The sequence below is a fragment of the Bos indicus x Bos taurus genome, chromosome 13, assembly GCF_003369695.1.
Source record: "Bos indicus x Bos taurus breed Angus x Brahman F1 hybrid chromosome 13, Bos_hybrid_MaternalHap_v2.0, whole genome shotgun sequence".
In the NCBI taxonomy this organism is placed as follows: Eukaryota; Metazoa; Chordata; class Mammalia; order Artiodactyla; family Bovidae; genus Bos; species Bos indicus x Bos taurus.
In genome coordinates, this window is record NC_040088.1 from 21755698 (window position 1) to 21826560 (window position 70863).

The 70863-nt window shown below is 46.3% G+C and overlaps 1 protein-coding gene across 2 annotated transcripts; it reads right to left on the minus strand.

Annotated features, from left to right (window-relative positions):
- Positions 1-4558: 4558 nt before the first annotated feature.
- On the minus strand, positions 4559-57155 carry TM9SF4 (transmembrane 9 superfamily member 4). 2 transcript variants are annotated; one of them, XM_027558838.1, is made up of 18 exons: positions 56903-57155; positions 37438-37551; positions 32212-32311; positions 27121-27289; positions 26892-27021; positions 25547-25670; positions 24153-24271; positions 23938-24049; positions 22628-22698; positions 17861-17993; positions 17180-17261; positions 17011-17086; positions 14181-14264; positions 12208-12383; positions 11673-11736; positions 10362-10481; positions 9511-9600; positions 4559-6523 (listed from the first exon to the last, which is right to left on the minus strand). In XM_027558838.1, the coding sequence occupies exons 1-18, from the start codon at positions 56915-56917 to the stop codon at positions 6374-6376; spliced, it is 1929 nt and encodes a 642-aa protein (XP_027414639.1). In that variant the 5' UTR covers positions 56918-57155; the 3' UTR covers positions 4559-6373. The 2 variants fall into 2 exon arrangements, with proteins under 2 accessions (XP_027414639.1, XP_027414640.1); XM_027558839.1 differs by lacking the exon at positions 56903-57155 and having other exon boundaries at positions 27121-27245; positions 37438-37552.
- Between the last annotated feature and the right edge of the window lie 13708 nt (positions 57156-70863).

A 70863-nucleotide genomic window follows, 5' to 3' on the forward strand; every position in this document is an offset into this window, starting at 1 on the left:
ACCATCTCAGACGTGGTAGGCTTTAGCATTCCTGTTTCTGCCATATCTTGTGCAGTTGTGACCATCCTCAGGCCCTTCCATGTGGCTTGTCCCTTTATCAAAGCATGCTGCCACGATTCCAGTCATTCTCACACAATGCTGACCAGGAATGGAAAGGGACCCTTTCCAGGCCCTCTAGAGAGAGGAGTCCTTTTATTCACAGGAGCCCTGTAAGTATCTTCTGTCTCATTGGCCTTGATGGTGTTCTGTGCCATCCCCAAGCCAGTCACTGTAGACCAGTGGTGACAACACTGAGCCAAGGGGAGGAGTGGAACTTTGGCGTGCAGTTAGAATGAGGAATGGATGCTGGTTGTCCAAGAAAAAAATGTCATCCATGGCTCAAGGTGCACAGCTGGTCGTGACAGAGCTAGGACTTGACCTTGCCCACACTTGTGCCTACCCATCTGGTTCAGACGGATTCTTGAAAGGAGTCATGGCTTCACCTGATGTTGCTTGGCCAGTCCAGTAAAGGCGGTCATCGCTGTTCTGAGCCCCATCCCTTGTACTGAGTGAGATCCTCTTATCCGAGGCTCAGACTGAGCTTGCTTTTCTGTGGTCTGGAGCAGTGTCCATAGCAAAGCAATGCAAATCACTCCAGAGTTCAGCCCAAGACTTTACGGGACATCCCATGTTAATGTGTGTTAACAGGTGTTTTATGCTTAAAGGCAGTGGGCTGGCCCTTCATCTCTTTGGCTTGTTGACTTGCGTAACTCCACCCCAATGCGTCAGACCTCTGTTAGGGCCCCAAGGACATCCAGGAGCTGCATTCCTGGGAGTGGGTCTGGCGGCTCAAAGCCATCTTTTCCATTGGATAGGAAGAAGCTGAAGGCTTTACGGAGGAGGTGGCAAAGACTTTTAGGTGAGGGGGTGGAGTATTAGGTATACTGACCACCATGGGCCACAAGTTGGGGAGCTGAGATAACAAGACTGTAGGCATGTGCAGGATTAGGGTTGCAGGGGTTGGTCCACCCAGGCTCTTACTCTCCAGGCACAGGCCCTACACTTCAGACTAGAGTTCACATTTGTAAAATGGAACAGAACAAGGGCTAGCCCCCAGGCCCAGGAGGAGATAAAGCAATGTTCAGCCCACCAGCCCATGAGGATCCAACTCTTGGAGGGAAACCAGGCAGAGACCCACTTGCTCCCTGGTTGGCTGCATCTGAAATTTCCCTTGTCCCTGATTCTTCCACTTCAACCTCGTTTCTTCCTTTTACCACAAATATTTTGAGCACCTCAATGTGCCCAACTACTATGCAAGTTTCAGTCTGGTCAGAGACTGAAGGATACCTCTAGAGTCCTTTGCATTTGCCTGAGTAATTTATCCTCTGCAAAGCTACCCCAAGGCCACAGTAGAGTGGGCACTGAGCAACTCAGGTGGGAAAATTACTGCTTGGCATGGTGGCTCTGATGGAAGGTTCTATCTGTCTGTGATCTGGGTCCCTGTTCAGAGCTGTTTCTTGCTTGCTACACTCCTGCACTATCACTCTCTTCCCACCCCCGACTCCTAGTTCTGTCTGGGTGCCTGCAGTCGCAGCCCCCTGCCCCTCCACCGGGTCCCTCGCCCCTTATTAGCTAGGGAGCCCTGGTGAATCACACCCGAAAAGGGGTGGGGGCGAAAGGGGGCGGAGCGAGCCCTGCAGGAGAAGACCGCGCGTCTAGGCCTCCTGCAGGCGGTCCGCTGGGGTCGCCGCCAGCCACCGAGCCGTCCCTCTCGCGGAGTGCACAGCGTCGCCCCTGCGCCCCAAGCCCTTCCAGGCTCGAGGCTCCCGCAGGTTATGGCGGACGAGGGTTCGGGTCGGGGGGCCTGGAAACCGCCGCGCGCCTGGTCCCTGCGTCTGGGGCCCGAGAGGCTGGGGGACGCGGGTACCCAAGACCCCACAGCCCGCCCTGCAGCCGCCCCGCCTGTCCGAGAGCGCCAGGAGGAGGCCTCTGCCGCCACTGACCTGAGCCCGGAAAACCGGCCTTGTCGGGGACGGCGCCCCAGCAACCTGTCGCACAGAAGGGTTGGGGGCTCGAGCTGGAGCCGGCGGGAAGGTCGAGGAAATGACGACTGAGAAGGGCGCCATCTTCATGGAGGAGGCGGAGGTGGGGGGCGTGGGGCAGCCGGGGGGAGGGGGTGAAGGTGGTGGAGAAGCTGGTCGGGGGGGAGAGGAGAAGCTAGAGGTGGGAGCGGAGGCGCACGAAGGCCTGGGGCCCCTGAGCTTGGTGGCCCGGTTGTGGACCCGCTGGAAGCCGTCAAGTGGGGAGCAGGAAGCCGTGAGTGCCCAGGCGAACAGGGCCTACCTACGAATGGAGCACAGCTCTGGGCGCACGCGCCAGTTGTACCTGGTCCCAAGGAGCTACATCATCCAGAATATTTCTGGCTTCTGGGTCACTGCCTTCCTGAGAGGCTAGAGGCCACTATTACAAAGGACATAAGGAAACTTGGGTTGGTAAATATGTTCACTGTCTTAATTGTAGTAACGGTTTCATGGCATGTGTATATATGTCAAAACATGGGACTTCCCTGGTGATCCAGTGGTTAAGACTCTACGCTTCCACTGCAAGGGGTTGCAAGTTTGATCCCTAGTTGGGGAACTACGATCTCACATGCCACACAGCATGACCAAATATATATATTTGAACAACATATCAAGTTGTGTAGTTTGTCAATTATAATTTAAAATATAAACATAAAGTCTTTTAAGAAGGCAGCTATAGTAGTGGCTAGAAGAACAGGTTTTGGAAGCTGGCTTCTTCAGTTGAGTACTACTACAGCTCTCTGGAGAAGGCAGTGGCACCCCACTCCAGTACTCTTGCCTGGAAAATCCCATGGACGGAGGAGCCTGGAGGGCTGCAGTCCACGGGGTCGCTAAGAGTTGGACACGACTGAGCGACTTCAGTTTCACTTTTCATTTTCCTGCATTGGGGAAGGAAATGGCAACCCACTCTAGTGTTCTTGCCTGGAGAATCCCAGGGACGGGGGAGCCTGGTGGGCTGCCGTCTATGGGGTCGCATAGAGTTGGACACGACTGAAGCGACTTAGCAGCAGCAGCAGTAGCAGCACAGCTCTCACCTGCCATGGGATGGCTCAGCAGTCTACCTGAACTACTGGGGCTTGTAACCTCCTCTCTTGAGTCGCTCAGTCGTGCCCGACTCTTTGCAACCCCATGAATCGCAGCACACCAGGCCTCCCTGTCCATCACCAACTCCCGGAGTTCACTCAAACTCTTGTCCATCGAGTCGGTGATGCCATCCAGCTATCTCATCCTCTGTCATCCCCTTCTCCTCCTGCCCCTAATCCCTCCCAGCATCAGAGTCAAGGAGGCTAATAACAGAACATGCCTCAGAGGATCATATTCAAGATTAAGTGAGCTAACACATGGAAAGTATCCACAGTGTCTGGAACACAGGAAATATCCCATGAATGGCAACCAGCATCTTTTTCACTGGTTCGGTACTAAGACTGGATGGACCTAACAGGCGACTATTGTTTTTGTTTGCTGTGTATCCCTTACTATGGTGAATCGTTGTTTCCTAATCACCCATTCCACGTGACTTTGGTGGACAGAAATTCACAGTATCCAATATCCTTGGGGTATGCAGCCTGTTAATAGTACTCAGTCCCCCTAGATGTAGTGATTGGTCCAAGATGTACAAACAGTAATCCCAGCTGGGCCCCTTAGAGACCTTTCCTGGGATTTATCTATGTTGAATATACTAACATAATGGAAAGTCTTTTTCTTCTGGGCTTTCTTAACTGGCTTATGTAGGCCTTGGACTTCCCTGGTGGCTCAGATGGTAAAGAATCTGCCTGCAATGCAGGAGACCTGGGTTTGATCCCTGGGTTGGGAAGATCCCCTGGAGGAGCACATGGCAACCCACTCCAGTATTCCTGCCTGGAGAACCCCCATGGACAGAGGACCCTGGTGGGCTACGGTCCATGGGGTCACAGAGTCGGACTCGACTGAGTGAGCACAGCACAATGTAGGCCTAGACTGATCTATGCCATGCTCTCCCGGCCTCCCACAGAGGAAGACTGTTGACAATGGGATAAAATGGTACAGAGAAAAGCAGAGTGACGACAGGGAGAATCTTAAGGCTATCCTTTGTGCCCCTGGATCTATCCAGACCTGAAGCCAAACCACTCTTCCTTGATGACTTATGAGCTAATCAATCCTTGGGGCTTTGGGCAGTGTGACCAGTTTCTACTGCCTGACACTGAAAGAGTCTTACATGACAGGTGAAGTGAGTGAGCAGCAAACTATTAGAGCTGGGAATCCTTTAAAAACCAGGTCTCACTGCTACCAAAGCTCACACTTACTTGCCATTTCCTACCTGGGGGGCCAGAGGGGCGTGCTGAGTGACTCAGTATGGAGGGGTTGGGGAGGTGGGAGAGACTTTGAACATGCACCAGGCAGAGCGGCAGAAAGCCTGATGTGAGACTGAGCTTTAGGGGAAACCACTCAGCTCAACCCACTGGGGGAAATCTGTGTCACCTCAGACCTGTAACCCTTGCGAGAAAGTCAAGAAACATGACAACAGGACAATGACATATTTATTTACAATTGGACCAAAAAAAGGCATACAGGCATCTTTTAATTAAAAAAAATGATGATGATTAAAAAAGTCAGAAAAATTGATGTCTGAACCCTTGATGAGGAGTCTGTTTACTCACTCCCCCCCAAAAGAGAATCCGTTAGGGAAAAAAATTCAAGATGTGAATGAACAAGACTCCATTTTCATACTCTACTGCTTGGGTTCCCTTTCCTCCAACCTGATTCTTGGTGGACGCCGCTTGGTACTGCGGAGTCACTGTGAGGCAAGGTTGAGAAAATCACTGGTTTGACTGGTGGAGCTGGTGAGGGCTGCTGGGAGAATATGGGGGTGGGGGTGAGGGGGGTATGTTCCTAGCTTAGCCAGCATCCTGAGCTTTGTCTTGTGGTGGGGGTCCTAATGGGGCTGGAGCAAGGGTGAGCGGCTGTTACTTAAACCCTGACCCCAGGGTATGTTTGGTCTCTTGCAACTTGAAAGCAAAGGTCTGTGACAGGCATAGGGGAGGTCAGGGGTTAGGAAGAGGGGGCGCCAATGAAGAAGCCAGGCATCCGTGTCAGCTCCTCTTTCTAACTTAGGCTCCTTGCTTCTTCCTGGGACTCAGGGAAGGAAGGACACAACTTATTTTCCACTCTCCTTCTTGCAGGTAGTGTTCTGGGTGTTCCCCAAAGGAGGCAAGAGCTCAGACAGGAAGTTAAGGGGCAGGGTCTGGCTAAAAGAGCTGTGTGTGGGCACTGAGGCTGGGGGATGTCAAGGAGAGAATGCCTCTTCCCAGCCACCGAAAGAGGAGATCTGAGGTCTCCAGGCCTTGTCCTGCCTTGGAAGTGGGGGAGGAGAGGGTTCCCACCAGCACACACTGCAAAGAGCAGCACATCCCCCTCCCCGCCCAACCCAGGAAGGGGCTGAGGAGCAACCTGAGGGGTGAGGACCCTCATCCAGACAGACGCGTGAATGCTTCGTTTGGCTCTGGAAATACTTGACCCCAGATCCAGGGTTTCTTGGCACGAAAGACAGTTCATTCCAAGTCTCTCCTCTGGTCCAGCAAACTCCTGCTGCTCTGAGCAGGGGCGATTCCTGCTGTCCTGGGGCACTTGGCGCCCAGTACTTCTGGGGGATTTCCTTGGCTTAACCAAGATCTGGGCTTGCTCCCAGTGACAAGATGACCAGAGGCCTGGTGGGGAGCCCTGCTTTGAGCAGCCCTGGGAGGAGGCTAGGGAGGAAGGAATAGGGAGGGGAAGGGGCTGGAAGAGGCTGGTTGGCACTGAGGATGCGAGTCCGGGCTCAGCTGTGCTTTGTCGCGGCATCAATGGTGAGGACGGGCAATGAGAGGCTCAGAAACCTCCCTGAAGCCCCGGGCATTTCCTCTTCCAGTTAGTTGTGGGGTAGCCAACAGCCCTGAGGAACTGAGGTGGAGACAGTGACCAGAACCCAGTGTCTCGGTGGATTTATCCATCCTGGATCCATTTGTTAAAAAAAAAACTAAGGGAAAAAAACCCCAAACCAAAAATACACCTGAATAAACAGGTCCGAGAGTTCCTGCTGGAGGGAACTTCCTTAGCACTGAAGAAAAACAACCCACAAAAAACTCATCCCCCATAGAACTGCAATAAGATGATGAAGAAAATGCAAGATTTATCTACAGGCCTCCCCGCCCCCCACGCAGCCCCGGGATCCAGGAACACTGTGCCAGGAGTTACATTCCAAACGAGCAGGAGTTGTTTTATTTTGCGTGCCTGCACTTCCCTGCGCGGGGCGGCTTCCTGTCCGTGGATGCAGTGGGCCAGACCGTGGTCCACCCCCATCAGTCTATCTTCACGGCAGCGTAGATCTTGCGGACAAACATGTAGGCTGCATAGAAGCCGATGGTGCCCGTGAGGAGCCAGAAGGACAGGACCATGAGGGCAGTGTAGCCAAAGTAGAGGAGAGAGGGAATGAACTCGACGATGTCCAGCTGGGGCGCGAACAGGGAGAGAAGGGGGACACTCAGTGCCAGCCTGCTGTGGCCAACCAGGTGTCCCCCAACCTTGGCCCGGACCTCATGGGCAGGCAGTGAGGGGCAGGTGGGGCACACGGCCAGAGTGAACCTTCATCAGCACCAGGGCCTGTGCTCCGCCCTGGATGCTCACGACCACTATGGTGGGTTATTAACCCATTTTACAGAGGAGCTGGGATTCGAACCTGGAGTCAGAGGGCTAGGAGCCCAAGGCCCATATCCACTGACCAGGCCATTCCATGTCGGAGTAGGAGTCTTCCTGGGGAAGGGCCTGGGAGCTCACTGGGAGATGGGGCTGACCTCAGGGCCCACTGCCAGAATGACGAAGGCAGGAAGGCCACAGCTGCCACTTCCCCACCCTCCACAGCCCCCAGAACCCTGCAGGGAGACTTGCGGATGGCTGGAGCACAGAAGTCGGGGGAGGAGAGAGGCGTTCACAGCTCCTGACTGTGGACCAGGGTCACCATGAGCCTGTCTCAGCCTCTGGTGCTCTCCGCCTGAGTGCGCTCTGTCACTTTTATAACCGTCACATGGGAGTCCTGGGGAGTTGATCCTGGAGCATCTGAACCCCTTAGCTGAGTTCTCAGACCTGGGCAGTGATGCCAGGGAATCTGTCATGTGCCAAGTGGAGCTAATCTGGGACCTTGGTATCAAGACCTTCCTGCCCACCAGGGCCCGAGTGGGGCCTGTTCCAGGGCTCTTGGGCAGACACATGGTCACAAAATGCCAGGAGTCCACAAGAAAACAGTAAGGGTCACTGTTTGAGACCATCTCCCTGAAGTCAAATAGCCACAAACTGGGGGATGAAGGCCATGTCTTCCAGCTCAACCACCCATCTCTCTTTATGGGCTTTCTTGTGGCTGAAGGTGGGGTGAAGGTGATGGGGGGGGCAGAGTAGTGGTAAATCCAGTGAAAACCAGAAAAGGAGTGAGGCAAAAGGCGGTGCTAGAAAGTTCCTTAGAGTTCAGACAGGCCAAGGCCATCATGTTTCAGACAAGGCTCTCGGGCTGCCTTTAGAGCAGAGAAGAAAGCCTCGGGCAGAGGCAGGAAGGGCAGGAGGCTGAGCTGTGACCTTTGTGTAGGCGGCTATGGAAGCAGGCTTCACTTGCCCAACACTGGCTCTTGTCTTCCTTTTTTCCGGGGTCTTGGGTACCCACTCCCTACTCTGTGGTCCTGTTGGGGCTGTCACTCCAGTACAAAGCCTAAGCTAGTCAATCAGAGTACACCAACCTACTGGACATGAGGAACAGTGAAGGGTGACATATAACCTGGGCCAGTGAGCATCTTCCCTGGGACTGATAGTATGACGACAGAGGACTGGGCCAGTGAGCATCTTCCCTGGGACTGATAACATGAGGACAGAGGAAACACTTTCTTTTATCACTAGGGCTGCAAAGCTAAAAAGAGACTCTACGGCTGCTACTGGCCATCCTTCTACTTTGTGAAAAGATCCTACCTGCAGACTGAAGCCAAGAAAACACACACAGAGCTGAGGTATAAACACAGAGCCCTGATAACCATTTAAGCTGCTGGATCTAACCAAGCCTGAAGCTGTACTTCAACTTCTTATTAAAGTTACATAAGCCAAAACATTCTCTTTTTTTGGCTTAAGCCAGCTGCAACTGGGTTTTGGTCACTTTCCATTCAGAAGAGTTTCTGATAAATAGGGGCTGTAGAGAAGGGAAATTAGATTTGTTTTGCAGGATTCCAGCATTAAGATTGATCTGAAGATGGAGTTTGCAGTAAGGCAGATTTCAGTGTGAATCAAGGAAGACCTTAATAATGACAGGAGCTATCTAAAGAGAATGGGAGGTCAGGAGGGAACGCCCTCCGTCACTGATGTGCTAGAGCAGGGCTCAGCAAGCTTCTTAAAGGCACAGGTTATATTGGGTTGGCCAAAAAGTTTATTCAGATTTTTCTGGAAGATAGTATGGAAAAACCGGATCGAACTTTTTGCCCAAGCCGACAGCTGAAGCCATGTGGTCTCTTGTCAAAACTACAATACTCTGCCGCTGTAGTGTAAAAACAGCCTGGACAACAGGTAAATGAATAACCGCCAATAAAACTGTTTACAGCAACAGGCCTGCTGGCCCACAGGCCACCACTGACTGACTCCTTAGCGAGGTGATCCTTTGTTGGGATTGATGGAGATGGGGCCAGTCAGGGAACTGGAAGCAGGGGTGGAATTCTGCACTCAAATATCTGGACGGTCCTTTCCAACCTGATGTTTTTGGGAAAGGGAATTCCAAGCTTCACTTGGTCAGCCTATGGCTCTAGTTTAGTTTCAGAATACAGCTTGGTTATAAGCAGAGGACTTCCTGCTTTGGAAACCCAAAATACAGTGGCTAAGTCCCAGAGGTGACACAGGGGCCAACCAAAGCAACTCCCAGACTCCCCTCAGTGGCCCATCTGATTTCTGTGTTATGCGCACATCTACCAAACCTGTTGTGGGGATCTGTTTGGACTCTTAAGCCACCCTCTGGGGACAGTGAGCTCTGTGAGTACAGCTGAGCCCCTCAATCTGAGTGCTAAAGCCTGCTTTAGCAGTTTCTGTTCTTATCTCTTTAACTCTTCTCGTTTACATTTATTCTTTCGGGTTACTGTTCTTTTTTCTCCCTGTCTTCTTGAGGTGAACACTATTACCTTACTTCTCTTAAAAGCACTGTAAGGTGATACACTTCCTTTTAGCTCTGCTTTGGTTGTCATCTCACAGGTTCTCCATACAACATTCTCATTGTCGTTTATCCTGAAGGCTTTTGTCACCCAAACATATTCTCTTTCCAAAAAGGTTCTGTTCTAAGAGCAGGAACAGTTCTAGAATGACCTTGGTCCTCCCCATTCTTGGTAGAAAAGTAAGATTTAGACACTAGAGGTTTTTCCCCAGCACCCCCTCCCTACAGGCCTGCCCTGAAAGGGCAAAGGGGCTCCCTCATGCAGGGTGGTACCTTGTTAACAAAGTAAAAGATGGCATAGACCAGGACATAGAATGCAGATCCCCCGGAGACTAGGAAATTCCTCCACCACCAGCGGTAATCCTGAGAAGGAAACAGAGAAGGGTCATTGCTGTCTCCAGGCTGAATCTCTTCCCCAAGTTTCACAGTTGCCTGAGGAGCTTAAAGACCCTGTATAAGGATGGTAATATTTGGGGTCATGTGAAGGTTTTATGCCTTGACTGTGATGGTGGTTACACCATGGCATGCATTTCTAAAAACTTACACAACTACAGACTAAACAGGGTGAACATTACTGTTAATAAATTACATCTCAATTTAAAAAATCAACAACCAAAGAATACTATTAACATTAGCATCTCGTGAGCAAACGTTCACCACATGCCACGTCCTGTTGTAGGTGCTGATTGTGAATCAGCTCAGAGTTCACGAAGCAGCCCTCTGAGTTAGGTCTGGAAGGCACACAGAGGTTAAATGACTGCTCAAGAGCGACTGGAGGAGCCAGTTTTCAGCCCAGGCTGTCTGTCCCAGAGCCCTGACTTTGCTCATTCTGCCAAGAGCTAGTCCCCAGATGGAGGGCAGGTTACCGAAACGGCGCCAGCTGTTGAAGAAATCCCTACTGGAGTGGACTCAGTACTCACAAGTACTGTCATGAGGTCGTGGTGACCTCCACCCACAACGAGTCTATAGCTGAACAAGTGGAAGCTCGGCAAGGGGAAGTGACGCACTTGCCCAAGGCCTCAGAAGACATGGAACCACGTGGCGTGGGAAACCCAGTTTCCCTGACCCATTTGATGCTGGCCCCAGCTCCCCCTACCCCCAAGTGCTGGCCACGTTCCCCTCACCTCTGCACACAGCTGGAAGTACACCATGACAATGCTGATCTGTGAACAGGACACCACCAGGATGATGAAGACGAGGAACAGGAAGCCGAAAAGGTAATAGAACTGATTCTCCCAGATCGCCTGCGGATGCATCAGAGCCGGCCTTCAGTGGGCCCGCCCCTGCCCCTGCAGTCAGTCCTTGCCTGCGCTCGGGAACTCCACCCCGCAGTCGGGACTGGCAGGAATGGAGAACCATCATGACACCACTGGGGCCTGTGGTCCTGGCTTGTGCCTGGCCTGGTCTCTCCTCTCTGGAGCAGAGGGTGAGCCAGGCTGTCCCTAGGGAGGGGCTGGGGCATGGCTGATCCTACCATGGGTGGGCCCTAGCCTGAACTCAGCAGCTTGTGGAAAATAACAAATCCCACCCCAATCAAAATTACACAGCAGCCACCACTAGCTGGGGTGGCTCACCATGTGCCAGGCACATGCTACATGCTTTATGCACACAACTCCACGTCAGCCTGTGAAAGGGTGGCCTTTTACAGTGAAGGAGTCAAGGTTCAGAGAGATCAGTGGCCGGCCTGGGGTCACACAAACAGAATAGAGGTGGCCTCCTTGGGCAGGCAGCCAACCCATCCCAGGCAGGGCCGGGTGGGCGAGGGGGTATCAGCTGGGCAAACTGGGCCACTCCAGAGGTGTGGTTGCTTGTCCAGCACTGATTTAGGGCAAAGTCCTCTCTCTGTTCTGGACACCGAGCTGGGTCAGCTGGCCTTAGATGGCTCTGAAGAACCCTTCTGCCAGCTTTCATCTGGGCAGGCCTGAGAGAGGAGCAGTCATCATTAAAATAGCAGCTTTGAGTTAAGAAGCATTTCCTGAATGTCAAGCACTGTGCCTTTTAAGGACATTATCATGTTCCAGCCTCATAATGATCCTGAGAATTAAGCATCATTTCCCACATTTTCCTAGCAGTTCCGAGTAACCAAGACAGGTAAAGACATGTGCGGACCCAGAAATCAAAACAGATGCAACAATGCTACTAATAAGGTGGTGACTAATGGCAATATTGCTAACACAGCCAAAGCAGCTTCTAGAAATTTCACTGAGCCCCTCCCACACCAGACCCTGCACACAGGCCCATCTCACTTAACCTTCCAAGCTGTCATGAAAGGCAGGACTGTTACTGTATTTTAGGGTGAAGAATGGGGGCTAAGAGAAGTTAAAATTTCTGTCTGAAATTTCACAGGCAGTAGGTGGCAGAGCACCTGAGCAGAGGGGTAGGGACAAGGCTGGTGTGGGTGAAGGTGAGGGGTGGGAGCAGGTAGCAGTACTCACACTGAAGATGAAGAAAAGCTCGATGAACATGGCACCAAAGGGCAGGATCCCAGCCATTAGAATACTGCAGAGAACGGGAGGGTTAACACTGCTGGGAGACCTGGGCCACTGGACGCTTCGGGCTCCCTCCTGAGCCAGTGAGAATGAGAGTGCTAACACAGTGGAGTAGGTCTAGTGCTTTTGCATGCTTTTGTACCACTACAGTCATTCAAGAGGTGTGCATCCTTCTCCCCATTTATAGATGGGGAACTGCAGTGCAGAGAAGGGGCGTGGCTTGCCCAAGGTCCCAGGCAGTTGCAACCTGTCACCCTGCACCTTTCCACCCCACCCCCGCCCGGCCAACACCTAGTCTGGCTACAACTTGGTCCTCTCTATATTGGAGTGAAGCTGAGCTCTTATGAAGTCTAGAGCCAGCCACGGTGCAGTCCCTGCCGGGGAGGGTACCCTCGTCCACGTCTTCCCAAGGAGACGGCTCAGGGAAGTGTCAGCCTTGTGGACCCCAGAAGCGCCCCCATGGCCCCTGCTGGAGACTCACCCCACGAATCGGTTCATGTACCACCGCTGTTCGGGGATCTGCCGGGGAATCTGGTTGGTGCGCACAGGGTTGTCATATGGCTGCTTACGGAAGCCGAAGTAGTAACCCAGGTAGACCAGAGGCAGGGAGATCCCAAACCACATACAGAGCAGGGCCACCATAGTGGGAAAGGGCACCTGTGGGCACAGCACTGTGAGGCTCCATGAGCCCTGAAGCCCAGGCCAGGGCCATGCAGTGGGGATGGGGACCTTTTGGGTCCCAGGGCAGGAAGGGCTCAGTAGGACACCATAGTGGGGAAGCTTCTACAGACACACCCCACACAGGGCTCCTGGCCAGACCACCCTGGGGTGGACCCCAGCCCTGGGAAAAGCGGAGGGCAGACGGAGGACCAGCTGAGCCACGAAGTGAAGGAGGAACCACGGCATCCCACAGGAGCTTGTCACCAGGGAGAATGTGGGGAGAGAACAAGGGAGGGCCTGAGAACCGGAAGGGGAGATGAAGGGTCAGAATAAAGGGAAATTACATGTGCTATGTTAAGTGGAAAAAAAAAAAAAAAACAGAAGTACACAAATAGTGTGTTTCCAATTTTGTTCAATGAAAACACCACACTATACCACTAAGTGAAAAGCTGGATATCAAACTGTATGTACAGGACTCCATTTTAATGAAAATGTCCCAATACTTAAATATGCATACACGCCCAGAGAGGCCTATGACAAAAAGTTAACAGCACTTCCTCAGATGGGGTATGGGGGATTGCAACTGATTTTTCATTTTCTTCTTTAATCCCCATTTGCAGTCTTACATTTTTCATGCAAAATGAAAGAAATAAATTAATATCTGTAAAGTATTCAGAACAAAACTTATTCCAAAGTAAGCACTATATATTTGCTATTATAATTTTACAATTACATTATTCCATTTTAAATACATCTAAAAAGAGGTTGAGATGAGACAGAGGATGAGATGGTTGGATGGCATCACTGACTCAATGGACATGAGTTTGAGCAAACTCTGGGGGATAGTGCAAGACAGGGAAGCCTGGCATGCTGCAGTTTACAGGGTCGCAAAGAGTTGGACATGACTTAGCAACTGAACAACAACAGAAAGAGGTTAGAAGACTGCAAAAATATGAAATTTCCTGGCTAAGACTCTGTGCTTCCACTGCAGAGGGCATAGGTTTGATCCCTGGTTAGAGAACTAAGATCCTGCAAGCCACACAGTGCAATCAAAGAAAAAAAAAAAGACTGTAAAAACATATTAAAGATCTGCATTAACTTTTCTGTACTTTCCAAAATTTCTACAATGAGTGTTTATGGTGAGCAGCTGGTAATTGGGAGGAAAATGTTGAGAATGAGAAGGGAGACAGGTATAAAAAAGAGGAAGTGAGAGGAAGAACAGGACCCGGTCTTTCCTGAGGGCAGCTCCCGGAACCGCTGGGAAGAACCCAATACTCCGCAGCCTGGACTGTGGGCCCCACCCAAGGCCCTTCAATGGGTACCTCAGTGAGAGGGAGGCAGTTCCCTCCACTGAGGCTGGGATAGCAAATGCCTACCCCACCTCTCCTGCAGCTCATCAATCAAGACCATCTCCCCATCTCCAACTGAGTCTGCAATCCTCATACAGGAGCTGGCAGAGACATGACGAGGAGAGCCTTGTTTTGGGATCCTGACCTCATCAAGTCACACCAGGCAGCTTTCCCTTGGTTGAGACAAGGGAAATTCCCCAGTTGGCCCCTGGACTGTGGAAAGCTCCTTTTAGAGAAGTGAGCTTTAGGCAGCTGTCTGAAAAGAGTCCATGGGAGGGTCAGGGCAGATGGATGCACAGGGCTGGGGAAACCCTGGCCAGCCCTCAGCCCCCAGGGCTGGGAACAGACCTCTGGGGACTCAGAAAAGGGAAGGAAACAGCAGGAAGTCACCTGCGGGGATGGGTCTGAGCACAGCTGGCCCTCCCTGGCTGGGAAGGACACTTACCGCTCCTGACGAGTGCTTTCCCCAGATGAAGCAATTCAATACGAAGCAGATGCCAAAAACCACGCCAGGATACAGTGTCGCTGTCTGGAAGCGAGAGACACCAGGCTGGGGAGCTGCTTCTAGGGGGGCTCTCAACTGCTCCCTAGTCGGGGCACCCAGACTACAGGTTCCCAAGCCCTCCTGTCCTGGAGGACTCAGCACCAAGATAATCCCTTCCAGAAAGCGCTCCCTGACCTCTAGACTACGCGGGCTTCCTGCTCCTCCCTTGCCCTCATTCAAGTTCGTGATCTCATGCTGTTGTGAACCTCACAGACGTGAGGTCTCGGGAGGACCATGTCCTGCTCACCGATGTGCTCCCAGCACTCAGAGCATAGTGTGCTCAGTAAGCATTTGTTGAATAGGAAAGACCGGATAAAGCTGTTACTAAACACACTGGTCTGCACCTCAACCCAAACCGTCTAGAGTGGTGGGGAAGCTTTAACTGCGTCTTAAGGGCGGCAGGTGCCGCCTCCAAGCGCATGATCTCACCTAACCTACAGGCTAGATGGGAAGGACCTCCACTATCTCTTTTTAAGAAGAGGACACTGAGGCCCAGTGACGTTAAATAACCCGCATACCAACTTCACACAGTCAGCTAAGGGTGCAACAGAGGTTCAGACCCCGGCTGTCTGTCTGACTGCAGAGGTCCCACTTCTGACACCCTGTGGGGCAGTCTATGCAGTCGGGATCTCCGGGGCTGGGGCTCAGGCAGTTAACCAAAGCTCTAGACTCACAGTTGAGCCTCCTTCACTACTGTGGCTGTCCGAGCACCCAAGAGAGTCGCCCGCCACGATGCCCGAGGCGCCCTGCAATCTGGCGCTCAGCCTCACGGCCAGTTTTATTTATCTTTGGCCCGTAGCCTCCCACACTCACTAACTGGCCACTGCCCCTCCAGTCTCTGACTCTTGCCCTTTATCAAAGGTACAGTTAATAGCATCTCAGGTATCCGCTTCCTGAGTGTCAGTGCTGCATGGTGACCTGCCATGTGCAGTCTCCTTGCATCCGCACAACCACCTGGAGACACCAGCCCCCACTGGACAGATGAAGAAACCAAGGCCCAGAGAGCTGGCCGAGGCCACCAACCAAGGAGAGACCTGGGCCAGGACTGGGGTCCAGGAGATTCCAGAACTTGAGGCTGCCCTGCTGGCTGCTTCCATCCAATGGAAACTGTCCTCTCCAAGGCCCAGCTCACATGTCATTTCCTCCTTCCTGTCTGTCCTGGTTTATTCTGCTGTGTAGCAGGGAATTCCCTGTCTATCCTCCTGGCTGAAATTTATGGACTGGCCACTGTGCTAGATATTAGGAAGAACAGGGAAAAAGTTCATATCCACAAATGGAGAACCACACACGTGGCACTCATAGGCACAAGGCTGTGCCCCGGCCCCTCTGGGGTGCCAAAGAGGACACTGAAGTCAGAATCAGGGGAGGAGGAGGAGGCTAAGACTTAACCACCCACACAGGTGCCAGAGGAGAGGCATGGTCGTACACCTGCATGACTGCAGCAGAGGCCCGCCTGGGAAGGGAGGCAGAGCTCCACACCAGAGACGGGTCACAATCTTGCAGAGAAAATGGGGAGGTCTAGCATAGCCAAGGGTCCATGAGAAAGGCAAAGATGCCTGAACATGGCCAAGAGTCCTTGGGATAGAGGTGGGAAGGAATTCATGCACTAGTTGGCAGGAGAACCATCCACACTTCATGGCTGAGGGGAGGCGGGGGGTCATAGGATCGGAGGAGGAAAGGCAGCCACCCAGGTTGTCTGCCTGGGGGCCTGGGTGGATGCCGGCAGACAGGGTTTGTGCTGGGACCCACCCAGGGAGACTTGGAGGCTATCTGGTGGGAGACTTCATCAGGGAAGTCTCACCAGGGGAGAAGAGGGCTGGGTTTTACAGTTCTCAAGATCCCTGGCTCTCAGTACACAGCGGCCCAAGGAAAACATCCGATGCATCAAGCATTCATAGTAGCCCGAGAAAAACACCCGATGCGTGATGAACTCAGGAAGCTTTTTTGATCTTTCCAGAACAACTGAAGCTCTTCCATACAGAGGGATTACTAAGTGCCAGGGTATTAGCCAGAGTTGGGTTAGCCTGAGTTCCCCTGAGCTTTTGAAAGTTGTGAGAATGGTTTCAGAAGGCTGGGTCTAGAGGCTTTTCCCAGTTTGGCACCAGGGGTTTCCCTGGTCCTGTAAGGGCTCACTTGCTCTAGGAGAAGGGGCTCAGGACTCCTAGTTGTCCTCCTGTTTCCCAGGTGTTCTCCTCTTTTCTGCTGCCAAGAATTCTCCTCACCACCAGGACAGCGATCGTCAGGAGCTGACCTTCCTCAAGAGGAACGGTGGCACCAAGGCTGGCAAGCAGGCTGACAGTGATGTGGAGCCCGGCCTCTCCCGCCTGTGGCAGGTAATTCTCCCTTTACTCTGCTGGGCAGGGTGTTCTCCTGGCAGCCCTGCTGATCAGGTTTTGACCTTAAACTGTTGACACCTGGGCTTGGTGCCCAACTCCTATTATTCTGAACCCCCTATTTCTACTTGTTTGAGCCATGGGACAATGCAGGCTAAAAATCACATTTCAATTCCCTCTTTTCATCAATGTGGCAACTAAGGCCTTCAGAGGTAAGCACCCACGGGTGAGGTGAGAGCCCAGGGCTCCTCCTTGGGTGCACCCCTCCCACCCCTCGTGCTGCTGCCCAGCCTCTGGCCTTGAACATCCCCCAGGACATGCCTCTGCTGCTCCCAAGGAGCCCAGGAGGAGGCGCCTCGGCTCCCCACCAGCACAGGGAGGAGGTTTGGGACACTTACGCAGAAGGCCCCTTTCTTCCACCGATGGCCCTTCAGAGTGCGGTACAGACGGCCAGCTGAAAATCCACCAAATACCCTGTGGGGAAATGGTGGGGTTCCACACCAAGGAGACCTGTTAGCTGAAGCGGAGGCCACCTAAGTCAGCCCCGAGCCCCTCAGACACACCTACCCCATGAACATGAAGAGGAAGCAGGCCGTGGTCATGAGTGCTCCCCGGCTAGAGGGTGACAGCATCCCGAGCATGGCCACAACTGAGGAGGGAATGGGAGAGAGGGGAAGTCAGGGTCTCCAAAGCCCAGGGCCCCATCCAGGCTGGCTGACAGGGCCCCGGCGCAGGTGAGGCTAGACGAGGCTCCCTTCTCCCTCGGCCCTCCTCTCTACAGGAGAAGACTGGGTCTTAGCTGGGGTTCAGAGGGGTGCAGCAGTTACTATACATCAGCAAAAAAAGAAAAGTGGGCAGACTGACTTCAGCACTGCCTAGAGCCCCTATATAATCATTTTGGGGGGTGTTTTCTGAGAAAAGAGACCTGATTCCAGTCTAATCCTGGCATGGAAAGGGGTAGGTCATATAATGCCTGGCTGCAAAAGGAGGCCAACCTCCCCATGCTAATCCGTGGCTTCAGTGGCAGTGTGGCTGTGCGCGGGCTATGGATGGTGCTGGCAACATCTGAGCAGCAAAGCGCTGGGGCCTCTGGCTGAGAGGACCAGCCCTTCTGCCGGGACAGATGCTTCTGTCTGGCCCAGAGATGCTGACACATCCCTCTGCCTCAGGAAGGGAAGCCTACTCCTCTCTCAGACTCAGGCCTGTGCTTCTCCCTCCGCCCAACCCCAGCCCCGCAGGGCCACTCACAGATGACAATGAGGATCATACAGAAGAGCTGAATGCCCGAGCCCAGCAGGGAGCTGAGGATCATGGGGTACTGCGGGGGCCTGAAGACGTCGCCGTGCACCAGCTTCCAGCCAGACTCTTCCATGGTGTCTTCCTGCAGCAAAGGGCCAGACAGTAAGGCTCTTCCTGGGCTCCGAGGAGGCAGCTCCTGCAGGGACCACCCCTAGGACCCACATCCTCTGATTGGGGCTGAGGCTCCCTCAGATGTGTCAACCAGCTCCACTCTTACACAGGAGTGTGAGTGAGAAAGTACTTCCCAGAGGACTGTCACATGGGGAAAGCAGACAGCCGTATGAAAGGAAAATTTCCTCCCCACATGCCACAAACCTACTGCATGAAAAAATAATGTAAACCAACACACTAAAACACTGTGATAGTTTTTGAGTGGTATATTTACAAGTTTTTGGGGTTTTTTTACTGATTATAAAAATGATATAAACACACCTTATTTTACTGTGCTTCATTTTACAGCACTTCACAGATACTGTAATTTTTACAAGTCGAAGGTCTGTAGCAACCTGCGTCAAGCAAGTCTACCAGCACCGTTTTTCCAAAAGCATTTCCTCACTTCATGTCTCTGCATCACACTTTAGTAATTCTTGCAATATTTCAAAACTTTTCATCATTATTATATTTGTTATAGTGCTCTAGTCTCAGTAATCTTTTTTTTTTAATTATTTATTTAGTTGGCAGCACCAGGTCTTAGCTGTGGCACACAGGTTGCAGCACACAGGATCTTTAGTTGCAGCATGTGGGATCTAGTTCCCCGACCAGGGATGGAACCTGGGCTCCCTGCATTGGGAGCATGGACTTCCAGCCACTGGACCACTGAGGATCAGTGATCTTTGATGTTACTACTGCAACAGTTTGAGGCTGCCATAAACTGTGCCCATAAAGATGGCAAACAATAAACGTACGGTCTGAATGCTCCATCAACGAGCTGCTCCATCTCTCTCCCTCTTCTTCAGCTTCCCTATTCCCCGAGGTATAATATTGACATTAGGCCAATTAATAACCCTACAACAGCCTCTAAATGTGTAAGTAAGAGGAAGCGTTACATGTCTCTCACTTTAAATCAAAAGCTAGAAATGATTAAGCTTAGACAGGAAAGCCTGTCAAAGGCTCAGACAGGCCAAAAACTAGACCTCTTGCACGAAATATTCAGCCAAGTTGTGAAAGCAAAAGAAAAGTTCTTGAAGGAAATTAAAAGTGCAACTCTGGTGAATATAGGAATAAGAAAGCAAAACAATCTTATAGCTGTTATGGAGAAAGTCTGAGTGGTCTGGAGAGAAGATCAACCCAGCCATAAGATCCTGTTAAGCCAAAGCCTCATTCAGAGCAAGGCCCAACCCTCTTTAATTGTGTGAAGGCTGAGACAGGTGAGGAAGCTGCAGAAGAAAAGTCTGAAGTTAGCAGAGGTTGGTTCATGAGGTTTAAGGAGAGAAGCCCATCTCTATAACATAAAAGTGCAAAGTGAAAAAAAAAGAAAAAATACGAAGTGAAGCAGCAAGTGATGATGGAGAAGCTGCAGCAAGTTATCCAGAAGATCTAGCTACATTAACAGTGGCTACACTGAACAGACTTTCAATATAGACAAAACAGCCTTTGATTGGAAGATGATGCCACCTCTGACTTTCATAGCTAGAGAGGAGAAGTCAATGCCTGGCTTCAAAGGACAGCCTGACTCTCTGTTACAGGCTCATGTAGCTGGTGACTTTAAGTTGAAGCCAGTGCTCATTTACCACTCCGAAAATTCTGGGGCCTTGAAGAATTACGTTAAATCCACTCTGCCTGGATGACAGTACATCTGTTTACAACGTGGTTTACTGAATACTTTAAGCCCACTGTCACGACCTACTGCTCAGAAAAAAAAAAAGACTCCTTTCAAAGTATTACTGCTCATTGACAAAGTACCCGATCACCTAGGAGCTCTGCTGGAGATGTACAATGAGATTAATGTCATCTTCATGCCCATTAACGTCTATCCTGCAGCCCGTGGGTCAAGGCATTGTCTTGACTTTGTGGTCTTATTTAAGAAACATATTTCATAAGCCTAAAGTTGCTGTAAGACAGTGTGATTCCTCTGATGGATCTGGGCAAAGTAAATTGAAAACCTGGAAAGGATTCACCATTCTAATGCTGTTGGTTTTTTTTTTTTTTTTTGGCTAAACTGCGCCATGTGGAATCTTAGTTCCCCAACAAGAGATTGAACCTGCACACCCTGCACTGGAAGCATGGAGTCTTAACCACTGGACCACCAGGGAAGTCTCAGGATTCATCATTCTAGATGCCATTAAGAACATTAGTGATTCATAGGAAGAGGTCAAAATATGAATATTGATGACGTTGATTCCAAGCTTCATGGATGAAATTGTGAGGTTCAAGATATCAGAAGTAATTGCAGATGCAGTGGAAGCAGCAAGAGAACTAGAAGTGGAGCCTAAAGACTGGACTGAATTGTTGCCATCTCACGATAAAATTTTAACAGGTAAGGGGCTATTTCTTGTGGATGAGCAAAGAAAATGATTTCTTGAGATGGAATCTACTCCTGGTGAAGATGCTCTGAGAATTTAGCAAATTTCACTGCTGTCTTATTTTAAGAAATTGCCACAACCACCCCAAGCTTCAGCAGCCAACACTCTGATCAGTCAGTAGCCACTAACATTGAGGCCAGATAAAGATAATGACTAGATAAAGGCTCAGATGTTGGTTAGCATTTTTTAGCCCTATTTTTAAATTAAGGTACTTCTTTAGACATACTGCTACTGCATACTTAATAGACAACAGTACAGTATAAACATAACTTTCACATGCACTGGGAGACCAAAAGTTTGTCTCACTTGCTTTACTGTAATAATCACTTCATTGTGATGGCCTAGGACCGAGTCCACAATATCTCTGGGTATGTCTGTACGTGCTCTTACATGTGTAATAAAGTAAAAAAAAAAAATTCTTTAGTATGATACTCAAATGAACAAAAAGTAGTAAATGTGTATCACAGACAATTTTTTAAAAATCCAGAAAGATTGAACAAAAAACATAAAACTTGTAAACATTTAAGGATTAAAAACTAAAACCAGAAAAATATAAAAATGATTTACATATTTAATAATACTGTGTTTTGATCTATTTCCTTAGCCCTTTAGATATGTACATGTGTGTATGTGTATATAGCTTTTAACAGTAAAACTGGGATCATACTGTATTTACTTGGTTACTTTCAGCTGAGGGATGGTCATGAGCATTACCTCATGTCAGTAAACACTCTCTACAATTATTATTTAATAGCTGTACAGTTTTTCATTATACAGCTTTATTATACTATAACCAAATTATTATTATGGGGTATCAGGCTATATTCAGTTTATTTAAATTATGAACAAGTCTGCTATGAATATTTCTAGATCAAATTTTTGTGGTTTTGATGCTCAGGGAACTAAGATCCCACATGCCACATGGTGAGGCCAAAAATTTAAAAAAAAAAAAAGAAAAGTTAACTTTTTGACAGTTTATGAAACTTACTGTCAATTAACTACTTTTCAGAAAATTACCAGTTTACACTTGTACAGGTGGCATGAAAGGTGCTTATTTCACATTAACCTTGCCAACAATTAATACTATATATACAGAGCTGTGCTAATTTAGGGTCCAGAACTGTCTTCTGATGATTGAAACTGCAAGTGCGGGGCTTGATGTTGTGGTTTAGTTGCTAAGTTGTGTCCAACTTTTTTGAAAGCCCATGGACTGTAGCCTGCCAGGTTCCTCTAGCCATGGGAATTCCCAAGCAAGAATACTGGAATGCATTGCCATTTCCTTCTACAGGGGCTCTTCCTGACCCAGGAATTGATCCAGCGTCTCCTGCATTGGGAGGTGGATTCTTTACCACTGAGCCACCACGGAAGCCCATGTTGGGGACTTATGCCTAAGATAAAAACACTTTTTTACATGTTTATTAGCATGTATCCTTGTCTGTGTTTTTTGTTCATCAGCATATTAGAGAACTTTAATTTTTTTTATACCAGTTCTTTTAACCATCATCTTCCTTTTTAAAAACATTTATTTTTAATTGGAGGATCATTACTTCACAATATTGTATAACTATCATCTTCTAAAAAATCTGTTGCATATATTGTTTGCCATTTCACTTTTCTGTTTTGTTTTGACATAAAGGATTATTATGTATGTCAAATCAATATCAATCAAATAAATCAATCCAGTTTTCTTCCATTATGAAAGCTTGGAAATTAGAAAGCTGGGCTTCCCTGGTGGTCCAGTGGTTAAGAATTTGCCTGCCAATGCAGGAAACAAAGGTTCAATCCCTGGCCTGGGAAGATGCCACATGCTGCAGGGCAACTAAGCCCGTGTGCCCTAGAGTCTGTGCTGTGCAAAAAGAGAAGCCACCACAATGAGAAGCCCTCACACTGCAATGGAGAGCGGCCCTCGATTGCCACAACTAGTGAAAATCTGTGTGGAGCAATGAAGACCCAGCACAGACAAAAATAAATACATAAAATAAAATAAAAAAGCAAAATAAAATGAGAAAATCTATCCCAAGCACTTTGAGTCATTAAACGTTTGTTTTCCTTTTCAATACTTTCAAGGTTTATGCTATGAATGATCACACAACCCTCCACCCCCGCCCCCAGTCCTCGTCTGGGAGGCCTGGAGCTCTACTGCTAGACCACCCTCCCTCTGCAAGTCCATCCCTCCCCAGCCAAGACCTCGTACAATGTCATCCTCCTTATTATAGTTGGCGATGTCCTTCCGCAGGGTCCGAATGATAATCATGCTCAGGATGCCTGAAACAAACAGGGCGGCGGGGGGCGGGGAGGAAGAGAAGCCGTCAGCACTGCCAGCTGAGTCTTCTGTGCTGCAGGTCCCCCTGGCACGTGTGGCTTTCTTCAGTGGGAACTGGCTACGCAGTGGCCTCAGGTCCTCTCCTGGGCAGGGCTCCAGCTCAGTGACCAGGGGAGGAGCAAACAGAGGGTCACCCCTCAAGTGTTGGGGGAGGAATGAGCTGCTGGGATTGGTGGAGGCTGTCACAGGACACTGCTTCCACTCTAGGGAGAACAGCATCCCTATTCCTCCAGTGATTGGTCCTTCTAACTTCCCAGGCTCACCTCTCTGGTTATTTATTGCTTTTGGTTATCAGGTCATGGCCCATCTCCCTCTCACCTGTGTGCCTATAACCCAGGCTACTGCTTTTGCCTTAACTAGGACTCACACTTCAAGACATCTCCTCTCGACACACCCTAAACAGTTCTGAGGCCCCCATTGGCCCTGGCATGGGCTGTTTCTCTCTAGGCAGCGGTATAGCAGCTAAGACAACGGATTATCGGACCCTGAGCTAACTTACTGCTTTTAGGCTTGGCTGGAAGGAGGCGAGAGGCTTGTGAAGTGTTTATTAGCACCACAGCTGGTCCCAGGCTAAAGGTTTAATGAAGACAACATTATCTTTACTTCCTCTCTGATACTGAAAAGATCAGTTATGTCCCCTGCCCTCCCGCCCTCATGTCATCTGGCTTCTCACCAAGTTTGTCCCACAGCAGGGCCGTGTGACCCTGGCTAGAAGAGTCCTTCCCTGGGTCTCTGAATGTGGCTCCTCGTTCAGAGAGGTCTTCTCTAAGGCAGCCTTCACCTCTCTGCACTTAGCACTTAGCACTACCTGGAATTCCATCAGTCCGGGGCTTTTCTGTCTCTCTCCTGCCACCCGAGTATAGACGGTGAGGGCAGAGGCTGGGTTAGTTTTGCTCAACACCATATCCAGCGTGTGGCTGGGGCCCCAAAAGGGTGAGCAATGATGAACCCTTGTTGAATGAACCAACGAAGGTGTGTGTGAAGAGAGGCGCAGTCTTCCCCGGGGGGCCCTCCAGAGTGGAGGCTGAGTCTTGTTCATCTCTGTGTACCTGATGCCCCCACAGAGCCCTGATGTCCGTTTCTGACCTACACTGGGCTCCAAGAATACCCTAGAAGTCCCCTGTGAGCCATGTGACACCTCAGGCCCTTGTTCTCTCCACCCTCCAGCCCACAGCTCTCACCTGACAGGAAGAAGACCACCACGACGGAGTTAATGATAGAAAACCAGTGGATCTGCACATCACTCATGGTGAGGTAAGTGTCCCAGCGAGAGGCCCACTTGATGTCACTTTCCTGGCGATGGGGAGGAAGTGCTTGAGAGCCAAGCCTCCTACTTTACCTCTCCCGCCCGGCCGAGCCGTCCTCCCCTACAGCTGCGGCTGCAGCCCCTTCTCACCTCCCAGTGCACAGAGTACGTGAAGTACAGCTGATTCTCCTTGGTGGGGTCAATTTCTTGGGGCGAGGAGTTGGTACCCTCAGGCAGGGTGCATGAGCTCTTCTCGTCTGCTTTGAGGTCTGCGAGAGACAGAGACTCAGTCTGTTCCTGGGAGGGCAGGTGCCACTACCCAGGGACTGTTCTGGGGGCATACACAAGGGTGGCGTGCTACTGAGAAGAGGCTAGGAAGAGCTGGCAATGACAGCTTTAAAACTGTGCTCCCTGGAGCCCTGACTTTTCAAAGAGCCTCAGGGGTTGCAGAGAGCTGTGTGCAGGGAGTGGGTCTGAGTCCCTGTTTAGTCAAACAAATTCTTCCTTCACTCATAGCAAATATCCACCTGCTCGTTCAGTCAGTCCCATTCAACACGCAAACACCACCAGCCCACTGTCTCACACGCTTCCTCGCTCATTCAGTCCCCAGAGTCCCGGCACTCTAGCAATCAGTCCTCAGTCACTTTCTCCCTTCATTTACTCATCCATTCATCCTGCCATCGTCCATTCATTCAGTAACAAACATACAATAAGCAGGCGCCTACTATCTGCCTGGTACTGGGCTAAAAACAGTAAGAAAAGAAGACAGGGTCTCTAACCTCGAAGAACCACGGGGGGCAGCAGCCGCTGTCAAACACTCACACAGTAAACGTCAGGCTGCGCCCACGACACTGGCGGGAGGAGAGGCAGTCTGCGCCCCGAAAGCACAGGGTCTACATTTTACAAGAGACTTCTGAGTATGATTTTGTTTGTTTGAATACCAGGTTCCACACCTTAAAAAAAAAAATCCCGAAACCCACCACCACGGTGGACAGGAGACCAGGCCTACTAAGTGGAAGTGCGCTCTGTGGTGAGCAAGGGCTGCCAGGCGAGGTGAAAGTGGACTAGGTCAATCAGGCCCAGAGGGCTGGGCCTGGGCTCTCAAATTCCCAGAGGATGGCTGACCCTGAGCCAACTTTACGCCAATCACTCACCTGCAGGAGCACAAACACTGAGATTGGCTGCCCAACAGCTCGGTCTGTACCTCTGCCCCTTGTTCTTGAGCTAGCTGGTTTTTATGATGGGCCCAGCCAAGCCCGATTGCTATTTGGTTGTGGCCAAGTCACCGAGCTCTCTGAGCCTCTGGTTCCCATCATAATCAGCACACACCTCCCCGGTGGCCGGGAGCGGGTCAACCGGTAGATGCCAGGCCAGGGCTCAGCGTGTCAGCTCTCCCCTTGTCCCTGCTTTCTCTAATGGGAATGCAGTGACCCTAGCTTGGCTGGGCCCCTATCAGCCACGTCAGGAGTCAAGGGCGAAGAGGCCCTGGGTGTGGGAGCCCAGGCCCGCCCAGCCCTGCCCCCTGGCCACACCTACCCACTCACCCTCCAGCCTGACGCTCTGGGGAATCACCTCGAAGCGGACGACGCGGTACGTGTGCTCCCGGTCCTCTTCCAGGTCTTCCCGGTGGTAGTAGAGGATGAACGAGAGGTGGTTGTGCAGGTAGATCTAAGCAGAGCAACAGAGGGGACGAAGAAGCTGGAGCCAGGGAACCACCAGCAAACCCACACAGGCAGGCCAGCCAGGTATTCGGTCCCTTCCCGCATTTAATAGACCCAGCCGCACCAACCTTCCAAATACACTGCTCTCATAGCAGTCCGCTACTCGCGAACCCTCCAGGCCTCAGTGGGGCTTACTAAAGTCCAGACCCCACAGGCTGGGATTCAAGGCCCTCTGTCCTGTAACCCTGACATACTGGGCTGTCGTCACCTTCTCAGACAGGTTAGTTCATCTCCTCCCCTGGATCTCTCCCTGCCTCATGAACCGTCCCCACCCTGAACTACATTCACAGCGTTCACTTCAACTAGAATGCCGTCCCGACTTCACGCAGCTCAAGCCTATCTAGTTTTCAAGGCCCACCTCCTCCGTGACAACCTGAGTGCACGTATGCTCCCTGCGAACTCCTCTGGCACTGCCCATGGGATTGGAACTGGGACTTGAGATCCAGGGTTTCACACTGTCAGTTCTCGCCCGTTATGACAGAAGCCCTTGGAGGACAGTGACTGTGCCTCGAAAGAAAGGTGCTTGTTCTTTATTCCCTAAGTAATATGTGTTCAGTTTAGAAAATGATAAATATAAGAGAATCCCCGTTACAATCAGCACTGCTGGCGTATTTCTCAGTGGCTGTGCTGCAGAGTGCTTATGCAGATTATCTGATACACTCTGCAGGACCCCCTAAAGGGCAGGTATGGCTATCACATACATTTTATAGAAAAGGAACACAAAGCTTAGAGAGGTCAGAGAAGTAGGATTAGGGTCCCCGTCAACCAGTAAGGCAGGAATCAAAACCCAGACAACCTGTATGCTCTTGACCACCACTTAGCTTGCTCTCTAACACACTGACGAAATTCCTGATTTTCTTTGGAGGTGGGGGTGGGGTGGGCAGAATTACTCTTATAATCCATATGATCATATAGTTATACAGAATCTGAGGTTTTAGGCACTGCGCTTTCCACTTCCTCTGTAGCATCTGCTAGTGCCCTGCCCACCAGTACCCAAACTTCCGACAGACCACACCTGGGGGCACCAGCAGGAACTTGCCCTGGCCATCCCTGTATTTTCTCTTATAAGCCTAGAGCTGCAGGTTTCCCCCTCCTCTGTGGCCCCAAGTGCTCATGACTTTGGGGCGTGGCTCCCCGGCCCTCTGAGCACACTAGGGCATTCCAGTACCTTGTTGACGTCTGTGAAGCCGAGCCGGTAGCCGTGTTCAAACTGCACATCTTTCTCCTTCTTCTTGTCGTCGCCATCACGGTTGGAGTAGAGCTCCAGCCGGGTGGCTACGGGCAGGTTGTCCGCAATGCTGGAAACCCAAGGCCCCGCTCAGTCCCTCAGACCGCCGCTCCCTCAGGGCCCTCCCCTCCGGGAACCTGAGGCTGGCGGGGAGCAGGGGACAACTCACAGGTGGACGTAGTAGTCCTCTGAGATCCGCTCGGCCACGAGCCGGCTCTGCTCCACGGTCAGGGTCACTGGCTTGTTAGACTGGCCGCACAGAACCTCACACTTCTTCTCACTGTTCATGAGAACCTGGAAAGGGGTGTTGACAATCCGGTCCCCTCTCAGCACCTCTCCTGCCATAAGAGAGACAGATGGAGCTCAGAGCTTCAGCCCCGAGGTTGCTGAGGTCAGCAGACCCACGGAGACACAGGGCCCACCTGGAAGGCTTCCAGCAGTCCTGCAGCCTGGCACACTCAATGTGCTACCCCGCCTGTTCAGGCCAAGCTTGCCCCCCTGACCGCGCCTGTTGCCCACTCCTCCCTTTTGTGCTCTAGCACCCCTAGACTCTTCAGGGCACATCAAACATGCCCCATCACTCCATGCCTCTGAGCCGCATTATCATTTCCTTTGCCAATCCCTGCCCCACATTCCCGGGAAACTTTCTCAACCTGCAGGCTCAGCTATTATTCCACTCTCTGGAAGCCCTTCCTGACCTCCTTGAGGCTCAGCTCGTCTCTCTCCTTGGACTGCCCTCAGCACAGAGGGAGCATCGTATGATGGTGAAGCGAGGATAACTGAACCGTGGCTCTGCAGCTTACTAGCTCAGCAGTCCTGGAAAGTAATTTAACCTTGATGAGGCTCAATCTCCTCATCTGCAAAATGGGGATAATAGTACCCATCTCACAGGATTACAGTGAGAAATAAAGTACCAGGCACAGAGTGGGAAGGCAACAAATACTACTTTTATCACCAGCATCACCTCTGCACCTTTTCATATGTCAGTGATGTGATTTTGCACAATGTACTGATGGTTTAAGTTTCTGCCCTGCTACCTGATTATGAGCTCTTTAAGGGCACATAATTTATTTCTGTGTCTTCAGATCCTGGTTTAGGCAGGGAGGGAGGTAGTGTAAAATCCAGCACCGGAGATTTTTAGCCAAAACATCTTCTTAAGGAACTGGCACACCCTTGCACACCTACGACCTCAGAACAATCTGTTGCCAGGTGTGTCCCGTGAGCAGGCACCAAGCATTCAGAGTCTAAACCCAACAGTGCTTTCATGTGGAGCCATTCTGACAATTCTACTGGGATGATGAGGAACTGGGGCGAGCTGAAGCAGACCAACCAAAGCCCACAGGCGGCACTAATGCCTGAAGCCACACCTGGTCGAACGGCTGCCGGTCAGAGTGGACCTGCCTCATGTGGGACTCCTGGCCTAGTCGTTTGTTCGTTTGCTCATTTGTTCCTTCCTAAACTGGGTATTGGTTATATGCTGGGCTCTGAAGACACAATGCTGTACAGACATACTCATGGAACTTATGGTCTAGTGGGAACACACTGATTAAATACTCAGGACAATGAGAAGATACAGTATAATGAGAGGAACTTGCTCTAGATGTGGGAAGCAGGTCTAGGACAGTTTCTTGGAAACAGTAATGCTTGAAGTGAGCTCTAAAGGAAGAGAGGATTAAAGAGACAAAAAGATGGGGAAAGACTATTCTAGACAGAAGGAACAGTATGTGCAAAGGGTCCTTTCTCGGGGGAAGAGTTGGGGGAAGAGGAGACGACAGGGTAAACTTTAGAGGCCTGTGTGGTTGCAGTGCATACAACAAGGGTGACCTGAGGTGTGCCGGAGAGACTGGCCAGAGCTGGACCTTAGCGGGCCTGTGGGCCACACAGGAAGTTTGATCTTCATCCAGAGAGCAACAAAAATCAATAAAGAGTTTCTAATGGGGCAGCAGAGGCCATTATCTGATTCTGGTAACAGATCAGTCTGGCTATTTTGTCAAGAAAACATCAGACATGCAAGGAACTGTCTGGGGTGATGGAAGGCACTATGCAAGCAAGCAGCAATGGTGGCTGCATTCCAGGGTGTGGGGAGGGTGGAAACAAGTACACGATTCAGGAGCACCAAGGAGGTGAAATCTAGGGGGCTTGGTGCTGATTGATACAAAGGATGAGTGAGGACAGGTGCATATCAGAAAGACTCTGAGGCTTCTACAACCAAGTTCTAGCTCAAGTCCCCGGGCTCCTTCCTCTACCACATGCCCTACCGCCCACTTGTCTTCAGTGAAGTCAACAGGGGACTCACTTGAGGAAAGGAAGAACATACAGAGAGAGGAACAGGGCTGCAGATCAAGTAAGACAGGTATCACTTCTCGATATTTAGAAATTAGATTTAAACCAAGAAGGAGGACACAGTGGTCTAGAACAGCTCATTTCTAATAGAGAAGTATTCCTTTTAACTTATAAAGCTGGGAGCAGTCAGCAAGCCACACTAAATGAACCGCAGGCTAAGTGGCCGCTCAAAGAGAGAATGACACTGTCCTCTAGCACATCCGCTACAGATGTCCCCTCACAAACCCCCCACCATATGAATCTTTATCAGTGCACCAATCTGAGAATCAGGAGCACAGCCCTCAGACAGCCCAAATGAACCTTTCTGGAAAAGGCAGTCTGGACAACAGAAAAGTGAAAGTCAAAGTGTTACTTGCTCAGTCTTGTCCAACTCTTTGTGACCCCATGGACTGTAGCCCACAAGTCTCCTCTGTCCCTGGAATTCTCCAAGCAAGAATACTGGAATGAGTTGCCATGCCCTCCTCCAGGGGAACTTCCCAACCCAGGGATAGAACCCAGGTCTCCTACATTGCAGGCGGATTCTTTACCAGGTGAGCCGCCAACAGAAATAACTGTTTTAGAGTTAAAAAACTTGGGTTAATGGACCTTCCGGGTGGTCCAGTGGCTAAGACCCTGTGCTCCCCATGCAGGGGGCCCAAGGGCTATCCCTGCTCAGGGAATTAGATCCCAGATGCTGCAATTCAAGATCCTGCATGCTGCAAGTAAGACCTGGCACAGCCAAATAAGTAAAAATAAATACTAAAAAAAGAAACAAAACAAGCCTGGGTTAAAATCTACACCTCCTGACCATGAGCAACTTTTTCACATCTCTGAAGCTGCTGTGCCCTCTACTCTGGCATGGAGGCCAGCGTACCTGGCTGTGCAGTCACAGGGGGAACCGAGTGAGACAGTACAGACTGTGCTGCTTGAGGCTCTGGACCCTGCAACCACAGTTCTTGGGCTCTGCCACCAACTCGGTGAGTAACCTGAGGCAAGTGACTTCACCTCCTGTGGCTCACTTCCCTTGTCCATGACAAGTGGATTTTAAGAGTAGCTACCTCAGAGGGCTGTTGTGAAAATTAACTAAGTTAAAGCACAGACAGGCTCAGAACAATGCCTGGCTCACTGTGAGAGCCATGTAAGGATTAACGGTGATGATAATGATGACGAAGAGAACAAGGCTTGCAACCCAACAGGCATTCGATCAAGGCTGTTTCTGCTCCACTCAGGGAGGACATTTAACTTTAACTGAATGATGACGATGTGTCAGAGGCTGGGTCAGAAGTGGCAGAGAAAGACAGAGAAATGTAGGACATGATCCCATTGCTCAAAGAGCCTCTAGGCCACAGCGGGAGGCACTACACAAAGATGGAATAAGATACAGTGTGGCAGGATAACTTTGCACACTGCAGTTTCCATTTCGTGAGGCAGGAACATTCCTTAGCTCCACGGAGGTTCAGGTCACCTGGTATCACACTGAGGTGTGCCCAACTGTTGAGTTTTGGGCTGTTGACAAATCCACATCAGCTCACGGGAAGGGAGGAGCTGCTGTGAGGGGTCTGGAGGACAAAGCAGGTCAGGATTCCTGGTAGCAGCAAGGTTCTGGGAACATGGCATGGTGTAGAGAGAAAAAAGGTAAGCGGGACTTGCTTAGTGGTCCAGTGGTTAAGAATCCACCTGCCAATGCAGGGAACGTGGGTTTGACCTCTGGTCTGGGAAGACTCCATGTGCTGCAGTGCAACTAAGCCCATGCACAGCTACTGAGCCCACACTGTAGCATCCATGAGCGCATGCAACCACTGAGCCCGTGTGCCACGACTGCTAAAGCCAAGCACAGCAACTAGAGAGCAGTCCCCACTTGCCGCAACTAGAGAAAGCCTGCACACAGCAGCAAAGACCCAGCACGGCCAAAAGTAAACAACAATACAATTATTTTAAAAAACAGGAAAAGAAGGGTATGCAGCAGGTAAGCAGGAACAGCTTGGGCCCTGAGATCAACCTCCGTTCAACAGCATCAGGAAAGACTTGGGGACTGGCGGTGTTGCCTGCTTTAGGTCAAGGTCTGCCCCAGCTGGCCTGGGATGCTCAATACCCAACAGTAGGTACAGATGCTGGCTAGAGGTTCTGGAAACATCAGAACCATGTGCAGCCCTGACGGAGAAGGTGGCCCTTTTAGGGGCTTGCTCAATAACCAGTTCTCTCCTTCCCTCTCCCTAAGCTGTAAGAGAAGAGGAAAGTCTCTTCATTTTCTCAAAGTCAGGGGATGGAGGCACATCCTTCCAATTTTTTATCTCCAGGACTTAAAGTGAGACAGGCACAGAGTAAGTACTAATAATCACGTCCTAAACAGAGTCCTCCAAACATCTTTTAAGCCTGAAATTCTACCAAATGAAGAATTATTTGAATTAATGGAAATTTGAATTAATGAAAAAATGGCTGCTATTTATGAACACATATGCCAGACACTGTGCTGGCTGCTTCACATATTATTTGAGGCAAGGCCTGAACAGCTTAGCAAGAACTATAGTGATGTCTGCTTCCATCAGGGCCAGAGATAATCATTCACTCTTAATTAAAAGGAGAACAGGTTACAGAAGCCATGAGAGACAGAAAGGGATATCTGGAAATCAAGAACTAGTCTGAACAGGAGCCAAGGGCTCCAACTCTGAAGCCTGACTACACAGATTTCAAGTCCAGCTTAGCTATTAATTTACAGTATAACCAATGACAAGTTACTTAATCTGTAAAAATGGGAATAAATACAACTATCTCTTTTGGGATGTTATGAGGACTGAATGAGCCAATATATAAACAAACTATGTAGAATGGCGTCTAGCACACAGTATGTGCTATCTAAGGGTTAACTGCTATTATCACTATGAAAAGATCTGAGTTCCTCTTTGGGACAGGGTAACAGCAGTGCCAGAGAAGAACTTACCCAGATTCTCTGCCTTGTAGGTTATTTTGCTGGGCTGGCAGAAGGGCAGCGAGTAGTATTCGTAAGGTAGCTGGGTGCGAGAGCTGGTGAGCTTCACAGCCTGGTGGGAGAAGAGAGGCCATTATTCCTTAACCCAGAAATCAAGGGGACTTTCAAGAATCCTCCCTGGTACCCACTCATCTTCAGTATACTCGGTATTATTATCTAAAAAGCAAACTAACTGCAGCAGACACAACTTTGGTACACTATAAATATGCTCTACAATTCTGAATCATTTCACAGCTCACTAGTTTCAGACTGCATCATAGATTTTGTTTAAAATCACAACCAAATCCAACACATACTCAGAGTCCTTAACGTGTTGATATTCTTTGACCCCATAATTTCACTTCTGGATATCTTTTCTAAGGAAGTAACTCCAAATGAGGGAAAACACTACAGGAACAAAGAGCTCACTCCTCATTTCTAACCACAGTGGTCTTCTGCCTCTATTTCCTTGAGCCTGACCAGTCCTCTCCTGCCTCCAGCTTGGAACCCTGATCCTCCTTGCTTGATTCTCTGACTCCTTCTCACATTTGCATGCTCAGTCTCTTCAGTCATGTTCGACTCTTTGCAACCCTATGGACTGTAGCCCACCAGGCTCCTCTGTCCATGGAATTCTGCAGACTAGAATATTGGAGTGGGTTGCCATTCCCTTCTCCAGGGGATTTTCCTGACCTAGGGATCGAACCCCTGTCTCCTCCTGCATTGCAGGCAGATTCTTTACTGCTGAGCCACTGGCGTTTCAGCTGAAATTCTTCACCTTTGAGTCCTTTCCTAATCATCTTACCAAAGGAATTTCCCCATTTCCTCTACTTCAACACTCCTAGTTATTTTTGTAGCATGTCTGATGAAATATAATTATTTGATTTTTTTTTCCCCCCAAAGAAATCAGCCTCCCCTACTGGACTTTAAGATTTAAGGTTCATGAGGGCAAGGACCATATGTATCTTGCTCACCTATGAACCACTATGCCTACAGATCTAGGCATATAGTAGGTGCTCACCAAATGTTTGCACAACGGAAGAAGAGAGGAAAAAGTGGAAAGACAGCTAAAAGCTCCACAATGGGAAACCGGTCACTAAATCATAAACTAGTCATTCAACTAAATATTATGCAACCATTAAAGATGAAGTTTAAGAAGACCATGACGGCGAACATTTAGGAACTGATGCAAGAATGTAGCTCCAGAAATAGTGACGGCCACAGACTACTCCCCAAAACATGGATAAAATAGAACCAATCAAAATGTTGCAAAAAGCAAATTTTAAATGCAACTAAAATTATCTTTGCTGTTTAGACTCTATAGATCATTCCTCATACACCATCTGAAAGTATAAATAATTTTTAAAATCCAGGTCCAATCCTTACTTAAAACTCTTGTTTTGGAATTAGGAATTTTTCTAATTTTAAGAGAGCAATGTGGTATAATATACCATGGTTTTATAACACCTCCCAGCTGGGTCTGGAGTAGTACCCCACATTCAATGACTGTTTGTACAAAGAAATGTAAAAATAATCATACTAAATGGAACAAATAAAGTCAATAAAAAAAATTCAGGTCAGGTCTTGCCTAAAATGAATTTTAAAAAACCCTGGTTTCAGAGCTTTTTTAGATGTTAGATTGAGAATTGGTGGCCTCTATGAAGCACTCATCTCACATGCTAGTAAAGTAACGCTCAAAATTTTCCAAGCCAGGCTTCAGCAATATGTGAACCGTGAACTTCCTCATGTTCAAGCTGGTTTTAGAAAAGGCAGAGGAACCAGAGATCAAATTGCCAACATCCGCTGGATCATGGAAAAAGCAAGAGAGTTCCAGAAAAACATCTATTTCTGCTTTATTGACTATGCCAAAGCCTTTGACTGGGTGGATCACAATAGACTGTGGAGAATTCTGAAAGAGATGGGAATACCAGACCACCTGACCTGCCTCTTGAGAAATCTGTATGCAGGTCAGGAAGCAACAGTTAGAACTGGACATGGAACAACAGACTGGTTCCAAATAGGAAAAGGAGTTCGTCAAGGCTGTATATTGTCACCCTGTTTATTTAACTTATATGCAGAGTACATCATGAGAAACGCTGGACTGGAAGAAACACAAGCTGGAATCAAGACTGCCGGGAGAAATATCAATAACCTCAGATATGCAGATGACACCATCCTTATGGCAGAAAGGGAAGAGGAACTAAAAAGCCTCTTGATGAAAGTGAAAGTGGAGAGTGAAAAAGTTGGCTTAAAGCTCAACATTCAGAAAACGAAGATCATGGCATCTGGTCCCATCACTTCATGGGAAATAGATGGAGAAACAGTGGAAACAATGCCAGACTTTATTTTTGGGGGCTCCAAAATCACTGCAGACAGTGACTGCAGCCATGAAATTAAAAGACGCTTACTCCTTGGAAGGAAAGTTATGACCAACCTAGATAGCATATTCAAAAGCAGAGACATTACTTTGCCAACAAAGGTTCGTCTAGTCAAGGCTATGGTTTTTTCTGTGGTCACGTATGGATGTGAGAGTTGGACTGTGAAGAAGGCTGAAGGCCGAAGAATTGATGCTTTTGAACTGTGGTGTTGGAGAAGACTCTTGAGAGTCCCTTGGACTGCAAGGAGATCCAACTAGTCCATTCTGAAGGAGATCAACCCTGGGATTTCTTTGGAAGGAATGATGCTAAATGATCCAGTACTTTGCCCACCTCATGCGAAGAGCTGACTCATTGGAAAAGACTCTGATGCTGGGAGGGATTGGGGGCAAGAGGAGAAGGGGACGACAGAGGATGAGATGGCTGGATGGCATCACTGACTCGATGGATGTGAGTCTCAGTGAACTCCGGGAGTTGGTGATGGACAGGGTGGCCTGGCGTGCTGCGATTCATGGAGTCGCAAAGAGTTGGACACAACTGAGCAACTGAACTGAACTGAACTAAAATTTTCAACTATTTTGCCTATGCGGGACCGATATAGTCAAGAAGCTGGGTGTTTATAGAAGTGTGAGAATGCCAAGTATACTACACTGTAAACATTGCACAGAGAAGAAGACTAAGAAAAATCCAGAAGTATTAGGAGCAGTTGTATTTGGGTGATGGCTTACTCCTTAGAAGGAAAGTTATGACCAACCTAGACAGCATATTAAAAAGCAGAGACATTACTTTGCCAACAAAGGTCCGTCTAGTCAAGGCTATGGTTTTTCCAGTGGTCATGTATGGATGTGAGACTTGGACTATAAAGAAAGCTGAATGCTGAAGAATTAATGCTTTTGAACTGTGGTGTTGGAAAAGACTCTTGAGAGTCCCTTGGACTGCAAGGAAATCCAACCAGTTCATCCTAAAGGAGATCAGTCCTGGGTGTTCATTGGAAGGACTGATGTTGAGGCTGAAACTCCAATACTTTGGCCACCTGATGCAAAGAGCTGACTCATTTGAAAAGACCCAGATGCTGGGAAAGACTGAGGGCAGGAGAAGGGGACGAAAGAGGATGAGATGGTTGGATGGCATCATCAACTCGACGGACATGGGTTTGGGTAGACTCTGGGAGTTGGTGATGGATAGGGAGGCCTGGTGTGCTGCAGTTCATGGGGTCGCAAAGAGTCAGACACAACTGAGCGACTGAACTGAACTGAGAGGGGAGTTCCTTTAGCTGGGAGCTCTGGTACAAGGTCGCAGCCCTCCCCTGGTGGCTGGTCCTCGCGCCTTAATGTGAGACAGCTTTGCAGGGCCAGCCACTGCAGTGCCAGAGTTTTCCAAGGGACTCTGCTGTATCACAGTTCAAGGTCTCCCTCTGCTCAGTCCTGCTTCCCTCATTCCCTCCCAAGTGCTGACCCTGAGCGCCTAGTTAATAAATCTCATGTAGCAAAGCTGAACCTTAGAGTTTGATTCTGAGGAAAACTAAATACGAAAAGGTCCACCATCAACCCCCTGCCCTATCTGGGGCTTTGAGAATGCCACTCAGAGTCTGTTGTTACAGGAGACATTAACCAAGGTGTCAGCCTGTCCACTGCCCCTTATCAATCATATTTTAAAATTACTGGCCCATAATCCCTGTCACAAGGGACTGACATAGAAGTGGGCACCTAAGCTGAAGAAGCGAGGTGGCCCGGACTCTGATTTAGGACAATGCTTTCCAAACCCTAATCATTCATGTACTGACTTGCCCTATCTACCTAATATGTATTCTACTATTTGCTTGGGTATGATTCATTTTTAGATAAATACACTCATTTAAGAAACAAACATTTTATCGGGATTAAAAATGGAAAACCAACAATGGTAGTCATGAAATCATGAGCTGAAGTAATGGCTATATTTTCTAATATAATTAAAAGAAAAGTTATTAAAATATACTTGTCAGCAACTTAAAATCATCTCATATACCACCACTCAGATATGCAGTGCATAGTTAAGAAATACTAAACCACAGAATCCTGGCAGAAGCTAAAACTGAAAAAGCAGAATCCATAATAGGCTGCGTACACACAGATGATATGAATTATGCAGAGAAAGCTGGTGACGGAGAGGAGGATGTGAGTGCACATGTGCTCAGTCGCATCCAACTCCTTGCGACTGCATGGACTGTAGCCTGCCAGGCTCCCCTGTCCACGGGATTTCCCAGGCAAGAATACTGGAGTGGGTTGCCATTGCCTTCTCCAGGGGATCTTCCTGACCCAAGGACTGAACTCGAGTCTCCTGCTTGGCTGGCGGATTCTTTACTACTGCACCCACTGGGAAGCCCAGAGGAGGATGGAACAGCCCCAAAAGGGAGGCAGAAATGTCACCAAGGAGGAGGCAGGTAGAGAGACAGAGACACAGAAAGAGAGACAGAAAGACACAGAAGTGAGTACAGGAGAAAGACACGGAGAAACCTGTGAAAGTGAGAGTAGAGACACAAAGACACAGAAAGAACCAGAAATAGAGCCAGAGCCAGAAAGAGAAAGAGAGAGAGGAACACAGAGAGAGAACGCACAGAGTCCCAGAGAGAGCAGGAGATCCTGGAACTGCGGGGCCCCGGGGGGTGGGGGGAGCAGGGGGTGGCGGGGGCAGACTCCTTCCAGCTCCAGCTGGGAACCCTCTTGCTCTCAGGCTAACTGGTCTGTGATCTCTGCAACCACAAGAGGGACATGACCACTCACTGTGCTCCTGCACCCAGGTCCTCTGGCCCAGCACAGAGGCTCCCACAGACCCGGAACACACTTACCTTGATCTCAACGGGATCGTTCTGGTGGAAGTTGATTGGTGCGACCCCAGGAACATAGAAGGCCCCTGTGTCACACATGAGCGAGAAAAGCAGTAGGGACCACGGCAACCAATCCTGCTTGGAAGAAGAGAGGCAGCAGTCAGACCAGGGGAAAGAAGTGAACAACCCTTTGTGGCACCATCATGTCTGCTGTAAGTGACCCCATCTTACCTCCACCTCCCCCAAGAACTGCCATCCAAATGCCCCCCAAAGTGATACAAGGCAGATTCTGCACTTCCAGAAATGAGCCACAGACTGAGCACAGTAATTAACATCAGGGCAAACTAATACAGGAGCCAGGGCTCCCCACCTGTAGCAATGTTCCTTTCACTGCTTCACGTGTGTCACTGTCCCACAGGCCAGTGGGAAACAAAGCTCACAGCGTCCTGTTAATTCTGCTGCTTCACGCAGCAATGGGCTCCCATTGTCAGGAAGCTTGTATTTACCAATGTATTTTTCTACAAGCCATCTCCAAAACTGTCCTGATCCCACCACCTCCCATATTCCACCTCAACTCCAGCTACATTGGCCTTCTTACTGTTTCTTGAGGGTGAGCCCTTCTGCACCCTCCGGGCCATCACCTTCACCATTCCCTCCTCCAGAACGTCCTTCCCACAGATGCCTGCCTGGCTCATGTCTGATCCCTTACTTCATTCAGGCCTCTCTCAAATCCTCAGAGAAGCCCCCACTGACTAGCTGTCTAAATGGCCTCCTCACCTAGTCTCCTCTAACATTAACATATTGCATAACCATGGGTAAGAGAGTTTTTAAAAAAATAACTAGATTTTAAAACATTTTGAAAAAGTAAAACATACACAGTAAATAATGCAAACAGTAAAAATGGGTACAACGATGAAAAACAAATCTTCCTCCTTCTTCAGCTCCCTGAAGACAACTGCTAGCACCAGGTCCTTGAAAATCCCTCTGGAGATACTCTATGCACGTACAAAGGGAAGCATTCAGAAGCATGGGCCTGCCTTGATACAACAACAACAACAAACAGACTTTTATTCTTTCTTTCTGTGACAGAAAGCCTACTGACTGTGGCTACTTACCAGCATCCAACCTCCTCTCCATCAAGTGGAGGACTTCCTCCACTTGAACAGTCATCAGGAGATTCCGGCTCTCTCTCTTTGCTAGGTCTCACGGGGCAGTCCTTAGATTGGGCGTGCTTTTGTGTGAGAGAAATAAATCCTGTCCTTTCTTTTCCTCTAATTCCTCTCTGAACCTGAATTCCAGTTAATAAAATGCAAGAAAGACAAATCCTGTACTACTGGCATATAAACTGTCATCCAAAAGTCAATTAAAAATAATAAGCTAACTCTATATTTTCAAAAATGATGCAGAAAACAGGTAATCCAGATACCATCAACAAACCACAGAACAATTTATCTTAGAGGAAGGATCAACAGGTGAAACATGGCAAAGGATGATTTCCATAATATGCAAGATTCTTAGTATTTGTGCAACCAAAAGCAATTCAGAAATTTGGTTTAGAATTAATGACCATACCAAGATGATACTGTCAGTTTTAGCTATTAAAATGCCACTGCTTTGATATTCTCATATGGCTGGAGGGATTATAAACTGAAACATTTTTTTGGGGGTAATCTGATACTCTGTAACAAAAGCCCCCCAGAATTGCACACTCTTTGACCCTGCTCGGACAGGAAACTCGAACAAACTTCTTGGACAACCCAGTACTTCTAGGTATGTTCAGAAAAATGTGCCAAAATGCCAAATGTACATAAAAGAATGTTCACCACGGGATTATTTAAACTAGTGAAATAGTTCATAACTTACAACAGTAAAATATCCAATATTAGTGGAATGGGTCAAATTATGGGGTATCCTTTTATGTAGTCATTAAATAGGATGATGTATTTTTTCAGTAGGAATATCTGAGCTTTAGATTTAAGTAGAAAAATTAGGGAATAGAACCCTGCTCAGCAAGATCTGCTCCTCTTTTTTAAGTTATGTTTGAGAAAATGAGGCAATGTTTTCCTTTTTTGTATATCTGTAATTGGGCTTCCCTGATGGCTCAGATGGTAAAGTTTGCCTGCAACGCGGAACGCCTAAGTTTGATCCCTGGGTTGGGAAGAAGATGCCCTGCAGGAGGGCATGGCAACCCATTCCAGTATTTTTGACAGGAGAATCCCCATGGACAGAGGAGCCTGGCAAGCTACAGTCCATGGGGTAGCAAATAGTTGGACACAACTGAGCAACTAAGCACAACAGATCTGTATTTTCCAGTTTTTCTTAGGGGCTTATACAAATTTATACCAATTAAGAAAAATAATGAAATAAATTAGGCAAAAGAAAACATCACTGTTCCGAACGCCTGGGTTAGAGCCAATTCTAGCTTGGTATGGAAGGAACTCCACCTGCTGGCTCCAAGATGTTTTTCCATCAGCAACTCCCACTGTTTCTTTCTAAGCCTTCAGGAAGACCCTAAGGTTGTCCCTGTGAGCAGACTTGCCCAAGTGAGGCTGCCTTCAAGGGCTTTGCTCAGGGTGCTTCCGACACTTGCTCTCACCTTATTCAAGTCCTACCTACACTCGGAGGTCCCATGTAGGAAATGTTTCTTCATTCAAGAACTCCTCAGATCTCCACAGGAGGAATTATTCTCTTTTTTCCTTATTTTTTAAGGCTCTTTGTGAATATCTCTATGACAACACTAAAGGCAAGAAATTGGAAACTACCTAATACCCAAATGAACTTTCACATCTATATATGTTCAAAGACGGCTACTTAAGTTACTTGACAAATATTTAAATCTGTACTTGTTTAACACACCACTGTGTTAAATAATACAGCACTTTTCATGCTGTATTATGGTTTAAGTATCTGCTCTCTCTCCACCTACATGAATCACTTGTCTGGCTTTCTTAATGTGACTACTCAATAAACCCTTATCAAACAAGCTAATAATAAGCATCAAGCAACCTCTGATCTATAAAAACATAAAATCGTTCATTCACATAGAGGTTGAATACTATGGTTCTTAATCTTAGCTACTGGAGAAGGCAATGGCACCCCACTCCAGTACTCTTGCCTGGAAAATCCCATGGATGGAGGAGCCTAGTAGGCTGCAGTCTATGGGGTCGCTAAGAGTCAGACACGACTGAGCGACTTCACTTTCACTTTTCACTTTCATGCATTGGAGAAGGAAATGGCAACCCACTCCAGTGTTCTTGCCTGGAGAATCCCAGGGACGGGGGAGCCTGGTGGGCTGCTGTCTATGGGGTCGCACAGAGTTGGACACGACTGAAGTGACTTAGCAGCAATCTTAGCTATATCCCCTTGATAACTGATTTTTTTTTCAAATTCTCAAATTTAAGGAGTTCGTGGTACCTCCCACCCATCCAAGGACCTACTTTGAGACTCTTCGAGACATCTATTATATCCATAGCCTATCTGTACATCTAAGATAGTGGTTCTCAACCATGATGCACATTAGACTAACCTGGAGAGTAAACAGATTAAATTCGGAATCAAAAGGCACAGAGTGGCTGAATGGATTAAAAACCAAACCAGCTTTACACCTCAAGGAACTGAGTCTGAGTGAACTCCGGGAGTTGGTGATGGACAGGGAGGCCTGGTGTGCTGCGATTCATGGGGTCACAAAGAGTCGGACACGACTGAGCGACTGAACTGAACTGAAGCCCAAGTTAGAAGAAGTAAGGAAATAAGATTAGAGTTGAAATAAATTAAAAAGAGACTTTTTAAAAAATAGGGAAAAAATAACAGAACTGTGTTGGTTTTTTGAAAAGCTAATACTGACAAACCTTTAGCAACACTAAGGAGAAAAAAACTCAAAATCAGAAATGAAAGAGGAGACATTACAACAGAAGCCTAAGAAATAACAAGGATAAGGTTCTATGGTGAAAGTTTATAGGTCAACAAATTGAATAAAATGGAGACTGAATCAGTAATCAAAAATCTCCCAGCAAAGAAAAAGTATAGGACTAGATGGCTTGAAAGGTAAAGTCTAACAAACATTGAAAGAAGAGTTAATACTAATCCTTAAACTCTTCCAAAAATACAAGAGGGAACACTTCCAAACTCATAAGATGAGTAGCACCCTGATACCAAAAGCAGACAAAGACTCCACAAGAAAACTAACTATAGGCTATAGGTTAGTACCCTGGATGAACACAGATGTAAAAATCCTCAACCACATACCAGCAAATTGGATCTAACACCTCACTAAAAGTAGCTGTACACCAAGATCAAGTGGGATTTAATCCCATCATATAAGGATGGTTCAACAAATGTAAGTCAATCAATGGGATAAACTACATTAACAAAATAAGAGAAAAAAAAACAAACTTTTCAACAGACTCAGAAAAAGCATTTAACAAATTTCAACATCCATTCATGATTTAAATTCTCAAAGTAAAAAAAAAGGTATAACTGACTCCTTGCAACCACATGGAACATGGCCCACCTGGCTCCTCTGTCCGTGGGATTCTCCAGGCAGGAATACTGGAGTGGGTTGCCATGCCCCCCTCCAGGGGATCTTCCCAACCCAGGGATCGAACCCAGGTCTCCTACAGTGCAAGGGGATTCTTTACTGCCTGAACCACCAAGGAAGCCCATAAAAGGAATTTACCTCCATACAATAAAGGCCACATATGAAAAGCCCACAGTTAACATCATTATTTCTTGTTAATCAAAAATATATGCATTCTACCTCTTACAGTGCTGGTGGCGGTGGGAATGAAAATTGGTGCACTCACTATGGGAAACAGTTTGAAGGTTCCTCAAAGAAACTAGTTTCCTTATGATTCAGCAATCCCACTCCTAGATATATATCCAGAAAAAGCCTATAATTCAAAAAGATCCATGCACCCCTATATTGATAGCAGCACCATTTACAATGGTCAAGACATGGAGACAACCTAAGTGTCTACGGACAGATGAATGGATAAAGAAGATGTGGTGTATATGAACACGCACATGCGTGCGCACACACGCACGCACACACACACACACAATGGAATATTACTCAGCCATAAAAAAGCATGGAATAATGCCATTTGCAGCAACACAGATGGGCCTAGAGATTATCACACTAAATGAAATAAGTCAGAAAGAGAAAGACAAATACCATATGATATCACTCACAAGTGGAATCTAAAATATGACACAAGTGAACATGTCTACAGAACAGAAACAGACTCGCAGATACAGAGAACAGACTTGTAGTTGCCAAGGGAAAAGCAAAGAAAGGATTGCGAGTTTCCCACTGTGCCACACAGGAAACTATATTCAACAACCTGTGATAAACCATAATGAAAAAGAATATAACTGAATCACCCTGCTGTATAGCAGAAATACAACACTGTAAATCAACTATACTTCAATAAAACTTAAATATATATATATTGGAGAAGACTCTTTGAGAGTCCCTTGGACTGCAAGGATATCCAACCAGTCCATTCTAGAGGAGATCAGTCCTGGGTGTTCTTTGGAACAAATGATGCTAAAACTGAAACTCCAGTACTTTGGCCACCTCATGGGAAGAGTTGACTCATTGGAAAAGACTCTGATGCTGGGAGGGATTGGGGGCAGGAGGAGAAGGGGACAACAGAGGATGAGATGGCTGGATGGCATCACTGACTCGATGGACGTGAGTCTGGGTGAACTCCGGGAGTTGGTAATGGACAGGGAGGCCTGGCGTGCTGCAATTCATGGGGTCGCAAAGAGTCGGACACAACTGAGCAACTGAACTGAACTGAATGTGTGTGTGTTCTAAATTTCCCTTCTTAGGAAGCTCAACACCAGACTTGCCTTATCTGATAACTGTCAATTGAGGCCAGGGCAGATGATTATAATCTCTTATGGCTATCAAGCCAATTAAATCTAAGAAGTTATTCCAGTTCTTTTGTAACAGAGTCCTCTAATCTTAGCAGAGAGACACTGCCCATGGGAACTGAAGGGCTCCATGAGACCTCAGGGTGCACAAGAATGAAAAGCAAATCCTGAAAGACTTCAATATACTTTTATTCCAAAGTCTCAAACCAATGGAGCAAGTACACACAAAACAAACAAACAAACAAAAAGATGGAAAATACCCACCTTGGCGGAAAACAACATTAAAAAGCAACAAGAAGTAACAGAGTCACTAAGCACCTAAAAGTAAGTACAAGGCACTGTGGTACAGCCTCTTCCCTGTGGCAAGTCCCGGATTTGTGCTAAGCACTTTACAACACTGACTCACACCATTCTCACAACTACAACTACCTGGGGATTTCTATCACCATTTCCCAGATGACTACCGGTTAACCTGAGACCCACAGATTATATAACTTGCTCAAGATCAGAATGTAGAGAAACAGTATGCTCTTTTCAGGAAGGTGAGCTGCATTATAAGATGATGCACATGTAATGAAGACAGTGATAACAATGTCAGCTAACATTTGCTGGACACTGACCATGTGCCAGAGAAGGCAATGGCACCCCACTCCAGTACTCTTGCCTGGAAAATCCCATGGACGGAGGGGCCTGGTGGGCTGCAGTCCATGGGGTCGCTAAGTTGGACACAACTGAGTGACTTCACTTTCACTTCTCACTTTCATGCTCTGGAGAAGGAAATGGCAACCCACTCCAGTGTTCTTGCCTGGAGAATCCCAGGGACTGGGGAGCCTGGTGGGCTGCCGTGTCTGGGGTCGCACAGAGTTGGACACGACTGAAGCAACTTAGCAGCAGCAGACCATGTGCCAGGCACAGTTCTAGGTTCTTTTCATGCAACAACGCAATTAATCTTCACAACAACCGTATGAGGCAGAGACTCTTATTGTTCTCATTTCAGAGATGAAAGCAGTCTCTCCCCGAGGTCCATGCTCTAACCAGAACACAAAGCAGTTCACTACACTGAGCACCTACTATTTGTCAGGCACTGTGCCAGCCTCACAGAATGCACCCCCAAGAGCCAGCTGGGGGTCATCAGCCAATTGCAATTCTAGGTCCCAGCTGCTACGGAGGGCGTAGTATCTTATCCTAGCAGCTAAGAGGCTCCGGAGTACACAAGAGCAGCAACAAGCCGGCCCAGTCTTGGAGGGGTGCGGTGTCAATCTAAGCATTCAAGTCTACTCCAAGGCAAAGGAGAGGGAAGGCAGGAGTGCTCCATAAAGAGTGAAACACAGGGACAAAGGCCTGGGGGCAACCATAAGGAGTTTTTGGCAGGTGAGGTGTAGGTTGGTGCTACTGGAACTTTGATGTACATATAGATTACCTGGAGGGCTTGTTAAAAGGCAGAGTCTGATTCAGCAGGCCTAGAGGTAGGGGTGGAGAGTCTGTATTTCTCACAAGCTCACAGGTGATGACAACACTTCTAGTTCATGGATCATCCTGTGAGTCGAAAGCATGAATAGATCTGTGCAGACAGGAGGCTGGAAGGTACGTAAGGGATACATCACACAAAAGCCACACTGAGGAGTCTGGGCTTCGTCCTTTGTGCACTGGGGAGACTCTGAAGAACTTGAAGGAGGAAAGGAATATCTGCAGTTGTAAAGATTACTCTGGTAACCGAGTACATGTATGTATTTGGGGGGAGGGTGTATATGTGTGCAGCACATTTCTGCTCCAGAGACACTGTAATGTTCAGCCCTAGATTTGACAACTAACAAGGATAAGTGAAGTCACCTATAAATTCTTGGTCAGACGTGAACGGAAGCAGCAGCCAGGTTGGGGAGCAGAAATGGTAGGCAGCGGTTCTGAAACTTGAGCAGGCAAGGAAATCACCAGGAGGGATTATTAAAGCTGATTCCTGGGTCTAACCTCCCAGAATGCCTTCTTTGGTAGTTCCGGAGCAGGGTCTGAGAATCTGCTCTTCTAATAAGTTCCCAGGAGATGTTGGAACTGCTGGTCTTGTCTTGGGATCACACGTTGAGAACCATGGGTGCGGTGGAAAAAGCACAGGCTCTGGGGGTCATACAGATAAGAATTCAAGTCCTGACCCATCACTTCCTAGCTGTGTGACTTTGGGCAAGTGACACAGAACCTGCCCAACCTGCAGTTTCTCAATTGTAATAAGAAACTAGGAAACTAATACTCCACTCATGGCAGGGTGCTACAGTGATGATGGTAGTAAGGACTAAGTACAGTACACATTAAGTGTGCTTGATAAGGCAGAGTGGCTTTGCTCTGGGTTGCACTGGAAGGCAGGACCAATGAGCACACTGCAAGGAGGAAGATGTATGCTCATTCTAAGGAAACTTCCAACAAGAGAGTTACCTAGCTAAGGAAAAGGCCATAACCAGAGCTAAACAGAGAGAAGCAGGTGACAAGGAAGGAGGAGGAAGGTGATATCCCTACTCTAGTGAGGAAAGTGAATCAGAAGCCTTATGATCTCCCAGGAAACTCAAGAAATTCATGATTCCTTTGAAACTATGGGATGGTCCACCACCCCAAGCAGCCTAAAGGTAGAACAAAACAAGGCGGAGTTCCAGCCCGAGTTGGGCCCCTTAAAGACATCTCTTGGAGAATCTGAACGTCAAAGTGGAGTCGGGTCCAGCTGTTTGTGACTCCACGGACTACAGCCCGCCAGGCTCCTCTGTCCATGGAATTCTCTAGGCAAGAATACTGGAGTGGCTTGTCATTTCCTTCTCCAAGGGATCTTCCCAAGCCAGGGATCAAATCTGGGCCTCCTGCATTGTGGGCAGACTCTTTACCATCTGAGCCCCAAAGGAAGCCGCTAGGGGGTCACATAATCCAGGAGGCCAGAGAGGGGAAGTGACATGGTCACACAGCAAGTTATCTGCAGAGTACAGAAGGTCCAGCTCTACCAAACCTGGCAGAGCTGGGTGATCAGAAGTTTGTCCCCACTGTGGAGGCCATGCTCAGAGATAATTTTAGGTCATGATTAGAGGTATCCAAAGAAGAACTTGATGCCACGGATTAACTGCTTTTTGTCTCCCTTTACCCTCCTCTAATTCTTTCCTTCTGCAATACTACGCCTTCCTTGCCCCTCCCCCAATTCAATGCTTTTCTACTAATAACCGAATCACTGTAGTCAGTTTCACAATTATCTTTTACTTCAGGATTATTTTGAAAAGAAAAATAATGAAGGCAGACTAATTTTAATAAATATTAAATACAGGGCTATACAACCTGTTTGGCACTGAAGAAGACAGGAAAGAAATGTATAAATTGAAACAGGAGAAATATTAGAAGAAAATATAGACATACTTTAACACAATCTTGATATGAAAAGTTTTCTAAGAAGAAAACAAAATCCAGATGCTATTGAGAAGGAGAATATACAGAAAGGAAGATAATGAAAAAAAAATTCATTGTAAAAAAAGACAATTTGAATAAAAATATTTCGCACACACCTGACAAAGGACTAATTTCTTCAATACACCAAGAACTCTTACAAACCAATAAAAGACAAATAACCCAAAAGAATAAGAATGGGCAGTTAAAGAGAAAAAGGTTCAAATGGTCAGACACAAGAAGATGCTCAACATCATTCAGAATCTAAAAACTGCAAATGAAAATAATGACATCTTTTTTACCTATCAGAGTCAAAAAGTTTAAAAAAATCTGAATACACTAGATATAGATAAATTTGGGGAGAGCAATTTAGCATAATATACACTTAAGTGGGAGGCAGGATTATTACTGAAAGACTGCCAACATAAATTATTAAGTAGAAAATAAAGATGTACATCAACATATACTATAATCTCATTTGTCTAAATAAGTTTTTAAAAAGAATGTACCAAAGTCAAAGATATCACAAGAAAAGGAAACTACAGATAGATATTCCTCAGGAACACAAACGGAAAAATCCTTAACAATACATTAGCAAACTGAATCTAGCAATACAGGAAAAGGTTTACACATCATGGCCAAGTGGGTTCTAGCCCAGGAATGCAATGTTGGCTTCATATCTGAAAATCAAATAATGCAATGCATCATATAAACAAAAAACAAAAACTATACAATCATCACAATTAATGCAGAAAATGCACTTGATGAAGTCCAACACATATTCATGATAAAAACTCTAAACAAACTAGGAATAAAAAAGAACTTCCTCAATCGGATAAATGGTAGCTTTGAAAAACCCACAGCCAACATCACACTTGATGATGAAAGACTGAATGCTTCCTCCTAAGATGAGGAACAAGGCAAGAACGTCCACTTCTGTCATTTCTAGTCGGCATTGCTCTATAAAAGCAAGTAATACACTCTAAGCTAAAAATGAACTCATCCGGATTAAAAAGAAAACAGTCCTTTTATTTGCAGATCACATATCTTATATCAAGAAAATCCTAAGCAATCCACAAAACTACTGCAACTAATAAACAAGTTGGACACGGTCACAGACTACAGTATCAATATATAAAAATTACTTGTATTTTTACACACTAGCAACAAACAACCCCGAAATAAAATTAAGAAAACAGTTTCGTCTACAGTAGCTTCAAAAAGAATAAAGTATTTAGGAATAACGCTTTTAAAAAGGACTTGTATCCTGACAACCATAAAACATTGCTAAGAAAAGTGAAAAATATCTAAATAATTGGAGAGACATTCCATACTGAAATGGAAGACTCAGTACTGTTAGGATAGCAATTCTCCCCAAACTAACCTATAGATTCAGTGCAATCCCTATCAAAATCCCAGCAGGCTTTTTTATTGAAACTGACAAACTGATCCTTAAATTTACCTGGAAACACAAAGGACCCAAAATATCCAAAATAACTTTGAAAAAGAACAAAACTAAAGGGTTTATACTACCAATTTCTAAGCAATTATAAAGCTACAGTAATGAAGACAGTGCGATAAGGATAAGCATAAGAGGACAATGGAACAAAATTAAAAGTCTGGAGATAAAACTTTGTATTTACAGTAAACTGACTTTTAACAAAGTTGCCAAGGCAATTCAGTAGGGAAACGGCAGTCTTTTCAACAAATGGTGCTTGCACAATTTGGTAGCCATGTCCCAAAGGAACCTGACATCATGTACAAAAATTAACAAAACGGATCACAGACCTGGACAGAAAAGCTAGCAAAAAAACATTTTTATGTATGTAAAACATCTACTTTTTAAAAAGCATATTATTTTTTTAAGTAGATTTTTTTTAAAAGTAGATGTTTTATGTACATAAAAATGTTCTGGAGAAATATTAAAAAAATCAGAGTACACCTGATGAGTGGATAGGGGATAGCTGAGTGACTTTCTTTTCATTTGTAACATTTATGCTTTTTTTCCATGTATATGGATAACCTATATTCAAAATAAATACACTGACATTTTAGGAAGGGGAAGGTTTCCTCTGGAACTTCCTTTGGGCAAGTTCCCCTGAAGATGGGCAGAAAATGGCAGCTATAAGGTAAGAATGATGCCATGGAGATTCTGGAGCCAGGTGTGTGATCTGAACCAGACCAGATTAGTCATTCTTAATCCTGGGAAAGTGTTGCAAATCCCTCTGAGAATCTTAAGTTACAGAAGCTGCTCCCAGGAAAAAACACTCCAAAATGCAGAATATGACGTATGAGTCCAAGGAAATCAAAGACCTAGAAGTTGACAGGCCCCTGATTAAAGAACTCTGTACCGGATCCCATTTCAACTTTTTGTGATTATTTGACTTACCTACCTTTGTAGTCCTTGACTGCCTGATAGAGGATGTTTGACACGTATTTCATTTCTGTAAGGAAATTAGGAAGAAGCAAAGTACCTGCTTCTTGCTAAATCCCTTTATATCTTCCTTTAATCTTTAACTGATCCCCAGAAACTCTCACATGAGACTGTCTGAAAAGTCAGTTAAGTATTTAGCAAACATCTGTTGCATGTTCAGACCCATGAACAGAGTAGGAGTCACAGGAGAGGTGAACCAGTCCATTCAATGTCATTTGCTTTACTTGGTTTCCAAGTCACAAAGCTGCAGAGGTGGGATGTCAAGGAACAAGGTGATGGTAATCTAGAAGCCCTTGCATTGTGATCTGACACTCCATCTCTGGCAAAGATATGGGTGACTAGGAAGGTTATAAAGCTCAAGAGACCTAAGAATCAAGGTCTTGCCCTCCCTATTTTATTCTTGGGGGTTGGGCACACAGAAAAACTTCTCCCAAACAACAGCCAAATGAAGAACTATTAGGACCCAAAAGTACCCTTCACCACGCCCTCACACCCAACTTTGCACCACCCAGTTTGAAAGGTATGAACAATTAACTTCTTCCAAAGAAAATAGGAAGTTTCCCCTGAGAATTGAAAACTTTTCATTTACTCATATTCTCTGTGGCCAGAAGTTAACCTTTTGTTTTCTGGAGCCCTCTGCCTTGCTGTCTTCTTTCCCATAAACAGCATCTGAGTACAGAGTGTGGCCAATCTGAACAGCCTTTCAGATTCCTATTCCATGCCTTTCCTGCTGTAAAAGCTGCACCTTCCCTTAAGAGTAAGCTAGATTCTTCTTTTTTTCCTTTTCAAAGATATAATCATCATTTCAAGATCACTCAGTAACTGCTCCCCAGATTTGTGGGGGTCGGGGAGAATAAAGAAAAAGACTTTGGGGCAGTTTGCCAACAGTTAACTGAAATCAATTACCTAATCAGTTAAAGCTCCCTAAGAATTCAACCATACTTGAACGAAAGCCAATGACAGCCAAAGACCACTTACCAAGCAGCCTCCATGGAGCTAAAGACCTCAGGAAGAAAAATAAACAAACCCAGACCCAAAATTAGCCACAGGAGACTCAAAATGTAGCCTTTTTTTCAGAACCCATAGACACTGAGTAACTACTGGGGTGCTGCTGCTGCTGCTGCTGAGTCGCTTCAGTCGTGTCCGACTCTGTGCGACCCCATAGACGGCAGCCCACCAGGCTCCGCCGTCCCTGGGATTCTTCAGGCAAGAACACTGGAGTGGACTGCCATTTCCTTCTCCAATGCAGGAAAGTGAAAAGTGAAAGTGAAGTCGCTCAGTCGTGTCTGACTCTTATTGATCCCATGGACTGCAGCCTACCAGGCTCCTCCACCCATGGGATTTTCCAGGCAAGAGTACTGGAGTGGGTTGCCATTGCCTTCTCCTTCTTCGGGAATAAAATGGAGCTAATACTAGTAGCTCATACATTGTTTCAAGAGTGGAGAAAGATGGCGATCCAGTGGTTAAACTCAGCATTTTCAGGGCAGGGGTCCTGTTCAGTCTGTGGTCAGGGAACTAAGATCCCACAAGCTATGCAGCGCAGCCAAAAACATAAAAATAATTTGTTGGGCAGAGACATACACAAAGACTCAAAAGTGTTCTTTGGGGGTAGGGAACAACCAACTGTGTGAAAGTCCAGGCGAAACTAATAATTACCCTCACCAAGCAAAAGACTTCTAGACCCAGACCTTGAGGCCAGAAAGTGCAGAAATAAAACATTAAAAATGCACGGAACTTCCCCCCTCCCTTGGGTATTTATTATATACTCTGTTAGCCCAAGCAATAGGCTTAGACAGTTCATCTCCTAAAGATTTCAAACCCTGGAGCAGGAAAGTTACAGCATGTTCATCTCGCATTTCATTTAATCATCACAATTCTTTCAGAGTCTCATCCTCATTTTAAAAATAAGAAAACTGATCCAGACAAAAAAGCTCTGGAAATGGATGGTGCTGATGGTTGCACAATAATGTGAATGTATTTAATGCCAGTGTACACGTAATGCCACTGTACATGCAAAGCCAGTGTACACATAAAATAGTTTAAATGATATATTTTATGTCTATTTTACCACAGTAAAAAAAAATTTTGCTTTAAGTAACAGGTTTAAAGAACCAAATAGTTGGCCTGAAGTCATAAAACCAATCAGTGTCAGATTCCAGCCCATGAGCTTAGACCCAGCCTTAGTTTCTTCATTTGTAAAACGGGTTTTTGTAACGATTAGATGAAATAATGGATGGACATGTGGTTTATCAACTGACATGTATCTTGTGAACAGAAATTTTCCCCTCAAAATTAGGTAACCTAGGGGATTACCACAAACTTTAAATATTGCTTTTGAATCCACATGTCAAAAATAGGAAGATTTTTATAGAGACCACCTCATTCAGGGGTTGCTCATTCAAACCCCTAGAAGGGCCATGCAAATTACCTACTGGGTGATGCCGCTAAGGAATAAGCCAAAAGGTATGGAAGACTGGGTCCTGCACGGGGAATGTTCTTTATGGGAAATTTGGGCCCAAATTTTCAAGAAAAAAATGAAAATCCAGAACTTTTTTAATGTGAAATCTCCCAATTATTAAATATTGGCAACTAACTGGAAAAAAATGTAAAGTCCTGTGCCTGCCAACCTCTCTTCCTCGCCCCCCAGCCCCAATCAACGCCATGTGAAGATGAGCTCCATAACTGTCACTTCACAGCACGAGATCTGCTTCATTAGAAACCGAGGCCCAAAGATACTAAGTGACTGGCCAGGGCACCCAGACTCCCTTCTAAACTGGCTTATGAATTCAGCTCCAATTTGTGATTTGATTTTGTTTTTTAAGAACTGCCAGTACCATTTAGTATACCCTCTGAACAAAAAACCTTCAGATTTCAAACGCTGGGAGATCTGTCAGTTTTAATGCGTGGGAACAGGTGAGAAGTCATGGTACAGAGCAGAGAAGGAAGCAATGAAGAGGAATGGGGCAGAACCGAGAAGTCCCAGCGTCCGAAACCATGTCCCACTTGAGAACTATCAGTGTCAGCAAATGGTTCAAGGATCAAAGCAGGTCTGGGGCGGTAGGTGGCTCCTACCATTCGCCTATGGCCAGATGGCCCTGTTCATCCTGAGTCCTTCCCACCTTCCTGCCAGTGCCCAGAGATCAAAACTCAACCTTCAACATTCTGTGACCTGCTTCTTTTTCACTGAGATCAAAGGGAAACTTTTGTCCAAGTTGTAAAAGAGAAACCAAGAGGCAACTTAATGCCGCCTCTGCCTTCCTTGGACTTCCTGGGGGGATTAAGGGCACTCCTTTAAAGGGATTTCTCAGAGAAACACATCTGTACCAAGGACTGGTGTTGGCGCCTCGGCTTCTAAGGACACAGTGGCTCCTGCAGAACACATGTGCCACGTGGAGCAAGCGGAGAGAACAGACAATGCAACCAACAGACAGCAGCCTGGAAAGACCACAGGGATTAAGATCACGGAAAAAAAAATCCATCTGATTTATAGGCATATTAGCAAAAATCACCTTGAATCCAAGTATTCTAAGCCACAAATTTTTCAACTTCAAGTTTAAATCTTCAATTTCATTGAAGATTTTACAAATTTCATTGAAGAATTTAGAAATCCTCAAGTCTAAATCTTCATTTCACATATGACCTGTGCTGAAACAGACGAATAACACCAAAGTCATTTGCTCCAGGCCACCTGATAGATCAGTGGCAGTGCTGGGACTAAGCCCCAGCTGCTTCTTCCTCAATGAGCCAATGGCCATTCACAGGTGAGGCCCCGGGGAGACAGCAACTTGCCACACACAGGACTGCTGGCAGAGTCCAGGCCTCCTGCCTTCTGTCCCAGAACTCTATCAGCCAGACTTCATCACAAAACACGATTCCTGTGCTTCTAACTGACCCAAGGACAGGGGGCGAGGGGGATAGTGGAAGGAAGGAACTGGCTAGCACCGCTTTCGTTTGATCAAAGGAAGCTAGAGGTCATTCAGACCATTCCCCTGCCTCTGGACTGGATCAAACTCAACCTCAGAACAGTGAGAACTGACCCAGCAATTCTACTCCTAGGTATACACCCAAGAAAACTGAGAACCGATGTTTACCCAAGAGCTTGCACACAAAATGTTCACAGCAACATTATTCATAACAGCCCGAAAGTAGAAACAATCCCCAAATCCATGAACAGATGAAAAGGTAAACCAAATGAGGTCTATCCACACAATGGAATATTATTTGATCATAAAAAGGAATGAAATATTGACACATGCTATGACATGGATGAACTCTGAAAACATTATGCCTTGTTTAAAAAAAAAAGAAGTCAGATAATAAAACACCACATATTGTTTGACCCCATTTATATGAAATGTCCAGAACAGAAAAATCTATACAGACAGAAAGCATATTAATGGTTGCCAGGGACTGGAGGGAAGGGGGAGTGGGAAGTGGCTGCTAATGGATTTTTTTTAATGGGGTGATGAAAATATTCTGGAGGTGGACAGTGGTGAAGGTTGCACAACTCTGTGAATATACTAAAAACCACTGAACTGTAAACTTTAAAAGGGTGAATTTTATGTTATATGAATTATAATCCAATAAAAAGGAAAAAAACATTAAAACCCCAAACAGCATGAACAATGTGTGAGAGAAATACACAGAGTTTTATTTTCCAAACAGAGGTTTCTAGATTCCTGAGATGTCTACAAATGTCCTCAATGGACACTTCCCAAGTTCCACCAAAACAATATTCCTCAAAGCATATTCCATATCAACAGTTCTATAAAGGATGAGATATGGGCCTGCTCCTCACCTCAGACCCAGCTAGAGCAACTTGGTATCATGTAACTTTATAGTCATCTAAATCCAGGGCAGGAGGAACGCAGGAAAACTACAGAGAACTTCAGTTTACATCGGCCATCTACTCCTAGCTGGGGAACTTTAGGAAACACCCACTGTGCTAACACAGATCTGGGAGGTGGCAACCGACCCGTGGGGAAGAAGAACCAATCACTAAGGAAAGGGAGGGAGGTAAAAATCCATAAATACCACTTGAAACTTGCACCCACAGCCCTAACTTTTAAAATAAAAGAAAAAACCAAAAGCCAACATGTTCCCACAGTCACTGAGTCTATTAGCTAGGTTCCTCTTTGGTTGTATGACTTGCCTCAGACACCCAGACACCCCAAAGCAGACCCACACACTTCCATCCCCAGCAGTTGTGAAACCACCTATTGTACGAGGGTGCGGGGACTGTTCTGACTTCCGTATAATAAAGGGCTTCACACAGACCAAGCTCAAGTTTATCTGCCCACCCAGCCTGTCACACATAGTATCCCCTGGTAATAAATGTGCTTCTGTGACTTTTCACTATTGCATCAAACATGAAGCTGCTCATGTGCCCTCTTTAAAGTGGCCTCTGTGGGTTCCTGTACACATTACACTCTCAGTTTCTGGAAATCAGTTTATAGTATTCATCATGAAAGCAGAGGATGATACTCCCAGGTGGCACAACAAACACAAAATCACTTTGCCGTCCACTGTGCTTAGAATACAATCCAAATGCCTTTCCATGGTTTCTCTGCAGGCTGAGAACAAGCTGGGTCCCTCAATGTAACATTCTGAAAAGTGTGGGAAGGGCAAGCACTGTAACAGAACAGTCTTTCAAAATGCAGTCCACAGATTACAAACTGTAGACTACAACCCACAATTACAGGCATGTTTCTAGAAATACAGCTCTTCCTGCCTCTCTCTGATTCCATCTTGTATTATTCTTTGTTCCCCCCCACCCCCAACTCCTCACCATGTTTCAGCCCCTCCAGCCTTCTGTGTTCCTCAAACATACTCTTTCCCACCTTGGTCTTTTATACTTGCCATCTCCTTTGCCTCGAACACTCTCTGGATTGCTGGGTCCTTCTTGTCAATCAGGTCTCAACTCACGTCACTTTCTCTGAGAAGACTTCTCTGACCACGTAATCCAAAGCAGTTGCACCACCCTGTCACCCCCCAATTACTACCACGTCACCTTGCCCTCTTCACACTATCTGACATTACCTTGTTCATGTATTTGACCTACTGACTGTCTCCTCAGGCTAGAAAAAGTCCACAAGCACAGGGACCTTGACCCTGTAACTCACCAGTACATCCCTAAGTCTTGGCACAAAGCAGGCACTCAAATATTTGTTGATTAAATAAATGTGTACCAGACATATGTTAACTTATTACCTCTTAAAACCTCAGAACAGAGCAAGAATTTCCCAGTGCAATGCTATAAATGCCACTTTACTGAACTCCTTCCCTATGGCAAAAGAGGGTGTGACTTTTCCTGTTCATGTTAAGTTCTTATGCCATTCTTGTTCTGAAAGTGGTCCAGAAAAAAAAAAAAAATTGGTTTCAACATACCACATTTGGGATTTTTTTCTGTGGTCTAAGACCACAGATATCAGGCAAGGCTGTGAAGTCTTTTACATGACCTCTGAGGTTCTAAATAAGGAATCCCTTATTAAACAAAAAGGACAATTTATCAGTTGGTTAATAGGACGAGGGGAATTTGTTATCAGCCAGTAACCTATCTTTGCTTGGAAAAAATCAATACCAAAGAATTTAAACAAGAATATTTCTTTACTAAAGTCAAATGTCTTTTGTGTGCACTCCCAGGATGAAATTATCTGAGGAAGCAACATATAGGAACAGTACAAAATCTCTCTGGCCTAAGTGACTTCAATTTTGGTTCTGGTCTCTTGACAAGCAGAATGTGAGCTGACCTTCTGGAAGAAGAAAGGGCCAGTTTTTCACAGATCTACTTCCAGCGTTCTATACCAGAAGCCAGCAAGTTCTGACCCACTTTCCGGGTACAGCTTATCCACATACCCTTATCCACACAAACACTTCATCCTAAAGAGCTGTGTGGCCCTGTAGGGGCATGTGAAGGGGAGGGGGCCAGGCGGCACTGGCATAGTGCTTTTCACAATTGACCACCTCCATCATAATCACTAGAGTGCTTATAAAAGTGTAGATTGCTAGGCATCTCCTAGGCCAACAGAATTAGAATCTTTGGAAACTGCATTTTTGACAAGCTTCCCCACACACCACAAGTCTTTCGCACAGGAAAGTCTGACAACCAGTGGGATAAAAGATCCCTAGGAGAGAGGCAGGGAACTGGAATTGAGAGAAGAAGAGATACAATTAGAGAAGGATATGGGGATTGACAGTGGGGGCTGGGGGTGGGGGATAGGGGTAAAGGCATGCTTCCGGGTATCGGCAGTCAAGACAGGTGCGCGGTGGGGACAAGTGAGGTGAGGACAGGGCTCTAGAAAGGATATGACACAGGGTTCGGGCTGGAAGAGGTGAGGATGCATCCGCGGACTGGTCAAGATAGTGGGGAGGCGGGGAGGCGGAGAAAGCAGGGTACAGACGTGAGAGGGAGGAGCAAAACTGGGAGTAACGGGGGCTCTTTGAAGGGGTGAGGACTGCAAAGTGAAAATTGGGAAATGGGGGTCACAGGAGGCAAACACCAAGAATGGAATAGGAACCACCTAGGGTAGTAGCTGAGATCTTTCCTCTGACCCAGAGCCTCCCCCAAAACTTCGGGCCTTGACAAGCCTGAGTGCGGGGCAAAGGCTGGAGACGGGGAGTTTGGGGGAGACAAGCCCAATAAGGGATGTCCCTCAGGCCTAAGCTAGGGGTCCCTGAAGTGGATCGAGCCAAGCATGGGACGCCAGGAAGTCCTGGGATTCCCCAGAGCGGCCCGCTCCATCTCCGGCTCCCGGAGTCTCCTTCACTCACCATCGCCGCCGCCATCTTGGATCCACGTGTCGCCGTAATGACGTCAGCGGAAGTAGGGTTTCCTTGGTTACGGAGTTTACCACCGCGAGGTGCTGCCCTGTTTCAGTCGCTCTTGTGGTCGCGGTGAGTGGAGGTGCAAAGAAGACTTAGCTCCTGATCGGTAGCCTGGTCTGGGCAGTTAGGTCGCTGGTTAAGTGAAAAGACAGGGTGGTGTAACTACGGGAGCCATGTTAACTCCTGGCAGACCCCCGCTCCTTCCCCGGCTGACACTGCATTGTGGGTAATAGCGGTGTGCGTAAAGGTGCTTGTTCTGTGGGCTCCATCTTTACTATTGGCAGGAAGATCCGTTGCCCGGGTTACCTGAGCCCTTTGATTTGGTTGAGTGGGATCCGTACCAGAGCTCCACTAGCAAAATGGTTTGTAATTAATGTATTTAATTATTTGCTTGGCTATCCAGTATTGTCTCCAATAGACTCTAATCCCTATGTGGGTACTGTCCTTTTTTTTTTTAACCTTGCTTTGCCTCACTCTCATCTGTGAAATGGGGAGGAGACTATTTTAACACCTTCATTATAGGTGTAATGATAACAATCCAATTAACTAATGTTGAATAATATTAAATAAATGTCATTATACTCTTATGTCTACTCCTTCAGTCATATGGTAGGTGCCCAATACACTACTTACTAAATGGAGGAAGAAAACGCAGTGTCTTTAGTTGAGGGGTCGGGGGTTGGGGGGGAGACAGCTTGAATATGGACTTCACCTTGTTACCTAAGAGTGTGACTCGAGGCAAGTCACTCCACCTTCCTAAGCCTCAGTTTCCAGTAGCTAGAAAAGGGGACTCAAGAAGTTGTAGTGTTAAAATTGGTAGAGATCTGAAAGTTCAGTTGGTCCATGTATCACTGTAAAGTGGGTAGGTACAGTAACAGTGCTATCTGCAACTGTTAGGAAAAGTTGTGAAAGATTGATAGTGGTCAATATCACGTATTGAACATCTGTGTGCTGCAGCATTTAGCATCATGCTAAACTACTCAGAAGGCTCTCTTGTCTAGTCCTATCTCTTGGCAGAGGGTTGTTGAACTCTGATCCCCACCTAGGAGCAGGGCTATGGTTGATTGCCAGGCAAACAAGGCTGCCAACAGATCTTTCCATCTTTTCATGAGCATACTATTTCTCCCACCAAGAGGTTGCCTCTATTTCTCCTCCTTTTGAATCTGGCTGGTCACATCACTTGCTTTAACCAACAGAATATGATACAAATGACTGCCAGTTCTGGGTCTAAGCCTCAAGAGACTTGGCAGTTTCTGCTTCCATCATTTTGGGTCTAAAGACGTCTGGCGACCAGGCTTGATAGCCACATGGAGAGGGAGGGAGGCCCGGCGGATATCTCCAGGTACTCTAGAAATTCCAGCTGACTCCCAGGCATATGGATGGAGTCATCATGGACATGCTAACCCAAGCTGAACTGCCAACTGAATGCAGCTACATGCATAACCTTATCTGACACCATATGGAATAACAACAACAAAAAAAACTGCCCAGCTGAGCCCAGTTGTGTTAGGTTTTGGAGTGGTTTCTCATGCAGCAATAGGCAATTAAAACACAGACCTATTAACTCTTGTGATTCATACAACCATCCTGAAGAGGAGCACAACAGATAAATCCCCAAGGGAGAAGAAACTTGAGTGAGAAGGAGGAGCATTTCTCTGGAGTTCATAGCTAGTAAGCCACAGGTTCTAAACTTGTAGCCAGTTCTGGAGCTTGAATTCTGGGTGTTTCCTATCATTTCCGGAGCCAAAAGAGGGTTGAATGATAAGGAACGAAGCTCCATGAATGCTATATTATTCCTTGGTTATTTCCATTTTCCCCTTCATATCTTCTGTTTTTCCCAAAAGGCTTTCATGACCCAGTCTCCTTTAGTAACATACATATATCAGAATCTCTGGGCAAGATTGCCTGGGTTTAGATTGCATTTCCATCACCCACTGGCTCCATGGTAGGGGCAAATTTCTTTTTTCCCTTAACAATTTTTTAAAAATTGTGGTAAAATGCACATTGTTCCCTAGTGTCTTGGTGGTAAAAAATCTGCCTACCAGTGCAGGAGATACGAGTTCTATCCCTGGGTCAGGAAGATCCCCTGGGGAAGGAAATGGCCACCCACTCCAGTTTTCTTGCCCGGGAAATCCCATAGACAGAGGAGCCTGGCGGGTTACAGTCTTTGGGGTTGGAAAGAGTCAGACGTGACTTAGCAACTAAACAACAGCAACAAAATGTATATCACACAAAATTTACCATTTTAATCACCTGTAAGTGCAATTCATCGGTGTCAAATGCATTCACCATCTGTGCAGTCACCACCACCTCTGGAAATTGTTTATCACCCTAGACTGAACTCTGTGCCCATTAAAGTGAAAGTCGCTGAGTTGTGTCTGACTCTGCGACCCCATGGACTGTAGAGTCCATGGAATTCTCCAGGCCAGAATACTGGTGTGGGTAACCGTTCCCTTCTCCAGTCTTCCCAACCCAGGGATCGGGCTGGGGTCTCCTGCATTGCAGGTGGCTTCTTTACCAACTGAGCCACAAGGGAAGCCCAAGAGTACTGGAGCAGGTAGCCTATCCCTTCTCCAGTGGATCTTCCTGACCCAGGAATCAAACTGGGGTCTCCTGCATTATAGGTGGATTCTTTACCAGCTGAGGTCCCAGGGAAGCCCAAACAAAGATATAACCAGTTGCAAAGTGAAAGTCGCTCAGTCCTGTCTTACTCTTTGCGACCCCATAGACTATACAGTCCATGGAATTCTCCAGGCCAGAATACTCGAAGTAGGTCAGTTCAGTTCAGTTCAGTTCAGTCACTCAGTCGTGTCCGACTCTGCAACCCCATGGACTACAGCATGCCAGGCTTCCCTGTCCATCACCAACTCCCAGAGCTTGCTTTAACTCATGTCCATGGAGTCAGTGATGCCATCTAGCCATCTCATCCTCTGTTGTCCCCTTCTCCTCATGCCTTCAATCTTTCCCAGCATCAGGATCTTTTCCAGTGAGTCAGTTCTTCACATCAGGTGGCCAAAGTTTTGAAGTTTCAGCTTCAGCATCAGTCCTTCCAATGAATATTCAGGACTGATTTCCTTTAGGATTGACTGGTTTGATCTCTTTGCAGTCCAAGGGACTCTCAAGAGTCTTCTCCAACACCACAGTTCAAAAGCATCAATTCTTCGGTGCTCAGCTTTCTTTATAGTCAAACTCTCATATCTGTACATGACTACTGGAAAAACCATCTCTGTGACTAGATGGACCTTTGTTGACAAAGTAATGTCTCTGCTTTTTAATATGCTGTCTAGGTTAGTCATAGCTTTTCTTCCAAGGAGCAAGTGTCTTTTAATTTCATGGCTGCAGTTACCATCTGCAGTGATTTTGGAGCCCCCAAAATAAAGTCTCTCACTGTTTCCATTGTTTCCCCATCTATTTGAAGTGATGGGACTGGATGCCATGATCTTAGTTTTTTGAATGTTGAGTTTTAAGCCAACTTTTTCACTCTCCTCTTTCACTTTCATCAAGGGGCTCCTTAGTTCTTCTTCGCTTTCTGCCATAAGGGCAGTGTCATCTGCGTATCTGAAGTTATTGATATTTCTCCTGGCAGTCTCGATTCCATCTTGTGCTTCATCCAGCCCGGCATTTCACATGATGTGAGACATTCAGAAAATTAACGCTAGGAAGCATTAGTACAGACAATGTTAGTGGAGGTGATGGGATTCCAGCTGAGCTATTTCAAATCCTAAAAGATGATGCTGTTAATGTGCTGCACTCAATATGCCAGCAAATTTGGAAAACTCAGCAGTGGCCTCAGGACTGGAAAAGGTCAGATTTCATTCCAATCCCAAAGAAAGGCAATGACAAAGAATATTCAAACTACCACACAAATTGTACTCATTTAACACACTAGCAAAGTAATGCTCAGAATCCTTCAATCTAGGCTTCAACAGTATATGAACGAAGAACTTACAGATGTACAATCTGGATTTAGAAAAGGCAGAGAAATCAGAAATCAAATTGCCAACATTAGTTGGATCATAGAAAAAACAAAGGAATTCCAAAAATTAAAAAAAAACAAACATCTACTTCTACTTCATTGACTACATGAAAGCCTTTGACTGTGTGGATCACAACAAACTATGGAAATTTCTTAAAGAGATAGGAATACCAGACCACCTTACCTGTCTCCTGAGAAACCTGTATGTAGGACAAGAAGCAAACAGTTAGAACCAGACATGGAAAAATGGACTGGTTCAAAATTGGGAAGGGAGTATGTTAAGGCTGTATATTGTCACCTTGTTTATTCAACTTATGTGCAGAGTACATCATGCAAAATGCCCACTGGATGAGTCACAGGCTGGAGTCAAGATTGCCGGAAGAAATGTCAACAACCTCAGATATGCAGATATGACTGTAATGGCAGAAAGTAAAGAGGAACTAAAGAGCCTCTTGATGAGGGTGAAAGAGGAGAGTGAAAAAGCTAGCTTAAAACTCAACATTTAGAACACTAAGATCATGGCATCCAGTCTCATCACTTCATGGCAAATAGATGTGGAAAAAGTGGAAACTGAAAGATTTTATTTTCCTGGGCTCCAGAATCACTGCAGACAGTGACTGTAGCCCTGAAATTAAAAGATGCTTGCTCCTTGGAAGAAAAGCTGTGACAAACCTAGATAGCATATTAAAAAGCAGAGATATCACTTTGCCAACAAAAGTCCATACAGTCAAAGCTATGGTTTCTCCAGTAGTCACACATGGATGTGTGAGTTGGACCATAAAGAAGGCTGAACACCCAAAAGCTGATGCTTTCAAATGGTAGTGCTAGAGAAGACTCTTGAGAGTCCCTTGGACAGCAAGGAAGTCAAACCAGTCAATCTATTGGTAAAATGAGTTACAAGATCAATCCAGAGTCTCTCCCAATCCAGTGGGAGAGAACCACACAAAGGCATGAATTCAAGGAGGCATGATTCATGGGCGGTGATTTTGTCACAATCCGTGATGCCATCATTGCCCAGGCCACCTTCCCCTCTCTCCCCTGGGCATCTGGAATGGCCTCCTACCTGGTTTTCCTACAGCCTTTTTTGTCACCTCTCGTCTCTCTTCTCCATTTAACCATCAAAGTCATCTTTTAAAAAACAAGAATCAACTGTGTTTCTCCCCTCTTTCAAACTTTACCCAGTTAAAATCTCAAGCCCTCACCACGACCTGCAAGGGCCTGCATAGTCAGGCCTTGACTCCCACACCGTCCCCTTCATTCAGAAGTCTCCAGCCACACAGACCTCCCAGGAAACTTGCCAAGTTCATGTCTACCTCAGGGCCTTTGTACTTGCAGGCCTTTCTCTCTGGAATACTCTTCACATTTTGTGTGATTAGCTGCTTCTCATGATTAGGTCTCAGCTCAACTGTCACCTCAGGGAGTTGTTACCTGCCACACTCACACATACACACACAGGGTTGGGTTGGCGGTGGGGAGAGATACTTTGGTTATTTCTTATTGTCTTTCTTCCAATAAGAAAGCCTACACTGGGTCTGTGGTGTACCCAACTGTGTCTGTATTAAGTATGCGCCAAAAACATTGGTTGAATGCTTGCATTACGATTTCATCTCAGGCCTCACTCTATCAGTTGGGAACAGCTGTGGCTGTAAGGAAGACCCCCCAAAAAACAACAGTGGCTTAACAAAATAGATGCTTACTTTTCTGTCTTAGTTTGGTTTCTTCTAGAAGCTAAGTCTGGCACAAGGATTCAAGCAAGAGTAACTTTTAAAAATTTATTTATTTTAATTGGAGGCTAGTTACTTTACAATGTTGTGGTGGTTTTTGCCATACATTGACATGAATCAGCCACAGGTGTACATGTGTCCCCCTGTCCCTAACCCCCCTCCCACCTCCCTCCCCATCCCATCCCTCTGGGCTGTCCCAGTGCACCAGCTTTGAGTGCCCTGTTTCATGCATAGAACTTGGACTGGTCATCTATTTCACACATGGTAACAGACATGTTTCAAGCTATTCTCTCAAATCATCCCATCCTCACCTTCTCCCACAGAGTCCAAAAGTCTGTTCTTTATATCTGTGTCTCTTCTGCTGTCTAAGCAAGAGTAGTTTATTTTTTATTTTTTAAAATTTATTTTAATTGGAGGCTAATTACTTTACAATATTGTATTGGTTTTGCCATACATTGTCATGAATCAACCACAGGTGTACATGTGTTCCCATCCTGAACCCCCTCCCACCTCCCTCCGCATCCCATCTCTCAGGGTCATCCCAGTGCACCAGCCCTGAGCACCCTGTCTCATGCATTGAACCTGGACTGGCGATCTGTTTCACATATGATAATAGACATGTTTCAATGCTATTCTCTCAAATCATCCCACCCTTGCCTTCTCCCACAGAGTCCAAAACACTGTTCTATACATCTGTGTCTCTTTTGCTGTTTCGCATACGGGGTTATCTTTACCATCTTTCTAAATTCCATATATATGCATTAGTATACTGTATTGGTGTTTTTCTTTCTAACTTACTTCACTCTGTATAATAGGCTCCAGTTTCATCCACCTCATGATAACTTATTCAAATGTATCCTTTTTAATGGCTGAGTAATACTCTATTGTGTATATGTACCACAGCTTTCTTATCCATTTGTCTGCTGATGGACATCTAGGTTGCTTCCATGTCCTGGCTATTATAAACAGTGCTGCGATGAACATTGGGGTACACGTGTCTCAATTCTGGTTTCCTCAGTGTGTATGCCCAGCAGTGGGATTGCTGGGTCATATGACAGTTCTATCTCCAGTTTTTTAAGGAATCTCCACACTGTTTTCCATAGTGGCTGTACTAGTTTGCATTCCCACCAACAGTGTTAGAGAGTTCCCTTTTATCCACACCCTCTCCAGTATTTATTGCTTGTAGACTTTTGGATAGCAGCCATTCTGACCGGTGTGAGATGGTACCTTATTGTGGTTTTGATTTGCATTTCTCTGATAATGAGTGATGAGTGATGTTGAGCATCTTTTCATGTGTTTGTTAGCCATCTGTATGTCTTCTTTGGAGAAATGTCTGTTTAGTTCTTTGGCCCATTTTTTGATTGAGTCATTTATTTTTCTGGAATTGAGATGCAGGAGTTTAAGCAAGAGTAGTTTAGAGGGAGTAATTTAAAATAATTAAAAGAAGGGAAAGGGATACCAGAGGGCAGTCATGTGGAGGAGCCAGCTCCTGTTTGCAAGAGCTGATGGTTAAATTCTCAGGAATTTTGTGAGCCAGTTGTTGAACATGGACATTATTGAAAATGAAATTAATTTAAAATTAAATAAATGGTATTAAAAACAAAAGTATGAATCATTCAAAGGGCTTCCCAGGTGGCACAGTGCTAAAGAATCCTCCTGCCAATGCAGGAGACACGAGAGATGTGAGTTTGATCTCTGGGTTGGGCAGATCCTCTGGAGTAGGAAATGTCAATCCACTCCAGTAGTCTTGCCTGGAGACTACTACCAATGGACAGAAGAGCCTTACGGACTACAGTCCATGGAGTCACAAAGAGTTGGACACAACTGAGTTCCTGAGTGCTCGCGGGCATACACACACACACACACACACACACACACACACGAAACATTCAAAACTCATCATTTCCTAATAATTTTACTATTCCCTAAGCTCCTGATTTTATTTACATCTATTTTATGTTTACAACAGAATACTTCTAATTCCTGTGCTACTACACATCTCTTCCCAACTCTGTGTTCAGTGGCTTTGGATTGTAGCAGAGCCAGTTTATGCATTAACACAGTAGGTACAGTGCCCAAGGCCCACCATACTTTTAGGGGCCATGAAAATGTTTAAAAGAAATAATTTCTTTTAAAATCAGAAGGTAAAAGTAAACATTGGGGTTGAAGTGAAAGTTTTCATATATAATATTAGCACTCCGTTTTTTAAAACCAGAGCTTATTTATTTATTTATTGGCCATGCTGCACAGCTTATGGGATCTGAGTTCCCTGACCAGGGATTGGATACAGGCCCCAGCAGTGAGAGCACTGAGTTCTAACCACTGGACCGCCAGGAAATTCTGAGTATATTCGTTTTTATATCAATGCAGCTGTTAACTGCAATTTGTATTTATAAATGAAAGTATTTATATAGATATTTATAAAATACATGTTTTATGGAGGAAGAATCCTACAAAGACAAGATCGCTTAAAGTCCATGAAAGTGACAATGCAGTTCTGGATGGTAGCCTGAAATTGGCCATGGTGGGAATATTTACACCACAGATATGAGCAAATGCTACAAGTCAGGGCTTGAATTTTTGCTTTGTTAGCAAACATTTTCTGTAAAGGGCTAGATGATAAATATTTAAGGCTTTACAGACCATGTGACTGTGTTACAACTACTCAACTGGGCCTTGTAGCACAAAAGCTGCCACAGATAATAAATAGTGAGCTGTGTTCCAATAAAATCTAGTTTGCCAAACCCCAGCTTAGACTTAAAGCGATAAAGTGTCAATAATGCAGATTAAACTTTAACAGCTACGTGTTTGTAGCTGTTAAACATTGTGGTCAGCACAAAAATGTGACACATTTTATTCAGCAAAGAAGTTGCTCATCCATGTCTCTGCAAATGGCACATTTCATTGCTTTTTATGGCGGAGTAATATTCCATTGTATATATGTGCCACATCTTTATCCATGCCTCTGTTGATGGACATTTGCATTGCTTCCATGTCCTATCTATTATAAATAGTGCTGCTGTGAAGATTGGGTACCTGTATTCTAGAATAACAATTTTCTAACTACTCGATCCTCTGTGGTGACCTAAATGGATAGAAAATCAAAAAAAAGAGGGAATATGTGTGTATGCCTGGCTGATTCATTTTGCTATACAGTAAAAAAAAATAACACAACATTGTAAAGCAACTGTACTCCAACAAAAAAGAAAAAGAAGTTGCTCGTATCATTGACTAACAAGTGAAATTCTGACATATGAATGCCTTCATTATTTCATGTTCATCTGATTCATGAATATACATGACATTGTCAACCCACATTCATTGGAGTGAATACTTGGAACTAGACTTAAAGAGCATATGTTGTCAAGCAGGTTACCATCGTGGTTAACAAGCTTACCCTTGTGGGGAAACTCTGCGAAACAATGCAAAACACACACCTCAGAGTTATCCTACCCAGAGGGCGAGGGATCAGGTCATTAGTTTCGGACTGATCCCACAGGGTGTTAAATCTTTGGTACTTTTGACCTTCTGGGAACACCAGAAGCTGAAACTTTTTGCAGTTTTAGAAAAAGAGTTCTCAGGCACAGTGATGCAGATAACAACAGCTAGAAGTTCAGTCCACTGCAAGGATACCAACAGTGCATGGCACACTCTCCAAGGTGAAAAGTCTAGGGAAGACTGTCCTAGCTGATATGGTGGCTGTGCCTAAAATATCTTCAGGGATTCAGGTTTCACCCAGCTTTGCCATCACCAGAATTAATTCATTTTCATCAGAGTCTATGGTGGCAGCTAGAGCTCCAGCCTTCACGTGTACATTCTAGGCAGAAAGAGGAAGAGATGAAAACTAAGAGGTGAAAAGCCCACGTTAGTTGTCTTTTAAGAAAGGATTTTGGAAGATGCTACACCACGCTTCCACTTACAACCCACTGATCATAATTTAATCACACTACCATACTTTGTTGCAAGAGTAGGAAATGTAGTCTTCATTCCAGGGAATTGTGTCCCCGATTAAATTATATTTCTGTAGCAGTAGGGGGAACATGGATAAGATATGGGGACAACCAGCAGTCATTGCCAACCTCAGAAAGGGAAAGGATGCAAACAGTATGGAAACCGACAGAGCCTTATAGTGGAACCTATTGTGATGAGGACAGATCCATGACAAAAGTGAGGGCCCAGGTGGGGGAATGAGGAGAGGCAGTTCTACAAATCACAAGGGGAAACGAGCTTTTTCTATATTTAAACTCAAAGCTACAACTAGAGAAAATATGAGCAAGTTAATAATGTCTTAGAAAGAGCATCTTACCTATGCCTTCTTTGACATCTTCCAGGGAGGAGTGCATGTAGTTTTCCCATAAAATTGGTGTCCCAAAATCTATCCCCATATTTAATTAATTAATAGAATTTCATTTTAGAGCAGTTTTATGTTTACAGAAAACAGTATAGAGTTCGTGTATAGTCCCTCATCCAGCCCTTACCACCCGCATTTCATCCCTGTTGTTAACATGTTGCCTCAGTGGGGTACATATGTTACCCTTGGTGATCCAATAGTGATACATTATTATTAACCAAAGTGAATAGTTCACATGAGGTTTCAGTCTTTGTGTTGTACTTTCTATGAGTTTTGAAGTGTTTATCAGTTCAGTTCAGTTCAATCGCTCAGTTATGTCTGACTCCTTGCGACCCCATGAACCGTAGCACGCCAGGCCTCCCTGTCCATCACCAACTCCCGGAGTTTACCCAAACTCATGTCCATTGAGTCGGTGATACCATCCAACCATCTCATCCTCTGTCATCCCCTTCTCCTACTGCCCTCAATCTTTCCCAGCATCAGGGTCTTTTGAAATAAGTCAGCCCTTTGCATCAGGTGGCCAAAGTATTGGAGTTTCAGCTTCAACATCAGTCCTTCCAATGAACACTCAGGACTGATCTCCTTTAGGATGGACTGGTTGGATCTCCTTGCAGTCCAAGGGACTCTCAAGAGTCTTCTCCAACACCACAGTTCAAAAGCATCAATTCTTTGGCACTCAGCTTTCTTCACAGTCCAACTCTCACATCCATACATGACTACTGGAAAAACCATAGCCTTGACTAGACAGACCTTTGTTGACAAAGTATTGTCTGCTTTTTAATATGCTATCTAGGTTGGTCATAACTTTCCTTCCAAGGAGTAAGTGTCTTTTAATTTCATGGCTGCAGTCACCATCTGCAGTGATTTTGGAGCCCCAAAAAATAAAGTCAGCACTGTTTCCACTGTTTCCCCACCTATTTCCCATGAAGTGATGGGACTAGATGCCATAATCTTAGTTTTCTGAATGTTGAGCTTTAAGCCAACCCTTTTACTCTCCTCTTTCACTTTCATCAAGAGTCTATAGTGATATGTATTCACCATTAAGAGTATTATGCAGAACAGTTTCTTTCACTGCCCTAAATTCCACTATGCTCCATCTCTTCATCCCTCCCTCGTTTCCCACCAAACCCCTGACCTCTTTACTGTCTCTATAGTTTTACCGTTTCTACAATGTCACATAGTTGGAATACAGCATGTAGCCTTTTTAGATCAACTTTTTAAATTTAGCAGTATGCATTTAAGTTTCTACCATGTCTTGAGAGCTCCTTTCTCTTTATCACTGAACAATATTCCATTATATGGATGGAAGGATGGAACCTGTGGAAGGATATCTTGGTGGCTGCCAAGTTTTGGCAATTATAAATAAAGCTGCTACAGACCTCTGTGCAGATTTTTGTTTGGACATAAGTTTGCAACTCATCTGGGTAAGTACCAAGGAGTGCAGTTGCCGGATTGTATGGTAAGACTATGCTTGTTTTGTAAGAAACAGACAAATGTCATCTAAAGTAGCTGTACTATTTTGCATTCCCACCGGCAATGAGTCAGAGTTCCTGTGCTCCACAGCCTTGCCAGCATTTGGTGGTGTCAGTATTCTGGATTTTAACCATTCTGATAGGAGTGTAGTAGTATTGCATTCAGTTACTTTCATTTGCGTTTCTCTAATGACGTATGATGTTGAGCATCTTTCATATGCTTATTTTCCATCTGCTTATCTTCTTCTTGAGGTGCCTGTTTAGGTCTTTTGCCCACGTTTTAAATTGGGTTGTTTGTTTCCTTATTGTTGAATTTTTTAAGGATTCTTTGTATATTTTGGCTATTAGTCCTTTATCAGATACGTGTTTTGCAAATATTTTCTCCTAGACTAGAGCTTTTCGTTTTCTTTAAATGTTTTAGAGCAGAGTTTTAATTTTAATAAATTCCAGTTTATCAGTTTTTTTCTTTCATGAAGAATACTTCTGGTGCTGTGCCTATCCCTATGTTTTCATCAGTCTTTCCTGTGCCCAAAGGGATAAATCAGAGTGTAGGCTAGTGGGGTTCAGAGGGCAGTGTAAACAGAAAGAGCAGGTGGGCAGGAACTGATCCCTTGATCTTGTCCATTTAGATTTTGCCTTTTGAGATCATGTCTCAGTCATATATTTCTATAATAAGGCCACATAACAAAACAACCCCAGAACTCAAAGGCTTATAATAATAAGCATTTCCTTCTCTCTCACATGTCCACAGGACAGCTGGGTTTCAGTTGATCAAGGCTGTTCTCAGCTGGGTTTAAATCCAAGCTGCAGGTTGGGTCCAGATCTTTTCCACATGTTGCTCATCTTCGTTGGACTTTTGTTTCAGGTCAAAAGGCTGGAGGGCAAGCCTAGCCACACAAGCACATTTCTAGCCTTTGCTTAATCATATCTGCTAACATCCCATTGGCTAAAACAAGTCCATGGCCAAACTCAACATCAATGGGGTAGGGAGGGACGTGAGCTCCTCTTATGGATCACCGAACAGCAATCTAATATGCCACCAATCATATTTGCAAATTCCTATCACAGGACCCTGCGCTTTGCTTTCAGAGACCCAAAAACACATTCCCAAACCAGGAAGCAAGAGAGAAATTCAGTTATGAACTACGTAAGTTAAAACATTTTATTTTCCACTGTTCTTACACCCAGTGCCTAAGGTTAGACTCTGAGCTACTCAGGGGTACAGAATCAAGTCGGTACAGGGTTCCATGGGACTCTGGTGGGTGCATCACAAAAGGATATAGATCCTTCAGGAGATACAAGAATATAAATGGATGTTACTTGCTCCCCATCCCATCATAACTCTTCCTATCACTCGCTCTACAGCAAGGCTAACCACTGGGGACTTTCAACTAAGACAACATGCAGGAAGGCCCCACTACCTCCTTGTCTTCTCTGCCTCCTTCTTACCTCTCCTCTGAGAGCTTCCCACTCAGGGTAGTAGATACTTCTCAGCAGCCACGTTTCCACTGTAGGACTGTAGGATTCCATCACAACCGTGATGGCTGCTGGACCGTGGGAAATGCAGGGGCTATAGGCAGCCCCCAGCCCTGGGGGAGATCCAGACCAACCAACTTGCATAAAAACATGGCTTGGCAGGAGAGTCATTGTCCCAGATCATGAAAAGTCACTCCTGTCATCCTGGCACATGCAGCTCCTTGGAGACAAAAACCCATCCAGTGTGACAGGTGAATAATAGTGTGTCCCCCTCCCCCCCCCCCAAAAAAAGATGTCCACTTCCTAATTCCTGGAACTTGTGAAGATGTTATCTGGTGTGGCAAAAAGGACTTTACAAATGTGATTAATGAATTGAAGATGGGAAAATTAGTCTGCATTATCCAGGTGAAAGTGAAAGTTGCTCAGTCATGTCTGACTCTTTGCGACCCCATGGACCATACAGTCCCTGGAATTCTCCAGGCCAGAATACTGGAGTAGGTAGCCATTCCCTTCTCCAGGGATCAAACCCAAGTCTCCCAAATTGCAGGCAGATTCTTTACCAGCTGAGCCACCAGGGAAGCTCAAGAATAGTGGTGTGGTTAGCCTATCCCTTCTCCAGCGGATCTTCCCAACCCAGGAATCAAACTGGGGTCTCCTTCATTGCAGGCAGATTTTTTACCAACTGAGCTATCAGCGAAGCTTATCCAGGTGAGTCTAGTGTAATTACAGGGATTCTGACAAGTAACAGAGGGAGGCCTCAGAGTCAGAGTCAGAGAAGGAGATGTGATGACAGAAACAGAATTTGGAGTGATGAGCAGAAGGGAACCAGGAACGTGGGCAGCTTCTAGAAGCTGGAAAAGGCAAGGGAATGATTCACCCCAGGAGCCTCCGTAAAGCACACAGCCCTC

Coding starts and splice junctions, on each gene's coding strand:
- TM9SF4 (XM_027558838.1), bottom strand. Junction 32,312..37,437: donor ACGATCCCGTTGAGATCAAG/GTAAGTGTGTTC, acceptor TTCTCCCACCAG/GCTGTGAAGCTCACCAGCTC. Junction 27,290..32,211: donor CTACAAGGCAGAGAATCTGG/GTAAGTTCTTCT, acceptor CTCTTATGGCAG/GAGAGGTGCTGAGAGGGGAC.